Here is a 72,089-nt window from a genome sequence, read left to right as displayed (position 1 = left end):
TTGACTTCGTGGGATTATGAAATATTTTATTTGGTGTGACCGAACCGTAAGGCTGCCTACGTATCTTATGGTGACAAGAATCAGGTCGAACGTAGTTCAAAAAACTACAGGGTACGAGGATCTCTCTTTTTCTTTCTTTTTTCTTTTTTTCTTTTCTTTTTTTTTCTTTTCTTTTTCTTTCTACCTTTTCTTTTTTTTTTTCTTGAATATTAACATTCAAACGGAGACGATTCTAAACCTTGACATGCACTTGATTCCAAAAGAGGGTTGCTACTAGAAGAGAAACATATTAAGGCTCAAAGACTGACAAGTGGTATTAGTGTTTGGATAGCAGAAAAATAGCCTTTCGTCATTTCAATTCTAAAAATGCCAACTCAAGACATGTTTCAAAATAATTTTACCTGGAACATCCTGAAGGATTATCATACATCCGAAGGATAGAGCTAAAACTACTTCAGATTCCACTGTAAATTTTCTCTCGTCCTTGAGGTGCTTATCATTAGCTCAAAAACCTGCCTCTTTCTGAATGTGAAGTTCATTGTAATCTTTTCCCTTGAAACTTCATTATCATATGACTCATTGCTAGAAAGCTTTTGCTAATGTCCAAAGCTTTCCACTGGTCATGACGCATGTCACATTTAGTAGGCTAGAAAATGATGAACTGTATTGAATGGGAATGAGAATGCAAGAACAATGGGGAAGGGTAAAAGATTTCATTTAAGAGAGAGAAGTGAAAAAGGACACGGGGGTTAAACAAGACAAGCAAAACACTATCCAAAACCCCTGGTTGAACCGGTCTATCTAAAAGAATGACCAAATAAAAACCACAAATAAGTCCCATTAGCACGAGAAAAGATTGAGATATGCACTATTCTTGAGTCCTTTGGATAAGGTCGTAAGCTATTATTGGCATGTGAGACAAAGGGACATTGGTATCCTCCATTTTGAATCAGCTCAATGAATCTTTTTAATTAATCAAGACCTTGAAGTGTTCAAAAAGAGGTTTTCCAAAATAAAGATTGACTCATTGGCAGGCGCCCACCTGGAGAATGAGGGAATTCATTTCAAGTTTAAGTCAGTCGCAGGGGCCTACCTAGAGAACGAGGGAATTCATTTCAAGTTCAAGAGGCATCAGGAGCCCGCCTGAAGAATATGGTCAACTGTCAATTTTCAAGTTCAAGTTAGAGAGGCATCAGGAGCCTGCTTGAAGAACAAGGTCAATTTTCAATTTTCAAGAGGCATCAGGAGCCCGCTTGAAGAACATGGTCAACTTTTAATTTTCAAGTTCAAGTTAGAGAGGCATCATGAGCCCGCATGAAGAACAATGTCAACTTTCAATTTCAAGTTCAAGTTAGAGAGGCATCAAGAGCCCGCCTGAAGAACAGGGTCACCTTTCAATTTTCAAGTTCAAGTTAGAGAGGCATCAGGAGCCCGCCTGAAGAACAGGGTCAACTTTCAATTTTCAAGTCCAAGTTAGAGAAGCATCAGGAGCCTGCCTGAAGAACAGGGTCAATTTTCAGTTTACAAGTTCAAATTAGAGAGGCATCAGGAGCCCGCCTGAAGAACAGGGTCAACTTTCAGTTTTCAAGTTCAAGTCAAAGACAGTAGGATCCTGCCTGAAGAATACGGGCAATCTCCAATTTTTCAATTCAAATCAGAAGTAGCGCGAGCCACCTGAAGAACAAGGTTTACAAGCTCAAGTCTACCGCAAGTTCAAATTTATTTCAAGTGAAAGCAGCATGGTGCCCGCCTGAAGAATAGGGTTAACTTCCAGTTTTCTTCAAATTCAAGTCAGCAGGATGCCCACCTGAAGGATGGGGTAATTTTTCAGTTTCATATTGAAGGATCAAGTGGAGATTCAAGGAAATTTCAAGACAAGAAGTAGATAGGATCTTATATTTTTCTTTTATTTTTGTTATAATTTTTTATTTCAATTCATAATGTAACGGCAGGGACCGCGGATCGAAACCTCGACGGAACCTCACTCGACTCTCTCATCCTCTCCACACACTCCATCACTTCATTCATTTCTGAACTACACGTGGCCTGATTCCTTTATAACCAAGGATATGTAGGCAGCTCAGATACCAGGGCTCGGTCACAATCTTCTATCCATCTTTCTTTTCTTTTGAATAAGTGTCGGGTCAGAAATCAATTACGTTGCTTACTTGTTTCTTTGCTCAAAAACATTTCGTGTTTTCAAGCAAAGAGGGGTAGTTGTAAGCATGTAACTTTTTACCCACATATTAGAATTACCTTTAATAGTCCTAGTATTTTTAGAATATTTACTTGAGTTTATTTCTATAGGATTTCACTTTATTATTAATTTTAATTCTATTTTTTAAAGCACAAAAATTAAAAATATAAAAATAGTTTCATTTTCTCTATTTAATTCAAGTATTAGGTATTTTTAGAAAACTATTATTTTTAACCCACTTTTATTTTTAGTATAATCCTTGAAAATATCAAAAAATAGTTTCAATATCATAATTTAGTTGTTTTAATTAATAAGGGTCGATTTTACATTTTTATGGTGTTACTTTAGAAAGGAAATTAATATATTTTTAGTCAAATTGCAAGAATTGTAGAATTAAAGGGCCAATTTTATAACCCAATACCATTCAACTTGGCAAGCCCATATCTGAGCCCAATCGCTCAAGCCCATACCCACTTCCCATTTGACCTAACCTAATTCCTACTCCCTACAAAAAGACCTCACCACAATTCAAGAGAAGGGTCAGCAACTGGAGGAAATAAAAGAGAGAGAACGGATCCCCTTCTCCTTCCTTAGAGACCCTAGAGCTTTTTTTTTTTTTAAAGTTGCGCAATAACATACACAAGGAAAAAACGCAGCCTCTCTTCTCCAGCTTTAACACCACAAAATTGCCACCCCATCGCACAACCAAATCCCATGATCGAACCTTAAGTTTCAGCCATGTAAAACCCAGCAGAAACTCCATTAAATAGCTCTAAAGCTAGCCATGAAAACCAGCTAAATCACCCTTGAAGCCTCCATCAAAACGAGCTCAAATCTTTAACCAAAACCAGCAAAAAATCTCGAAAAACTATCCCCAAAACACCACGAAAATCAGCCAAAGACTAACGCCAAGCAGTCTCGAAACTAGATATTAAACACTCATTCACTCCCGCGAAAATTAGTCAAGTGATCGAACTCCGCCGAGGTCTCCGGCGGGTTTCTGTTCGAAGTTCCATTATCGAGCTTCGTTTTAAAATTTTCTAAGTTCATAGAGTTTCTGCTGACTCACTTCATCGTTGAGCTCCAGATTATCTGTTGATACTCCTGTTGTTCAGAGATTTATTTTCTGATTTTCTTTTGATTATTGGTAACTAAAACCATTGTATAATTTTATTTGGTTTTGCTTTTCATGGCTGAATATTGGAGTTGTTCGATTTAATGAACTTGTATATGTTGCTCTTAGCTTATTTGCTTGATGTTTGAAATGCATTTGAATCCAGTCATGTTGGAAGTCCTATGTCGATATTTTATTACTGCTTGAATTGAATCTGGCCATTACTGTTGCTTTTGGTATAAGAGTTCGAGAGGTTAAATGCTTGAATTCAAATGTTGCAAACTGGAATAAAGGGGCAATTCATGTTTTGCTCATCAATTTCTCTATCATACTTTGTCACCAAAGTTTCTGTCCTTTAGACTTTCCTTTAAAGATTCAAATTTCCATCATTTATGATATTAGGCACATGTATGCCGATTTTTCCAAAATAATTCCATAATTAATAGCCTTACACATTGATCTCAAAGCGTAGTAAAATAAAAACCCACAAACATCATACCTTGCTTTAGGCGCGACTAATAATAAATTATCGTGACTATGGGTACGGTTCCCGTGGCATAACCACGATACATAAATTTCAATTCGGGTGTGCATTTCATATGACCCGACCATAACTTCGAATATTAATAAAAGTTAACACGTTGTAAATCGCGAGTGCATTTCACGTGGCGCAATTCGCAATGTGCACAAAAACAAACGAGTGCGCGACATCGCGACTCGTTCAAATAAATTCCATAAACATTAAAAGTGGCAAAAGGAATAAAATGCACATAGGTTCAAAATATGTAATAATCAGATAATCGAGCTAAGTGTAAATGTTAAGCGACCGTGCTAAAACCACGGAACTCGGGAGTGCCTCACATCTTCTCTCGGGTTAACAGAATTCCTTACCTGGTCTTCTGTGTTCGCAGACCATAAAAATAGAGTCAATTTCCTCAATCTGGGATTCTAAAACAAACCGGTGACTTCGGACACCATAAATTATTCCAAGTGGTGACTCTTAATAAATAAATAATCCCATTTAGAATTATGTCACTTAAATTAGAAAAACTCCCTTATCCCCCATCCATCGAGAAAAAAGGAGGTGTGACAGCTCTGGCGACTCTGTTTTTGGATTGTGTTTTTTTAAAATTAAAAAAAAAAATTGGTCTTTATTTATTATTGTATACATAAAATTATTTTTTATATATATATTAAATAAAAATATAAAACTTCACACTTCCCAGGAAAAACTCCTTTATCCACATCCCTCGGATAAAAAGAGGTGTGACAGCTCTAGCGACTTTGCTGGTCTGCGAAATCAGAGATTCTGGGTTCGATCCCCAGCAGAGTCGCCAGAGCTGTCACACCTCCTTTTTTTCCCGAGGGATGGGGATAAAGGAGTTTTTCAAATTTAAGTGACATAATTCGAAATGAAATTATTTATTTATTCAGAGTTGTCATTTGGATTAATTTATGGTGTCAAAGACACCGGTTTGTTTTAAAATCCCAGATCGAGGAAATTGACTCTATTTTTATGGTATGCGAACACAAAAGACCGAGTAAGGAATTTTGTTCACCCGGGAGAAGATGTGAGGCACTCCCGAGTTTCGTAGTTTTAGCACGGTCGCTTAACAATTACACTTAGTTCGATTATCTGATTATTACATATTTTGAACCTATATGCATTTTATTCCTTTTGTCACTTTTAATGTTTACGGAATTTATTTGAACGAGTCGCGATGTCGCACACTCGTTTGTTTTTGTATACATTGTGAATCGCGCCACGTGAAACGCATCCACTATTTTACAACGTGTTTACTTTTAATAGTATTCGAAGTTATGATCAGGTCACATGAAATGCACACCCAAGTTGGAATTTATATATCCTGGCTATGCCACGGGAACCGTACACATAGTCACGATAATTTATTATTAGTCGCACCTAAAGCAAGGTATGATTTTTGTGGGTTTTTATTTTACCACGCTTTGAGATCAATGTGTAAGGCTATTAATTATGGAATTATTTTGGGAAAATCAGCATACATATGCCTAATATCATGAATGATGGAAATTTGAACCTTAAAAGGAAAGGCTAAAGGACAGAAACTTTGGTGACAAAGTATGATGAGAAATTGATGAGGAAAACGTGAATTGCCCCTTTATTCCAGTTTGCAACATTTGAATTCAAGCATTTAACCTCTCTAACTCTTATACCAAAAGCAAAAGTAATGGCCAGATTTAATTCAAACAGTAATAAAATATCGAAATAGGACTTCCAACATGACTGGATTCAAATGCATTTTAAACATCAAGCAAATAAGCTAAGAGCAACATATACAGGTTCATTAAATCGAACAACTCCAATATTTAGCCATGAAAAGCAAAACCAAATAAAATTATACAATGGACTTAGATGCGTACCTAGTTACCAATAATCAAAAGAAAATCAGAAAATAAATCTCTGAACAGCAGGAGTATCAAAAGCTAATCTGGAGCTCAACGATGAAGTGAGTCAACAGCAAATCTGTGAACTTAGAAAATTTTGAAACGAAGCTCGATAACGGAATTTCGAACAGAAATCCGCCGGAGACCTCGATGAAGTTCAATCACACGACTGATTTTCGCGGGAGTGAATGAGTGTTTAATAGCTAGTTTCGAGACTGCTTGGCGTCAGTCTTTGGCTGATTTTCGTGGTGTTTTGGGGTATTTTTGGGGATGGTTTTCAAAGTTGTTTTTGCTGGTTTTGGTGAAAGATTTGAGCTCATTTTGATGGAGGCTTCAAGGGGTGATTTAGCTGGTTTTCATGGCTAGCTTTAGATCTATTTAATGGAGTTTCTGCTGGGTTTTACATGGATAAAACTTAAGGTTCGATCATGGGATTTGGTTGTGTGATGGGGTGGCAATTTTGTGGTGTTAAAGCTGGAGAAGAGAGGCTGCGTTTTTTCCTTGTGTATGTTGTTGCACAGCTTTTTTTAAAAAAAAGCTCTAGGGTCTCTAAGGAAGGAGAAGGGGATCCGTTCTCTCTCTTTTCTTTCCTCCAGCTTCTGACCCTTCTCTTGAATTGTGGTGAGGTCTTTTTGTAGGGAGTAGGAATTAGGTTAATTCAAATGGAAAGTGGGTATGGGCTTGAGCGATTGGGCTCAGATATGGGCTTGCCAAGTTGAATGGTATTGGGTTATTAAATTGGCCCTTTAATTCTATAATTCTTGTAATTTGACTAAAAACATATTAATTTTCTTTCTAAAGTAACACCATAAAAATGTAAAATCGGCTGGCCCTTACTAATTAAAACAACTAAATTATGATATTGAAACTATTTTTTGGTATTTTCAAGGATTATACTAAAAATAAAAGTGGATTAAAAATAATATTTTTCTAAAAATACCTAATACCTGAATTAAATAGAGAAAATAAAACTATTTTTATATTTTCAATTTTTGTGCTTTATAAAATAGAATTAAAATTAATAATAAAGTGAAATTCAATAAAAATAAACTCAAATAAATATTCTAAAAATACTAGGACTATTAAAGGTAATTCTAATATGCGGGTCAAATATTACGTGCTTACAGTTGAAAACCAGAGTCATTGCGTACAATACAACTCTCATTTCCTCTACTTAAATAACTACCCGATCCTTTTAATCTCATTCCAACTGTTGGCTTCTAAAATAGAGCCTTGTCTATTTAAGTGCAATTTTGCAGCATCCAACATGGAGAGAGCATAAAGGAATAGCTGAAAATTGGCTTAATGAATGCATATTTTGGTATATATCGCCTCATATTTTATTCACGTCTCGACGATTTGAGATGTTTAATATGATTGTTTGTGCTAAATTTTGGTATTTCTATGTGTAGGAATTATTCGGATGCAATTTAGAACGAAAGGACGCGAATTAGAGCGAAATCGGAACAAAATTGCAGAAATGAAAGTTGAGCGCCACAACCAGCGTGGGGCGCTCGCTGTGGCGCACTTTACAGAAGCAAAGAAGTTTGAGCGCCAGGTCCAGCGCCCCACGCTGGCCTGGACGCTCACAACGGGAATTCTCCTTTTTTAACTAGGACTCCGTTATTTCGACCCCTAGACGCCCCAACTCATATAAAAGCCAACCTAAACCTATTTTTGAAGGGAGGAACGGATTTAAAGAAGAAGAGAGGCACAAAACACTGAAAAGCGAGGATTTGATCAATTCTTCCATCCCTTTCCTAGTATTCATTGATTTTATGTTTGAAAATATAATTTTTGATGATTGTATGAACATGAGTGGCTAAGAACCCTATTGTTCTAGGGTCATGGGTATACATGAATATTGATGTTTGAAGTTTAATTTGACGAAGTTGATTTTATCATATTGGGTTATTTATTTAATTCTGTTTTAAATTATTTTGCTGAGTAGCTAACAGTGAAATACTATCTACGAATCTAGAGTTGAACTCGAAAGTGGGAACTCTAGATTGCATATAGAATTAAATAGAGTAAGTTCTTAAACCCGGGCATCGGGGAACGGATTCGCAATTAGGATAGACATATACCTAATTGCCTTACTCGGTTGCAATACAGGAATTGTAAATGCGTTCTTGTTAAACTTAATTCCATAGACATATAGGTATTAAGTTAGCTTGAATAGGCGAGTAAGGACTCGACAGATGCTTACGAGTAATATCAACCCTGTGAATCAACAATCCAGATAAATCAATTAGTTATTTTAAACTAAGAATGCAACATGATTGTTAGATAACCCGTGACCCTGGAATATTATATCCTATTGATTGTTATTCAAAACTATTTAAGTGTTGTGTTTGATTCTTAGTAATTCATTACTTGATAGCCTTTAGGTAGTAATTTAGAAAATTATATATTTTTTCAGAAATATTTTGAATCGATAAGCTATTCGAGTTTGAATTAGTCAAAAGTTAATCATAAGTCTTCGTGGGAACGATATTTTATTCACTACTTTATTACTTGACGACCACGTATACTTGCGTGAGTGTGTTTGGTCCCAACAAGTTTTTGGCGCCGTTACCGGGGACTTAGAAATTAGCTACTTGACTAAGTTAAGCTTTTATTAGTTATTTGTTCAAGTTTTAATTTTCAGTTTGCCTTGTTTGTGTTAACGCAGGATCTTCTTTTGAATGCGGAGGAGTAGAAGTGCAAGCAACCTCATTCCTCTTGATCCAGAAATCGAACGAACACTATATAGAGTGAGAAGGGAACTCGAAGCTAGAATGAGAATAGAAAGAGAGTTGGACATCGTAGTTCAACCACAGCCAATAGAGATGGCAGGTAATGAAGAGTGTCCGGTGATTGAAGCCGCAAGGCCCAATCTTGCGAATATGACTCAGGCTATTGTGAAGCCTGATATCACTGGGCATTTTGAACTCAAACAGTACATGGTACAGCTGATTCAGTCCACAGGACAATATGTGGGTCTATCTCATGAGGACCCGCAGAGGCACATTCAGAACTTCTTAGAAATTACGGACACTTACAATTATCCGAATGTTTCCAAGGACTATGTCAGGCTGACACTATTTCCCTTTTCACTGTTGGGGGAAGCTAAGGAATGGTTGCAAAAGGAGCCCGCGAACTCAATCCACACTTGGGATGATCTAGCAAGGAAATTCTTAATCAAGTTTTTCCCAACTAAGAAGACAAAGTCGCTGAGGAGCCAAATTCTTAAGTTCTAACAACGGGATGGCAAGACACTTCGTCAAGCTTGGGAAAGATACAAGAAGCTACTCCGAGACTGCCCGCATCATTGTCAGACTGATGAGGTACTGGGTCACACTTTTGTTAATGGGTTAGATGAAGCATCAAAAATGAATCTTGACTCAGCTTGTGGGGGTAGTTGCATGGCGAGGCCGTATAGTGAAATACAACTCTTGCTAAATAACTTCACTGGCAATGACCATAATTGGCAAGAAGAGGGGGATTCAAGAAGGGCAATTAAACAGAAGGCAGTCGGGTTGATTGAGCTTGATGACTTCTCCGCCATGAGAGCCGATATAGCAAAATTGGCAAATCAGATGAATAGAATGACAATGCAACAAACACAACAAATGCAACATGTACATCAGATGTCTATTTGTTGCGAACTATGTGGTGACAGTCATATGAGTGACATGTGCCCCACGAATCCTGAGTCTATATACTATGTGGGACAACAGAGCAGGGGTCCAATGAATCAGCATGCGCAATATGGGAATACCTACAATCCAAATTGGAAGAATCATCATAACTTCTCATGGGGAGGAAATCAACAGAATCAGAACCAGTATAGGCCCCAAGGAAATTTCAATCAACCTCAGAGACCACCCCTACAAACAGAAGAGAGTATGAATGACTTGCTGAAGAAGTTGTTGCTTGATAATCAACAACTCAGGACCGATTTCAGAAATCTTGAGAGGCAAATGGGACAGTTAGCAGCAAATCAAAATACTAGACCTGCAGGCGCGCTTCCCAGTGATACAGAGAAGAACCCTCAAGTTAATGCAGTTACACTCAGAAATGGGAGGGAACTAGAAGAAGTTCCAAAGAAGAGAAAGAACAGTCCTATACCTGAGAGGGAGCTAATCCCTAAGGCAATACACGAGTCAAAGAAAAATGATGCAAGTTCAGAGCCAGTGGAGGCTGCAAGGCCACCACCACCTTTCCCTCAGAGATTGCAGAAAAAGAATGACGATCGCATGTTCAATAAATTTCTCTCTATGTTAAGCCAAGTTCAATTGAATATTCCGTTGGTGGATGTACTTCGTGAAATCCCAAAATATGCTAAGTACATAAAAGATATAGTGGCTCACAAGAGGAAATTGACTGAGTTCGAAACAGTTGCACTTACTGAGGAGTGCACTTCAAGGGTCCAAAACAAGCTTCCTCAAAAGCTTAAGGATCCTGGCAGCTTCACCATCCCTGTACAAATTGGTAATATTGACGTGGGTCGTGCCCTTTGTGATTTGGGGGCAAGCATAAATTTAATGCCCTTGTCATTATTTAAGCAATTGGGTCTGGGAGCTCCAAGACCTACCACTGTGATGTTGCAATTAGCTGATAGGTCCATAGCCTACCCTGAAGGAGTAATTGAAGATGTATTGCTGCAAATTGGGAAATTTATCTTCCCAGCTGACTTCATTATTCTTGATTTTGAGGCTGATGAACAAGTTCCAATCATATTGGGATGACCTTTCTTGGCTACTGGTGATACAATAATTAAAGTGAGAGAGGGAAAAATGATTATGAGGGTGGACAACGAGGAAGCAGTTTTTAATGTATACAAAGCGATCCAACTTCCCCGCCACTATGAGGAGCTCTCTATGATATCTGTTGTGGAGATGGATGAGAAACTTCTTGACACGATTGTATATCTAGATGATTCTCTAGAAAAAGCAATCATGATATTTGATAGCTTGGAGATTGATGATGAGGTTGAGGAGATGATGCATATCCTAGATGCATCATGTGCTTACATGCAAGGAATAAACCCGTTTGAGCCCCTGAATAGGCCAAGTGGCCCCCTTCCAAAGCCGTCAATTGAAGAAGCTCCAAAATTGGAGCTTAAACCCCTACCCCCTCACCTTCAATATGCTTATTTGGGAAGTTCTGACACTTTACCTGTTATTGTTTCTTCTGACTTGTCTAAATTGCAGGAAGAAAAGTTGTTGAGAGTGCTACGTGAGCACAAGCGAGCAATTGGGTGGACGATGTCTGACATCAAAGGCATTAGTCCAGCTTTCTGCATGCATAAAATCCTCATGGAGGATGGACACAAGCAAAGTGTAGAGCAACAACGCCGCCTAAATCCAATCATGAAAGAGGTGGTAAGAAAAGAAGTGATTAAGTGGCTTGATGCAGGTATTGTATTCCCAATCTCTGATAGCAAATGGGTAAGCCCCGTTCAATGTGTGCCAAAGAAAGGGGGGATGACTGTAGTGGTTAATGAAAATAATGACTTAATTCCTACAAGAACTGTCACTGGGTGGAGAATTTGCATAGATTATAGAAAATTGAACAAAGCCACCCGAAAGGACCACTTCCCCCTCCCCTTTATTGACCAAATGCTTGATAGGTTAGCAGGACAGGAATACTACTGTTTCCTAGATGGTTATTCGGGGTATAATCAGATTGCTATAGCCCCAGAGGACCAAGAGAAAACCACATTTACATGTCCCTATGGCACGTATGCGTTCAAGAGAATGCCCTTTGGTCTCTGTAATGCACCTGCGACTTTTCAAAGGTGTATGATGGCTATTTTTACTGACATGGTTGAAAGATTTGTAAAAGTATTCATGGATAATTTTTCTGTGTTTGGATGTTCTTTTGATAATTGTTTAACGAACCTTGATAAAGTGCTAGCTAGGTGTGAAGAGACAAACTTGGTACTCAACTGGGAAAAGTGCCATTTCATGGTACGTAAAGGTATAGTTTTGGGGCACAAGGTGTCAAAATATGGTTTACAGGAGGACAAAGCAAAGGTGGAGGAAATTGAAAAATTACCCCCACCGACATCCGTAAAAGGCATTCGCAGTTTCTTGGGCCATGCAGGTTTTTATCGTCGATTCATTAAAGATTTTTCAAAAATTTCTTCTCCATTATGCAGGCTTCTAGAGAAAGATGTCACCTTCAAGTTTGATGATGCATGTCTGAAAGCATTTGAGGAGCTGAAGGGAGAGGTTGGTGACTGCACCAATTATCATCGCCCCAGATTGGGGACTGCCATATGAGTTGATGTGCGATGCAAGTGACATAGCAATCGGAGCTGTTTTGGGGCAAAGAAGGGATAAAATATTTCACTCCATTTATTATGGGAGCAAAACTATGAATCCAGCTCAGATGAATTATACAGTTACTGAAAAAGAGTTGCTTGCAGTAGTATGGGCGTTTGACAAGTTCAGATCTTATCTAGTGGGAACCAAAGTTGTCGTCTGCACAGATCATTCAGCTATCAGATACTTGTTTGAAAAGAAAGATGCCAAGTCGAGGCTGATTCGTTGGGTCCTCCTCTTGTAAGAATTTGTCTTAGAGATCCGAGATCGAAAAGGGACAGAAAATCAAGTGGCTGATCACTTGTCCTGATTAGAAAGTCGGAACCATATAGCTGAAGGAGAGACAATCAAAGAAACATTTCTTGATAAGCAGCTATTAGCAGTCACCTCAGGTGAAGCCCCATGGTATGCGGATTATGTAAATTTATTGCAAGTGGGGTGACACCACTAGAATTAACACCTGATAATAGAAGATGATTCTTACATGATGTGAGGCTCTACATATGGGATGAGCCATTCTTATATAGGCAATGCGTAGATCAGTTGGTGCGAAGGTGTGTTCCTGAAGAAGAGATGAATGCAATATTGCATGGCTGTCATGCTTCGCCATATGGAGGTCATCACGGTGGGGATAGAACCGCCCAAAAAGTGCTACAATCAGGTTTCTATTGGCCAAAATTATTTAAGGATGCACATGCCTTTGTTAAAAAGTGTGACAGATGCCAAAGAACCGGAACTATCACAAGGAAGCACGAGATGCCCTTGCAAAATATTCTGACAGTAGAGCTTTTTGATGTTTGGGTGATTGATTTCATGGGACCGTTCCCATACTCTAATGGTCACAGGTACATTTTGGTGGCGGTCGACTATGTTTCTAAGTGGGTGGAGGCCATTGCTCTGCCTACTAATGACGCAAAGGTAGTGGTAAGTTTTGTAAAGAAGCACATCTTCACGCGCTTTGGGACTCCAAGAGTGTTGATAAGCGACGGAGGAACTCACTTTTGTAACAACTTGCTGAATAATGTTCTTGCAAAATATGGAGTTAAGCACAAAGTTTCCACTTCCTATCACCCCCAAACGAGTGGTCAAGTAGAAGTTTCAAACAGAGAGGTAAAGCAGATTCTGGAGAAAACAGTAAGTGAAAATAGAAAAGACTGGGCAGGAAAGCTGGACGATGCATTATGGGCATATCGAACTGCATACAAGACTCACATAGGTACTTCTCCGTACAGGTTAGTTTATGGGAAGGCATGTCACTTGCCAGTCGAGCCTGAACATAAAGCTTATTGGGCGATCAAAAAGCTAAATATGGATATGGACTTAGCTGGTGAGAATAGGTTGCTGCAACTCAACGAGCTTGATGAGTTTCGATTGCATGCATATGAAAATGCCAAATTATATAAAGAAAAGACGAAGAGGTGGCATGACAAACACATTCAACATCGAGAGTTTGAGCCGGTTCAAGAAGTTCTATTATTCAATTCAAGGTTGAAACTATTCCCTGGAAAGCTCAAGTCCCGTTGGGCAGGTCCTTTTGTTGTGGTAAATGTGAGGCCTCACGGAGCGGTGGAACTACGTGATAAGAGCTCAAGTGGTACCTTCTTGGTAAATGGCCAGAGAATAAAATATTATTGGGGTGGTGACATTGCACGTCACAAGACCTCAGTGGACTTAACTGATGCTTAAACATGTGTTGAGTCGTGCCGCGACGTTAAATTATGCGCTCGTTGGGAGGCAACCCAAAATTTTATTTTTTATTTTTTTTGTGTAGAATGTGTGTAATGTATATATCGAGTGCTCGGATAGTCGGGATTTACAACAACAAAAAAATGTCTGATGCGAGTGCCCAGGCCAGCGCCCCACGCTGCCTGGGGCGTACTTTCCAGTGCCTGAGAAGTTCGAGCACCAGCCCCAGCGTGGGGCGCTGGGCTGGCGGCTCAGGTAAATTTTATTTTATTTTATTTTTTGTTTTCTTTATTTAATTAAAAATACCCTACCCAATTACCCATATACACTAACATCCCAACCCATACCCAATAACCCAAACCCACTCCCCCACCTAAATACACACTCACAACCGAAAAACCCCATTCTTCAGTTCACTCACGCTTTCATCTTCTTCTTCCCTTTTTCTCTCAAAATTTCAATATTCTTCAATAAATCTTGCTCAATTCCATCTCAAGACTCTAAGGTATGTTCTTCTTCTTATCTCTTTTCTTGTATTTTGGAAGTTCTTAGAGTAGTGTAGTCTTAGTCTTATCTCTTTCCCCCCCTTTCTTCCAACACCCTAGGTTCTTAAACATATTTGGATGGTATGGTGGGTGGAATGATTATACACGAAAAATTGGTGCAAAACTTTGGTTGAGCATTTGTGATTGAAGTAGTAAACTATAATTCCCTCTACTTCATGTAAATTTGGGAGGCCCACCTTCTCCCACCATTGTTGAAATAGAAGAGCAAAAATTGATGCCCACAAGGTGTTTGCTAAAAAGCTTAATATAGTAAATTTGAACACCGGTGAAGTCTAAGTAGCCGAGTGTAGTTATATGAGTTTAGGGTGAAGTGTGGGGTCTCTTGTTGTAAACTTTTGTAAGTGTAGTTAGTGTAGTAATGTAGATTTTAACTTTGTTATGCTTGCACTATAGTTAAGTTACGGCCATGATAGGCTAATTGAATTTTATGGCATAGGGAAGTCTAAGTACCTATAGCCTTGTGATGACACATTGGTGCACATTGGATCAATATTATGATTCGCTTATACATAACCTTCGGTTTTAAGTGTGGGGTCATCTTGCCTCTCACGATGACCTTAGGCAACGTCTCTTGATTCATTCTCATCTTTGTGTTTATCATGTGTAGGTTGCTATGGCTCGTGACGATGCCGCTAAAGGAAAAGGGGTGGGGAAATCCTCCACTACTGCTCCCCCTCCAAAGAAACGCAGGCAAGGCGAGAGCTCCTCCCGACAAGCCAAAGGAAAGCAACAGGCTAGTGGGTCTGAAAGGCCACCACGGCCTCGAGTGGAACTTGTTCGGGAGGACGCCATCAAATGGCATGATACTTTTGTTCCATATGGGCGATATGTATCTGAAATGGGGATAAATATGAAAGCTTTAGAACGGAACTTCCCAGATATACTTGCTACATTGATTGCAAAGAAGATGGATAAGCTCCTCGAATGTCCGGGCCCGGCAAATCTCAGCATGGTAAGAGAGTTGTATGCTAACTGGAATGAGAAAAATGACATGCCGTGGGTCAGAGGTCAGGAAATTCCAATGGATAGGGAAGCCTTGTGTCAATTTTTGGGAGTGGATAGTCCTAATCCACGAAGGCTTCGAAAGTTCGTCAAAAGTCCAAACTACCAAGCAATATGTCACACTCTTTGTGGCGTTGATTCTAATGCAAGATGGACATGAACTAAGGGCAATATTCACCTTGAAATGCTCCGTTTCGACTTCAACAAAACGGCCAAGGTTTGGCAAAACTTTGTGCAAGCTAGATTAATGCCCGTTGAACATAATACTGAGTACACTCGAGCTCGAGTGCGTGTGAGCTCGAGTGTGTGTGATTTACTTTTTGATGACCGGGCGCCCCATAAATGTGGGTGAGCTCATGCTTAAGGAGATGACCCGCAACCGTTTTGGAGGAAGGATAAAAAGGTTTTTCTTCGGCAACACCGTAACACAATACATGCTCTCTCGTGGGGTGCTAGAGTACCCTGGCTATGATGAGGTAGTGGAGGCACCCACAGCATTGTTAGACATCACATCCATGCTAGAACCCACATCCAAGCTCACCCAAGCTGCTAGGAATGAGAGGGACGAAAATTTTAACAGGTATCTTTACAAATCCCTCAAAGTTATTATGAGCAAGCTTGGGGTGTCAGATGGGGAGCGCGCGTAGATGCGAAGTGATCTCTCCAGTTCTTCCAAGGAGATGTTGGGCATAGCACCAGGCAGTCCCGTTCATCCATCTGAGGATGAAAATACTGACGAAGAATCTGATAATGCGGATGATGATGACGATATGGGACCAATGGCTTTGGTACCCTTTGGGGATGATGATGCGCATTGCCGCCGCTGGTTGGCATCCTGATGAGGCAGACTCCAACTAACAGGGAGTTCTTTCTTTCCACCTTACCTTATTTTCGAATTTATTTAGCATCGGAGACTATGCCTTATTTAAGTGTGGGGTGGAGGGAATACTCCTTGAATTAAAATATTTAGTGTTATTATTATTTTATATTTTTTTTATTTTTTTTCTCTTTCATCTTTTAGCTTAGTTTAAGACTAACATATAATAAAAAAATAAAAAAAAACCAAAGATTTTTCCCGACGATGGATCTATTGGACACTTTTCCTGAGGGATGAAAAGTCAGATTAAAAATACCAAAAAGATTCTCTTTGTTTTACTTTTGATCGTTAGGTAGTATCCCTTGGTTTTTCTTTGGACGCCGGTTCTTTTCCAAGGGTGTAGCTCGAACCGGGTGTTTTGTTTTATTTCTTTTTAGAAGTAGGATAAGGGAGAAAACTAAGATTGATCTGAGGTACCTGTTGACATGTTTGGTGTTGGTAAATTAAGTTAGGGCATGCGCTCTGTCTTCCTGCGTATATGATTTGAATTGTAATGCCCAAGTAAATTAAAGTAGCTTACTCTTTGATGCCGTTTTCTCAGTTGATTGACTTGTATACTACCTAGCACAGTGTTGCTTAAAGATCCTCAACTTGATATGCCTGCTTGACTTGAGAGTCGCACAAAACCGTCTTGAGTGAGTCAAGTGCCATGTGTGTGTAAGGATTGTTAATATTTTGTGCTACCCTGTGTAGTCTAGAACTTGCCCCGTGTGTTAATCAACGTGAAATCATTAAGTTGTGCTAGTCTAGGAGATGACATAGGCGTTTCTTGCTTGACCATAAAGGTGCTTGTTACTGACAAATAAAATTTTCCCATTGCTAGCCCCTTTGAGCCTATAGACCGTTTCCTTGGCAACCACATTACAAGCCGTACTCCTAATTGTTCTTAAGGTGAGATTGTTGAACCTTAACCTCCTAAGGCACTTAGTCGCTAAAAGTAGTAAGGTGAGAGATTAGGAAGTGGCTTCCGAGTGGAACCATGAAAGGGTCCCTAAGGTGCACTAAAATTGTGAATAAAGGTCACTAGTTTATGAACTTCAATGTATGGAGTGTGTTATTTAAATAAATAAATAAAAAAAGAGAAGGGGAAAACAAATGTTCAAATAATGAAGAAAGATACACACCTCCTAATCTCTCTCACTAGTGCTAGTGAATCTATAGAGATGCTTGATGGAAAAGAGGCTATGTTATTTATGGTGTATGACAAGTGAATGGGTTGAGAAGATATTGCGCTTGAATTATGAGTATAGTGTATTAAAGTGCTTAGGAGGGTTAGTCACTACTCCCAAATGTATCTTACCCGTCCCTTAGCCTACATTACAACCTTAAAGTCCTAATTGATCCTAGAGTTAGCTAACTTAGATTAGTAGAGATGTACACTACGGGCAAGCTTATGGTACGACCAAGGGATGCACATGAATTCTTTGGGAGAGTAAGTGAATGTTGTTCAATTGTGTGATGTCCTTAATTTATGTTCAATGACATATTCAAATTTGTGGACTACTGTGATATTCACTCTTTTGCTTGTGGTGAGGGCACTTGATTTCATGACGGATTGGGGATATTGCACATTTTCGTGTGTTGGGTGAGTGCGTGAGTTGAGGATGCTTAGTGGTAACGAGTCGTCTCTTGAGGTAAGGTTGTTGTGGAGAGGTTGTTTGAGTTGATTGAGTTGGTTGAAAAACATTGAGTATACTTGGGTTATTCAAAAATGGTAAGAATGTGAAATTTGTGTGTCCATGCTTAATGGCCGACATCGATCATAGTCAACAGGTAGGGTGAATTGATTGAATTAATTGTGAAGTCCTCTTTAGTGCTCAGATAGTTCCATTGCTCGAGGACGAGCAAGAATTTAAGTGCGGGGTGTTGATAATCGGCTTAATGAATGCATATTTTGGTATATATCGCCTCACATTTTGTTCACGTCTCGACGATTTGAGATGTTTAATATGATTGTTTGTGCTAAAGTTTGGTATTTTTATGTGTAGGAATCATTCAGATGCAATTTGGGATGAAAGGGCGCGAATTGGAGCGAAATCGGAACAAAATTGCAGAAATGGAAGTTGAGCGCCACAGCCAGCGTGGGGCGCTCGCTGTGGCGCACTTTACAGAAGCAAAGAAGTTTGAGCGCCAGGTCCAGCGCCCCACGCTGGCCTGGACGCTCACAACGGGAATTCTTCTTTTTGACTAGGACTCGGTTATTTCGACCCCTAGACGCCCCCAACTCATATAAAAGCCAACCTAAACCTATTTTTGAAGGGAGGAACGGATTTAAAGAAGAAGAGAGGCACAAAACACTGAAAAGCGAGGATTTTATCAATTCTTCCATCCCTTTCCTAGTATTCATTGATTTTATGTTTGAAAATACAATTTTTGATGATTGTATGGACATGAGTGGCTAAGAACCCTATTGTTCTAGGGTCATGGGTATACATGAATGTTGATGTTTGAAGTTTAATTTGACGAAGTTGATTTTATCATATTGGGTTGTTTATTTAATTCTGTTTTAAATTATTTTGCTGAGTAGCTAACAGTGAAATACTATCTACGAATCTAGAGTTGAACTCGAAAGTGGGAACTCTAGATTGCATATAGAATTAAATAGAGTAAGTTCTTAAACCCGGGCATCGGGGAACGGATTCGCAATTAGGATAGACATATACCTAATTGTCTTACTCGATTGCAATACAGGAATTGTAAATGCGTTCTTGTTAAACTTAATTCCATAGACATATAGGTATTAAGTTAGCTTGAATAGGCGAGTAAGGACTCGACAGATGCTTACGAGTAATATCAACCCTGTGAATCAACAATCCAGATAAATCAATTAGTTATTTTAAACTAAGAATGCAACATGATTGTTAGATAACCCGTGACCCTGGAATATTATATCCTATTGATTGTTATTCAAAACTATTTAAGTGTTGTGTTTGATTCTTAGTAATTCATTACTTGATAGCCTTTAGGTAGTAATTTAGAAAATTATATATTTTGTCAGAAATATTTTGAATCGATAAGCTATTCAAGTTTGAATTAGTCAAAAGTTAATCATAAGTCTTCGTGGGAACGATATTTTATTCACTACTTTATTACTTGACGACCACGTATACTTGCGTGAGTGTGTTTGGTCCAATTTCCTTAAATTGTTCGGTCAACCACTCTTCGTTAGATATGCAAAGCTTTAGCTATCTTTTCATGAACCGTTCTACAAAAAAAAAAAAAAGCCATTAGTCACTTTGCCGATCCTTTCACCATTCACTCTTTAAGCTTTTTGGGGTAAGTTTTGTGACAGAATTTGCCAAATAATGTAACTTCAAACTTTAATCTCATTCCATAATTTTTATTAAAGTTGTCTTGCATGATTTTACTTCGTAAAATTATTTTCAATATTTTAGAACATATGCAACCCAAACATAATTTCCTAGAAATGTTTTGCCTATATTCATTCCATATTCCCTGTTAAAGTTCTCTTATATGATTGTACTCCATTGAATTGTTTTAATATTCTATAATAGATTGTATATATAGACGATTTTACATTTGTAGAGTTAACCTTTTTAATTCCTATACATATTTTTTTGGTATTAGATAGATAAATCATTCAAGTTTTATGATTAATTGTAGGGAGAATTACACATAAGTACAATTCATACACACACATTGCAACTGAGTAGCCCAAATATTTGAAGATTTAACCCAAATAGCCGACCATCCAAACACTTAAACTAAAAATAGTCGGTGGAGATATAATATATGTATAATTTATGTATTGTATGTGTATAATTATGTATAATCTATGTATATGACTAAAAAAAGTATACAATTATTATGGCCGGCCATTTGTGTAAAGATCCCTTATAACTTTGATGTATCATGTATATGACTAGAAAAAGTAAATAATTATTATGGCCGGCCATTTGTGTAAAGATCCCTTATAACTTTGCATCTATAGTCCAAAGACAATAGGGCCAAATCCGAAAAAAACCCAGTATTCTTTCACACAATCAGCATTTTTTACGGTCAATGCTATTCAACATTCATATTATTGAGGAGAGATTATGTACTTATCTCCTACCAAAATCAGTGTTTTACTATTAACTTTATGAGACAATTAATAAAAATATATTTAAATATAAAAAGAGAAAGAAAAAAAGAAGAACTGGTAGCGTTTTTCCCCTTTGTCAGTTGTAGAGAATTTGCTGGATTTCAATTAAATAGTTACTAAACATATAGTATATGAATATAAAAGTAGAAGAACTCGATTAACAATTAGTAAAATACACATTCATTTAAAAACAAACAAATAAAATTAAATTTCGCAGTTTTTTTGCTTTGTCAATGGTAGAACATATGGTAATTCCTTCTCATACACACATCATTGCTAGATTTTAGTTCTTTATTTTTTTCTTCAATGGTGTCATTAATAGAGTTTAACCCAAAACAGAGAATAAGTTAAAAACAAGTAAGGGAGGTTGTCCAACTTGAGAAAATGTAAGAAAACACACACAAATTTTATTTCGCCGTTGTACATTCTTATACACTGGTATATACATAATTATACAAAATTAAATACACTTATACATATTTATACAATATATACTTGTATTTATAATGTCTAAACAATGCACTTACGTTGTATAATTATATATAAACAATAATTATATACGTTTACGGAGAAAATATCTTTTAGCCACCATTACACCTCAATTTTAACACTAAAATCATAGAAGAAGAATAAGAAGAAGTTAGTAATCCACCAAATACATGTAAATAATGTATCAGCTTGGTATAATAGTGTATATGGGTATATAAACACTATTATACAATATTATACATTGTCATACAAATGAATCCTATTAATGGAGCTTCACAAGTTCTTCTTCTTCTTCTTTTCTTTCTTGAGCCTCTTCTGAAATTTGACTTAAATCTAGCTCAAATCTGCTCAAATCACTTCAAATTTAAGTTTTGAACTCCTCGTATGTTTCCAATCGATTGGAACAACACCCAATGATGTTTTCAAGCAAACCCAATAATACCCATTTCAAAATTAATCTCAAATCTTAGATCTGAGTTTGCTTTCAAACTCAAACTCTCAGATATGGTTCAAACTTAAAACTTCAACCTTCAATGGAGTGTTTTTAATCAATCAAATTTTAGATTTGAGAAACTTGAGCTCCAATAATTGAGGTTTTACGATTATATACACTGAAAGGAAGAGAATACTAAACCTAGTAGCAAGGATGAGGCAAATTTGTAACCGTACAACTTCAAATCTTGTTCAAAGATCTAGCTTCGGACTTGGAGTTGAAGTGTGCTTATATGATAAGACAGAATACGCATAAAAGAGAGATATCAAGAAGCTTAGGTGGGCTATGGAGTATGGACTATGGATGAGCTGAGTCTTTAATATTGGGCTAAATGATGAAAAGATTCTTTCATGTGGTTATGTACAACCTGGCCAAACAAGGTAAGGGCTTTAAACGGCCATTTTTAGTTAGGCTGCTGGATCAAGTGACAACGGACACAATTCTTCCTTAATTTTATTGTTTGTACATAAGAATATAATATAAGCAACATTAGCATTATGAGAAAAAGAAAATTAAGTTTAGAATAATGAATTACACATATTTATTATAACAATTCTAATTCTAATTTGTTTTTGTCAGCGATCGTTCAATATATATATATATATATATATATATATATATATAATTCAACATTCTCAGTCTATGTTCCTTTCAATGTCTACGTAAAATACAACAACAATAACTCAGTATACTCCCACTAGTGGGGTCTGGGGAGGGTAGTGTATACGCAGACCTTACCCCTTTTGGGGATGACTCGAACTCACAACCTCTTAGTTGGAAGTGAAGGGTGCTCACCACTAGAGCAACACACTCTTGTCTCAATGCCTACGTAAAATATGTAAGTTATAGTAGGATATAATATTAAACATATTATTAATATATTATTATTATTTTATATAATTGTTTAGTTTTTAGAGATAATACATTTTACATGAATATAGTAGTATTGATATTATAACACGACATGTGTATTAATATCTATACCTATTACTTACGATCATATTATACACTTTAAATTCAAGTATCTTCACAATTACGCAACAAGTTCAAATAATCTCATGTAGAGAAAATAATAGATTATTATCCCAAAATCATTGGCCACTTTGCGCGCACTGTGACCTAATAACTTTCAATATATTGACGTATTAATCTATTTTTTTAAATACACGTTTCAAATACTAAATAAAGACGGATTTCTCTCACGACCCAAAATCCTATCAATGTCGTGATGGCACCTAACCCGCATGCTAGGTAAGTCAAATGGTGTAATTTACTACTAAACTAAGAAATCATCAATATATTAATAAAACTGCAATAGAATATAATACAATTACCTCGAGGACCGGTAGTACAAGCCATGAACCACTATGATTTAAATTTACAAAATTGGTGAAATAAATAAATACAATATATGTTTGAAAGTTACGTAAACAGAAGTGAAATCCTAAGCTATCATGAACAAAGGGTAGCATGAATCCGATTCGCTGGTACATCTCCAATGCAAGCTCCATCTTCACAGCTACTCAGTTCCATAATCTGCACACAAGGTGCAGAAGTATAGTATAAATATAACCGACCACATGTACTCGATAAACGTATCTTGACTAATCTCACAAAAATAGTGACGGAGGTTTTAAGTCAAAAGATATTCCCTTGTCAACAAATCTGGCAACAAGATGTACAACAGAAATACAATAACTAAAATCTCATTGGAACAAATGATAACAATTCAATATAAATAAAGGATCAGCTTCAACGACAAGTTATCAAATGGGAACACACACATATGGCACCTCGTATACCTAAACAAAATTCGCAACCATTGCCACAAATGTGAAGTGGATGAAGAGGATACTTATTGAAGTATGACATGATGGATTTTCTTCAAAATTATTACCCAGCTCCATATATTCATAATGGTTAACCGGTAGTTGCTGCCATGTGACTGGTAAGGTCACGGGTTCAAGCCGTGGAAACAGGCTTTTGCAGAAATGCAGGATAAGTCTGTGTACAATAAACCTTGTGGTCCGACCCTTTATCGGATCCCGCACATAGCGAGAGTTTAGTGCACCGAAATACATAGTTGGTTAACTGGTAGTTGCATTTTCCTCCCTTTAAAATTAAACACCGTTGGTTCCGGCTAATTATACATTTAAAGGCAGATTTATAATGGGTTCTGTGAATTCAATATTTATGAGTCAGGGAAAAAATTTAAAATATATACATATAATATATTCGCATTTATTTTGTAATTACTGATTTTAAATTATGAATTCGCCTATGTAATTCTCAAATAGACATGTGGGAAGTGGCCATATTCTCATAGGAATCAGACTCAAGAAATTATAATTGAAGGCGTTTGCAGGATATCTGGGTCCATAAAGGAGATAAAACATGCTCACTCCTGTCACTTTTACTTGGCACGTTTTGATTTTTCACGCCCTTAAGAAATAATAAATAAAGTGCATAATTTATCATGTTACCCATATTAATTTATGCATATTTTATTGGATTTGAGAAAATGATTTGAAATGATAATAAACACTGTGGGTAAAACAGGAAAAAAATTGTTGTCTTCTCTTTATATGCACAAAGTACTAAGTAAAAGTGAACATCTATTTTTAGTATAAATGTCAAGTAAAAGTGACCGGAGAGAGTATTAATGAGCTAATATATTGTTGCATAAATTCATATACAATTCAACAATATTTAATGTGCACTCAAATGACCAACACTGTCTCTTTAGTATTTTAAAAATAAATAATTATTTACTTTTAACAGTTTTCTGGCATCAATATACATTTTATAATTCGTATTTAAACAATTAATTAAGTTTCATTCAAATGAAGTAATTATTAGTCAAATCGATTTTTGAAAAGTAAAAAAAATATCTTAAATTACATCGTGTAGAGGCAACTTGAAGGAATGGCTAAAACAAAATTGAAATAATGGCTACAAAGGTGGATCTCTCTCTTATTAGATTTTTCATTTAATGTCTATATATTTATGTATGTAACAAGAAAGTATGTATATTAAAAATATTTTGCTGCTCTAAGATCCGCTGAACGTTCCAAGGCACATGAAATGATGAAACGTTCGTTATTAACAATTTTATTATAAAAAAGTTTAGGATCTTTCTGGACTTCTTCCCACTGCTGGAGCTACCTTAGACTAAGGGGTGTCAATTTTTATACTGTTTAATTTGCTTAAAATTTTATTTTTATGTATATATATTATATGTTGAATTCTCTTAATTTTTTGTGATTATACTTCTTTATATTTTGACACTTTTTTATAAAAATTTTGACTCCGCAATTGCTTCTTCCTCCTCCTTTTGATGCCAATGGAAGATAACTAAATGAAGTCAATAGGTGTGATAGGGCCGGGGAGCATAGGTAAACCCAGAATTTAAGTTTTTTGCATTGAATTCACTTGTATTTTTAAAAACTATATGTTCATATTTATTATTTATTATAATTTTAATAAATTTTATACGTAAATTTATGTTTTGCGTCAAAAATATCTTTGACGGGGAGAGAGAGAGTGATGGTGGTGTTCAATTGCCTTAGTCCCCACATCATATTTTTTTTCTAATAATTTAACTTCTGCATACTAACAATTGAATTGTTTTTTTCAGAAATTAGATCAAGATAACTTAGAGCAACATATAACTAGTTGATACCTTAAAAAGTAAAGTAACCTTAAAATAGATACGTTAATAATGGGAAATTTTGTTACAATATCAATATAAATAGTGTACATAAGTTAAATCCTTATTTTTACAACTAATAATTTCATATGAAGGCCAGCTCAGTTTCGGTTCCCAATTTGATCAATGATGTGAATAATCATTAACTTAATCACCATCAAAAGGAGCATGTAAATACATAATAAAATGGATTTCCCGACCAACACATGCCAGCCGCTTGTTCTAGTCTATTACTAGGAGTTGTACTTTGTTTTGTTCCAATAATTGATGTTGTTCTGTTTCCTCCCTCTTTCTTTATAAATTTGATAAAAACTAAACAATTTTTCCTTTTTGGCAAATGTATACTTTACCATTTGATGATTAAGTTCTAAACCATCATTTTTCAACAGTTAAGGAAGACGCCAGATTAAAAAATGTTCAAGTATGGCTCTGATGGGAAAAAAGCATACCATACAACTCATCCTTCAAAGCAATGTAATCGATATTTCATTATGGATCGGTCAACTTATGACAATGGATTGCTCACACACAATTAGGTTAAGTAGGTTTGGGGAGTGATCTGAATCGCTATCGATATGATGCGGGACTGATTTGCTGACCCTAACAAACTTGACTCTGCCCCGAAAAAAAAGAGTGGGAAGACCTTTGACCTTGGCCGGAGAGGGATTGGGGTCGTTTTTCTTTAGGACTTTAGTCCGTAACAAGGCTCGTGCAGCCTTCACGTTGTCGAGCAGTCAACATTCTTTCTTTAGTTCAATTTGTAATAATATTGTTTTAGTCTTACTCGATCTTACCTCCCTGATTGTTTTCGTTTCTTTCTTCGCTTCTTTCTTTTTTGAGAATACCTGCCATATTGTCTCTGCTCTCTTTCGGGCCCCGAAGTTGACAAGGTTTTTCATCTAGATGGTTAGTTCGCAATTTCTCACGAATTTTTTCATGTATAATTTAGTTTTGGCTTTGAACATTTAAGCTCTAGAAATAAACGAATAAATAGTTTTAATGTTATTGATGGGTGGTTTGTTTGGTTAGTTAAATGACTATTTCGTTTAGTGGCAAATGTATTAAACTAGGGTAAAAATTATTTACATCCTCCAAATTTGCTTTAAAAATCAAACTCATCCTCCAACTTTGAACAAATATCATTTTGCTTCTCATATCAAAAGTGACTTCTTAAAATGCCTATTTTACCCTCTACAATTTTTATCTCTTATTTTTATTCTTTAACATAATGATAGTTTTTTTATTTTATTTTATGTTAACGACTTACCTATAGACAAATTAAAGAAACTTTTTCGAAACCCAAGAAAAGGGGTGAAATTCAAAAATAGCCAAATTGACAAGTGGTAATTGAAAAATAGCCACAGTTTCAAAAGTAATCGAAATTTAGTCACTTTTCATGTAAAGATAAATCTGGAAAAAAACACTGTTCAAAATCCGAAAAATATTCCAGCATAACATACTGGAGTTCGAATTTTTTACATGTGAACTTCCATAATAATATACTGCAATTCCAGCATAATATACTGGTCCAGCATAATATGCTGGAAGTTCATACACAGGTGCTCCAATCTCCAGTATATTATGCTGGAACTTTCCGTGTGCTGGAGTTCCAGCATAATATGCTGAAAGTTCATACACAGGTGCTCCAATCTCCAGTATATTTTACTGGAACTTTTCGCGTGCTGGAGTTCCAGCATAATATGCTGGAAGTTCATATACAGGTGCACCAATCTCCAGTATATTATGCTGGAACTTTCCGTGTTGCAGCAAAATAGTGGCTATTTTTCAATGACTTTGCAAACGCTAGCTATTTTTTAATTATCAGTCCGAAAACTGGCTAATCCGTGCTATTTTTACCAAGAAAAGTGAGAAGTAGTAATCAAGAATATAAGTTAATGACGTTCAATAGTGAAATAAACGAGAAAAATACAAAAATTATAATAAATAATTTACTCATATTAGTACAACAACAACAACAACCCAGTAAAATCCATTAATGGGGTATGAGGAGGGTAGTGTGTACACAGACCTTACTCCTACCCCGAAGGAGTAGAGAGATTGTTTCCGAAAGACCCTCAGCTCAAAAAATAAAAAGACAAAAGGACAAAAAGGAGACAATATTATTATCACAACAGCAATCATAGGAAAAATAGGAACACCATGAAATCCAGAAGAAAGATGCAAAGCAAAGGGAGACAATATTAGTATCACCACAATAATCATAAGAAAAATAATAACACCATGAAATCTAGAAAAAAGATGCAAAGCAAAAGCGATAGATAGTAAATAGGACCTGCACTGAAAAGCGAAATAGTAAGACACAACATTGTCACTAGCTATCTTAGATAAAAACCCTACATGGCTAGTCCCACAATAGTACGAAGTAAGGCACGACTCAACTATCTCCTAACCTATAGCCCTAATACTCGACATCCACATCTTCCTATCAAGTGTACCTACGTTCCATGACCCAATTCTCAACCTGCAGACACCTTTGTTCCCTTTATCTCCCTTCCCACCCCCTAAACCCTGCCCTACCTCCTGCCCTACTTATATTAGTAATTTTATTAATAACAATCAAAACACAATTTGCTTACAAAATTAAGAATAAATGAGAGTGAAAATTTTATAAATTATACAATGCATGTAATAAAAAATAATGGTGGAAAAATAGAGGTAAATTTTATAATAAATTTACGAAAATTATATATTTACACTTTACATGAACTTTAATTATAATATAGAAAAAAGTCTACTAATAACAATCAAAACTCAAAAACCATATACACATAGAAAATAATAAAAATAGTGGAACTTAAAATCTCATACACCGACATATATTATATGCATTTTAATATATATAATATTAAAATAAGAATAATAAAGTAACAATGTATTTTTTAATAAATTCATAATATAAATATTTAATTTATAATGTTAGTAAACTTAAATTAAATTATGTGATAAGATATAATATTATTTAAATTATGAATAAATGTCTGCATTAAAAAATATCTAAATAATATAAAAATAGTATTACGTATATGGGGAGTTAAAAATGTCAAAGTGCAAAATAGATATTGTGTAGGATAAAAGGATGAAAATGACAGTCGTTTGATTTTTAAAGTAAACTTGGAGGACGCAAATAATTTTCACCCATTAAACTAACACCCAAGTCCTTTCACATGAAAATATTAGGTAACATCTAAGTATATCGGCTCTTGTTTGTCAATTTCTTTATTAGTTTTAGGCAAAATACATAAGTTGTCCCGGAATTATAGACGAAATTCCTATTACATAATTTTTGACGATAAAAATTATCTTACACGCTCAACTTTCAAGAATGTGCCTGATGGACACCACTTTTGACCAAGTAAGTTTCACGCAAAAAGAGAGCGTGAAGTGGTAAAAAATGAGAATTTGCAGTATTATTTGAACGGGGTAGATTTGAATTAATTGATCCAATGATCTAAATAATTTTTTTTTTTTGATACTTTTCTACCTTGTATTATTTCACACAAAATACAAAAAGAAAAAACAAAAAAAAATAAACACTAATGCCTTCGTCCCCAACCTCACTTCCGGCAAACTGACCAACTCGACGACTTGAGCAAGATTTTAATTTCTATTCGCCATGGTCTTTTACATCTCCACCTGTGCTTTTCTCCAACGCCGTGGATTTTACACTAAAACCCTCTTCTTTTACGTCTTTTGCTTGTCAGAAATGGAGTTTTGCTTACTCCGGCCGATGAAATGTTTGGATATGTAGCCAGAATATTTTTGATGAGTATTTTCTTGTGGGGTTTATCTTCCATGGCTACTGAGGTAACCAAAGAATTCTAACTAGTAGCTTCTTTTGGGCCAAACACCACTAACATTAGGAGACCCATCCCTGAAGTACCAAATCAAAAGCTCTGCGTCCATTTTCAGCCATTAATATGATATTCTCTTAATAGTAGCATGACATTTAGGGGTTGTAATTGAAGAAGAAAGAATGGTAGAGATGATGAGGGGTTTGGAGGGGGGGGGGGGGGTTAGATAAGAGATGGATAAGTCGGGTGGGGCAGTAAATAAGGGTTAAGTTAAAACAAATGGGCCAGGTTTAATAATTTCAAGCAGTCAAACGTGTGCATTACATGAAAATACTTTTCTACTTGTTGTGGCCAAAGAAGGTGTGTATTAGACACACATTTGAAAGGGTGTACGTGTAAGATAATTTTCGCCGTCATGTAATAAGGAGTATTTTGCCTTAGTTTTATAAACAGAAAGTTGTATTCTTGGGAATGTTAAAGGCATATCACAACAATTTGTCGCCTTGTTTAGCTTAAAAAAATTTGCTTCATAAGCTTAAATCATGTTCAACCACATATTACAAAATTAAATCGATACTAATAAAGGATGGTGTCGCTTAAGTAAAAATATTTATTCGCACACAATGTTTATACCTAATTAAGTTTCTTTATCACATAGAATCACAAAATAAACTGGAAGTATATATTCCCTTTGTTTCAATTTACGATAATACTATTTTTTTTTTAGTCTGTGCAAAAAAAAAATGACTCATTTCCATATTTGTAAATAATTTATCATTATGTAATAATTTATAACAACAAAATATATATACCCTATTTTACACCACAAGTTCAAAAGTTCTTTATTTTCTTAAATTTCGTGCCCAATCAAATAAATTGGAGAATCATTTATGCATAGTTAAATGATTGAACTTTACATGCAAAAAAACATATCTTTTATTTACTATTTGTTTGGTGCAAACACTTTCTCTATACATATGCTTTAAGAAAGGCAAGTGAAGTTTGAGTTTTACACTAAACAAAGCACATTCATTATATTATATTAAAAGAACTAGAAAAGGCATAGTTAATTCACAAGCTACGGTATCAAAAAAGGGCCAAAACTAAGCACACAACCCGTGACAAAGAGTACAAAAAAGATGATGCTCTTGCAAAAATATTATTTTTTTTTCCTTTTTTGGGGTACATTTCTGGATACAAACACTGTCGGCAGAACAAACTTAAATACAAATGAAAAAATTGATACGTAATTACAGTATTTATAACAAAAATAAAACAAAAGATGATATTCTCCCTTCTCTTTCTTTTAGGAAGGAGGGGTGGAGAATAGGTCCAAATTCTATTCCAATGCAAGCACTTCTCCTTCCCTTTATGTTTATGATCACCATCAACAAAGCCCTCCTAAAAACTGCCATTTTATTAAGAAAAAAATTGGGGTAAGCTTTTTTTTTTTTTTTTTTTTTTGGACCCCTTTTTATTTTTCTAAGTAAACTAACTAAATCACAATTCATACACATATTTGAGACACTCACCATTCTTCTTTCAATTCTTTATCTTCAGAAGTTCCTCAGTATACAAATTTTAATGACAACTAGCAAAAGCAAATGACCCCAATGTACCACATACTACTTCCATCAACTTTCCTGCAATACAAAGAGAGTGTTGGCAAAGATGTTAGTTAGACAACTCACAAGGAATATAAGTTGAGTAAGTAAAGAAGATATGAAGAAAAGGTTGAAAATTGGTAGAAGGATGTAAATGTTAATGTCAAATTTATAAATTTAATTATGTTAAATCAAGATATAAAAATCCATGACAGACAATCATGTAAAGGCAAGATAAAACAAAGAGCAGGTGGGGCTAGTGTTAGTCAACAAACAGGCTGGTCTTGATGTCTCTACATTCAAGTTAGGAATAATTATTGAGTACAGCTATGTTGCACAGATGCTGAAATGGAATTTTAACATTATGTCACACCCTACATTCATTTTATAAAGTGGTATAGCCTGCACAGACTTCACTTGTAGGATTATACGGTGGTCGAACCAACTTACGCGCACCTCGATTGTTGTACTAGACTTACTACTTCCCACCACTTGTGGGATTATACTAGAATATTATTGTTGGGGGTGGTCGAACCAACTTACACGCACCTCGATTGTTCTATTAGACTTACTACTTCCCACCGGCACAAGCACACTGAATTCTCCAAGACTTGGGCAAAGATTTTCACCCACTTGGCCAAACCCTAATTAGTAAATTATGTCACACCATAGATTAATACCCAATAGGCACTAAAGATTTGACTTAGTGATTAAGTATTCAACACGGTGATCATAACCATTTTGCCTAATCCAGAACTATTTTGGTTCAGTGATTAAATGTCCAACCATTGTCATTCCAGTCTTAAGATCAGTTTTACCTAACCCTATCCCTGACCAAGAATACCCCTTCCATTCTCACATTTTCCTCTCTCATAATTCAACTGCTAAAGTTCCCTGACAAAAACTAACTCCATCAAAATGGTTTTTGGATAATTGTTACAGCAAGGAAAGAACTAAACCCCCTTTTTTCCTTTTTTGTTTTGGCTCACCGACAGATTCTAGACCTACTATTTCCTGAAACTATTTGTAAGTGTCTAAATAATGCACTTACTTGCCATGTCAACCACCTTTGGCTTCTTGTAACCAAAAGTAATCTAGCCAATTAATCAATAGAAAAATGATGACAATGAAAGCTTAACTCACATATACTGCCTAATTCTTAAAACTTTGCAAAGCAAACAAGACTACCTCAACATTAAGGAAATTTAATAAATATATATGTGGGCAAAGATGACATGTTCAATCATGTGCAAAAGTTAGATACGTAGCTTAGATTCTAAGTGCAAGAATTCACCAGAAAAAGCTGGGCAACCAACTGGCTTCAAGAAAGGCCTAATGCCATGTCTTTTTTACCAACCATCAAAAAATCAACTCGGGGGAACTAAAACACACTTTATCATACCAGAATTACTAAGAAAGACACAATTCTTAACGTAGCAAAATCCAGAAAACAGAATCATAAAAACCTCATTTTATCCCCATTTTCAGCAATTTTTCAGGATCAAGAACTCCATACTTATCAATACAAAAATCAAACAGTACTTTGTGAAAATCACCAGAATTCATAAGATACAATATTTAACATCAAAAGAGCAAAATCTAAAAGGTAAAAAAACATAAAAACCTCATCTATTACACTTATAGCCATTTTTAAGATTAAAGAACTCAGAAAGACTCCATACATATCAACAAAAATCAAGCAGAATTTTGTGATAATTCACTAGAATTCATCAACAGAGCAAAATTAACGCAAAATTCATCAAAAGATGCAATTTTTAGCATCAAAATAGCAAAATTTAACATCCGCAAACTGACAAAACAAGCTGCTGTATTTAAAAACCTAACTTAATTCCCATTTTCAAGAATTAACAACTCCTAATAAACTCCATAATAGTACTCACATAACCATCCACCATCTATATTAAAAACATTCAGAATAAAATTTGATACAGCATACAAAACAAATGAATTGAATTAAAGAAGCAAAATTTACACTAATATAGCAAAACCCAAATTAGATAAGAGTAAAAAAGTTGTAGAATTTTTTGTTACCTCTTCTTGGCTTTGCAACAAGCTTAGCAACAGGGGCAGCTACTGGAGTCACCTTAATTTCCTCAATAGGAAACAGAACACCATCAACCCCTTGTACAGAGATCCTTCCATCAGTATAAATATCAGGATCAAACAAATATGCCCCTTCTTCACCTGCCCCAAATTTCACTGATCCATCAGCTTCTTCAGCCACAACTTTATGTGGTAACCTCAATGTATCATACTTCACTTTCCCAAATCTCCTCACTGCATTATACATACTCTCCTCCGTTTGGTACTCCGGTATTATATGGTAATACATTATCTGTTCTGGCGCCCCGGGTTCGCTAAGCTGATCAGTCGTCAGCTTAGCCATCGCTTCATCATTGGGCGCCAGAACAGTTAAAACATACCCTTCTGATACTAATTTACCCATTTCTGTAGCCAATGATGTTAGATTCACAAGAATGTCTGCTAATTCATTGTAACCTCCATAATGTAGGAGTGTTTGAATAAAATCTTTTACTTGACTTTCACCATCAAAGTGATGGTGGGGTCCACCTGGACCGGGAGCTGGTGCCGGGGCCAGAGATGGCCCGGGCGCTAGCGCATCGTACACTGGCAGCACCGGTGGTGCGCCAGCTGGCACAGGTGCTGGTTTCTTCAACCGGTGAGTTCTCGGGTCAACCTCCGGTGCACCTTCCGGCAGCACGGCGGAGATTGACCGGAGACTTCTTCGGGTGTTGAAATCTTGCTGAACCGATTTGGGTATCAACACGCGCTCAATCCCATGAATTACACCGTCGGGTTTGATAATATCGTCTTGCTTAATAATCATAGCACTGCTCACCATTTTCTCACCGTTCTTCTCCACAACATTCACATTCTCATCTCCAGGATACAAGGTCGCGTGCACACGCGCCGGCCATTGGTTGGAAACAATGCGAGTGGGAATCATGTGGAACAGCAACAAATTTTGTAAGGACCTGAGATTCCCAGGTTCAAGCAAGAAACGCTTGAACTCAGGGTCCAAATCACGTTCAAGAGCCTCATTTTTAGGGGCAAAAATGGTAATGTTGTGTTTAGAAACAGCTTCTTCAAGTGTTTGAAGCAAAAGGGCTTTTTCAACTAGCTCAGAAAGCTCAGTGTAGTGAGAATCCAAAAGAGCTACAAGAATGGAGTTTGAGTTGATTTGGGGTGCCGAAGTTGTGGGTTTTGCAAATGTTGCAGTTGGGTTTTCTTGCAATGTGGCAGTTGCAATGGAGAAAAGGAGTATAACAGTGAAGATGAAGAGATTGCTAACGCCATAGATCTGAAAATCCATGGCCAAAAGACTTGAGCTTTCTCTCACTAGAATGTGTTTTGCTTTCTCTCTCTAGTTTCTTCTCTGTTCTGAGAGTGTCGGTCGAACAACGTGTAGTGTTTTGTGGGTTTGTGCCTTTGCCTCTTTGATAGTAAAGGAAAGTGTATAGTAGTAGTAGTAGTAGTTGTTGTTTGGTGGAATAATAAATAATTAGGAGGGTCAAGGGTTATTTTCTATTTTCTATTTTCTCTTTGTTCTGTCACTCATGTGTATTTGGAATTTGGAGACTTTGGCTTCAAGTGAAGACACATATAATAAGAGTATTACATTTTAGTTTTTGGGCAGTTGGAGTTGGACAACTTTGGCTTCAAGTTTTTACGCACATAGATATGCTAGCAAACTAGACAATTCAGTTTTATTTGTGAGATCTTTCGTACAATAAGATTTTACCTAATTTCAACTATTAATATCGTTAATTACACTATCAATACATATAAATTTCCTTGTCTGTATTATTTATTTTTAAAAAAAAATTACACACTGTTCAATAGAGTCATTTGATATTTTTAATTATAGAAGTATATATCTAAACTATTTTTATCTCTCCTTAAGCTTTTCAGTTACAAATTACTCCCTCCGTTCACTTTTACTTGACATGTTTTGACTTTTCATGCCCCTTAATAAATAATAAATGAAGTGCATAATTTACCATGATACTCATATTAATTTATACATATTTTGTTGGATTTGAAAAAATGATTTAAAATGAGTAATAAATACTGTTGGTATTACAGAAAAAAAAAATTGTCATTCTCTTGATATGCGTAAAAAAAAAATATAAACAGATTTTTATTTTTTTTTAAATATCAAATATTTTAAAACAAAATTTATCAACTGAAACTACTCATGTTTGGATTCAGAATGAGTAAATTTTAAGAAAATATAGAGTAGGAATGTTATTATTCTAGAAGGAGATTGGGTGGGTAAATTGAGATGGGCAGTAGGGTTAGCTTAAAAGTTAAAAAGGGAAGGACATGTGGAGAAAATAGAAATGGAAAGGTCAAAGGAGCCAATGAAAAGGTAAGCTCAGAGTTTTGGGGGGTTAAGTTGAAGTTACGATAAGTTTTTGGTTCCCTCCATAATTAACAAGAGATGGGAACTAAGCTAAGGGGGTTTCCTTTTGTTGTTTAGGTGGGGAGTCGAAACAGGCTGTAATGTGGGGGCCACGCGACCAGTGGCGATTGTCAATATTCATTGCATTAAGCGGCTCTGACGGTGGCTTAATTAGCTGCACTTCCATTTGTATTTTAAACCACGCCGCTTCTCTTGCTTTTTGTTTTGTGTTTTCTTTTTTTTCTTTTCTTTTTTTCTGTCCAATGTTTTGTATTCTTTTTGGTGATCTGATTAATTTAAATTTGTGACGCATAAGATCGTTAAATAGAGGAAGCACTCTATGCTTTAATGACTCAAATTCAACGTCACTAATTAAGCTAGCGTTTGAATATAGATTTGGTTTAAATTTGAGGAAAAAAAGAGTTTTTGACATTGTATTGAAAAATAATTTTTAAAAGTTTGAAATTGTGTTCGGACATATATTTTACTTTAAATGTTAAAGTTTTGTGAGTGGAAGAAAAAACTTTCACCCAAAAACTAGCCCAGATCTATTTTTTAGAGCTTGAAATTATTTCGAAAACTGATCAAATTTCATAAACAAACAATATTTTCAAACTTTAAAAAAAATAGTCAAAAATTATGTCCAAACAAGAGCTAATTAAGAGTAAGGGTGTGTTTGGTACGAAGAAAAATATTTTTCATAGAAAATATTTTTCCAAAAAATGTTTTCATGAAAAAAGAGTGGGTTTATCACTTATTTTCCCTTGTTTGGTTGGTGGGTGAACACCTTTTTCCGAAAAATATTCTTTTTGTTACAATAAAAGAAAATACTTTTTACTACATCATTTTATTGAAATCAAAAAAAATATTTCTTCTATATCATGAAAAGAAAGTATTTTTTTGTTAAAATAAAAAAGAAAAAAAATTTATATCGTGAAAAGAAAATACTCATTTGTTGAAATAAAAAAATACTAGAAAAGAAAATACTATTAATAATATTTTTATTTAGAGTGGGGGTGGGGGTGGGGCGAGAGTGGGTTGGGCTTGGGGTGGGGTGGGGTGTAGGGGTGGGTTGGTAGGGGTTGGTGGGGATGGGGAACGGGGAAGGTTGGAAAAGAGTTTTGAAAAATATTTTCCTTTTTCTTGATAGGAAAAATATTTTTCAGAGAAAAATGAATTCATGAGTAAAATATTTTCCAAAGCATTTAAACCAATCAAACATGAAAAAATTGAAAAATATTATCCGAAAAATATTTTCCTTGGTACCAAAACACACCCTAAGTGATCATATTCACCTCAATATAATCTTTAGTGATGCTTATGTTTTGTGTTTCTCAATGTGATTTATTTTCTTTTTCCCTACTTTTGTTAAGTGCTGGACTTTGATGGTTGGTGCTTTATCGGATATTCTTATTCTTGCAGAGTTCTCGATTCTCACCCCTAAAGAATTACGACAGCCGACACATATAATTTATTCGTATATGTCTTAAACAGGAGTAGAATAAAACTGTACTGTGTTAATATTAGAAAATAGGAGTAGCTTTTTCATGACTTAAGAAATTATACAAGAAAATATTATAAATCATCATTTCCATAGTTAAGTATTTTCAAAATGATTTGGAAATTTGGAAACAAAGTAAAGATTCACTTCAAAATGAGTATCAAGGTAATCGTAGGAAGTTACATTGTGTCTTAATTAAATACTCTTAATACTCTATCTTCTATATAGCTTTATCTAATGTTGCGCTTATTATCCACGTAGTGTAAGACAGTATATATAGTTAATGATAAACATATTGCAGATAGTGATATTAAAGGTGAATAGATCAATTTAAGCTTTGTCATTAACTTTAAGAACTTCAAGATGATCCTTGAGGCGAAAGACAAAATATCTTTTGAGCTTTAGTAAAATCAATATAGTATTTTATCTTTTGACTCAGGTTAGGATAATAAATTATCAAAGTAATGTAATTTTATTTTACTCAACTACTTATAGATGGCCAAGGTATAACAGATAAATAAAGTGATCGAGCGGCAAGAGTAAGGTTGTAAAGGGGCTAATTTAACCAAATATTAGTTCGGTCGAAGGGGTTGATCTGCTCATTTCAAGTTTTTTTTTTCTTTTAATTTAACTAATTCTATACCTATCTAGTTTAGTAATTACGAGTAAAATATTTGTTGACCGAATGAATAGAATATTAATAGTGGCACCAAACAGAAATATTGGGTTATAGACAGCATAATTCATCATATCAAAAAGTTGCAAATCATGCACGTCATTTTTAAGATTTATCAAATCAGACAGCTTTTAATTGTTAAAATAACATGGGATAGCCAGTTTTCGGACCGGTCATTCAAAAATAGTCGGCGTTTGCCAAGTCATTGAAAAATAGCCATTATTTTGCTGCAACAGAGACCGGTCCAGCATAATAGACTGGAGTTCGGTGCACCTGTGTATAAACTTCCAGTATATTATGTTGGATCGGTATACTTTGCTAGCTCCAGTATAATATACTAGAGTTCCAGTATATTATACTAGAATTCCAGTATATTATGCTGGAGTATTTTTCGGATTTTGAACAGTGTTTTCGTTCAGATTTATCTTTACATGAAAAGTGACTAAATTTCGATAACTTTTAAAATTGTGGCTATTTTTGAATGACCACTTTGTGTAAATCTGTTTTTTTTTAATTTCTCTCTTTTAATTAGAATCTCCACAAAACCAAAGGTCTGCTTATTGAATTGAAGCAGCCCATGTTGACCACATGTTGCAAACACGTTTAAATACAGACTTTGCCCATCTTTTACGTGGGGTTCGTTGGCTAAATATTCTGCTTTTATTTTGTAAGTTGTAGTGTTGAACCTTTTAAATTGGATCTCCAAAATAGCAAGTCTTTACAAAGAAAATATGAAGTCGTCCCCCCCCCCCCCCCCCCCCCCAAATAGCAAGTCCAATAGTTTCGCTTTATAGAGTTCTAATTATTGTCGGCAGTGATTGATTGAGCAATTATTAATTTATTGTTAATTAGAAAGGTTTGCTTGTGAATTGTTGTACCATGTGCTCTAACTATTGTATCAGCTTCCAGCTGAAATTGTACATTTGCGCCATCACTTTACATTTATTATCAGTGAGATCATATAAATTAGGAAAGTGACTAGTATTACCAATCACAAAAAGTCTCTTAGAAAACAAAAAATAGTCCAACTTTTTTGGTTTTTGGTAATTAAAGAAGTTATGTACATAAAAAATTTATTACCAATGGAAATTATCTACATAAAAATAACCTGTTTATTAGACATCAACCCCCAACATCTTTTATAACAAAGCTGTACTAACTTATTTATAAACTTAAAAATTGCATGGGGCATCCTATTTAGTCGCCCCTTTTTAACTTATACCCGTTTTATTTTTTCGTTTGTATCCGTACCCATTTTTTCGTTCAAAGCGTTTTAAAAAGACGATTTTGTCATTCTTTAATAAAAGACGATTGACAAAATTGTAAACTGCAGGACAAAACCTCAGCATGTTTTGGTATGAAATTTTAGCAAATGAACTAAATAGCTTCAGCATGCATTAGAAAAAACTCATTAGAAAATTACATACTACAAGACAAAAACTTAAGCATGTTTAATCTGGAATTTTAGCAAATGAACTAAAAAATTTCAGCATGTTTAGTCTGAAGTTTTAGCAAATGAACTAAATAACTTCAACATGTTTAGTCTGAAATTTTAGCAAATGAACTAAATAACTTCAGCATGCATTAGCAAAAACTCATTAGAAAATTATATGTTTTGTCTAAAGTTTTAGCAAATGAACTAAATAACTTCAGCATGCATTAGCAAAAACTCATTAGAAAATTACATATTGCAAGATAAAAACTTATGCATGTTTAGTCTAAAGTTTTAGCAAATGAACTAAAAAACTTAAGCATGTTTAGTATGAAATTTTAGCAAATGAATTAAAAAATATAAGCATGTTTAGTTTGAAAATTTAGCAAATGAACTAAATAGTTTCAGCATGCATTAGCAAAAAGTCATTAGAAAATTACATACCGCAAGACAAAAACTTAAGCATGTTTAGTCTGAAATTTTAGCAAATGAACTAAAAAACTTCAGCTTGTTTAGACTGAAATTTTGGATAAAACTCATGTCAAAACTGTAGACTGCATGACAAAATTTCAGCATGTTTTGGTATGAAATTTTAGCAAATGAACTAAATAACTTCAGCATGCATTAGCAAAAACTCATTAGAAAATTACATATTGCAAGACAAAAATTTAAGCATGTTTAGTCTGAAGTTTTAGCAAATGAACTAAAAAATTTAAGAATGTTTAATTTGAAGTTTTAGCAAATGAATTAAAAAATATAAGCATGTTTAGTCTGAAATTTTAGCAAATGAACTAAATAACTTCAGCATGCATTAGCAAAAACTCATTAGAAAATTACATACGATAAGACAAAAACTTAAGCATGTTTAGTCTGAAATTTTAGCAAATGAACTAAAAAACTTAAGCTTGTTTAGTCTGAAATTTTAGCAAATGAACTAAATAACTTTAGCATGTTTAGACTGAAATTTCGGATAAAACTCATAACAAAACTGTAGACTGCAAGATAAATAACTTTAGCATGCATTAGCATGAAGTTTTAGCTTCAATGTGAAACAACTTCATGCTATATTAGCATGAAGTTTTAGCTTCAGCATGAAACAACTCCATGCTACATTAGCATGAAGTTTTAGATTCGGCATGAAACAACTTCATGCAAGTAATTCTGAAGATGAATCTGGACAAGTTTCTAGTTTTTTGATAAAGTTGCTAAGAGGAGATGAGGAGATTTTTTTACGAATGAGGTTGCAGATAACGCGATTAATGCGTGATTTAGGTTTTATATCTTTTGTTAGGGGTGTAATTATCATATTATTATGAATTTTTTTCCAGCTTGCTACCAAATTAATAATTTTTAAAAATAGGGTACAGGTTAAAAGGTGGCATAAATATATGATACAACTGCAAATCCCCCTTCATAAACGTATTGTCATGTCCTTAGTCGCTAACTATGTACATGTGCGACACTTGACAACTCGCTCACGATCTTTCACAACTTGCTCACGTTCTTGCTATGCCAAGTCAGTCTTACTACACTCAAGATCGTTAAGAGCATGGTAGAAAGAACATAAGAGAATTATTAAAGGAAGCTTTGTATTAGAGAGAACTTGAATTGTTTGTTTGGTGAGTTAAAAATGAATAACCCCTTTTATATACTAGTTTCATAGGGGGTAGTGAGTAAATAATTATTATTACACAAGGCCCTTATTATTTACAAATAAGTCCCTTATCTAGAATATTCTACATAGCTAGAACCTTCTAAGTACTTTCCTAGTAATTTCATAGGGTTCTAAGGTCTTCCATGAGAAATCTCTATATTTCTCTAGAACTTTACTACAAGTTCTAGCATCTTTCCTACGTAAGCTTTCCATATGGAAAAAATATACACCTACGTGATATGATGATTTGTCGGGCCATGACATTCTCCCCCACCCCAATTTTGTGCCGCCCTCGGCACAAAGCATTGACACGTACGCGCGCACCTCACCTTGGCATAGCTGGAGATCTTTGTCCATTAGCCATGATGCTCTATGGAGCGGTTTGCCTTTCCATGTCACAAGGTACTGGCCACATTTCTTCTAGACCCGTTTATACTTTGGACAACTAGTAATGATGACCTCGATCCTCCGCCCATCGGATGCCTCTCCTTGCTCTTGGCCTGAATCTCCCCATGACTCAACCAAGTCTAGCAGCTTCTGAAGCATCGGGTCCATGCTTCCACTCCCTATTTGGCTTCCCTTTGTGGTCACAGACTTGCTAGAAAACTTGATCCCTCTTCTTGGTGTATCATCCAAGTCTGATAGTGTGCCATCACTTTGTAACTCGCCATCCTCTTCAACTATGTTCGCCCCACATTTCTTTCTGCCACCATGATCCATTTGCATAGTGCCAAGATAGGCTTTGGAATTCCCTACTTTTGGCTTAGATTCCAAGCGCATCCCCCCAATATATACGGCCTCTCCTGTGTAACCCTTGTGTGTTTGAGCAAAGTTCCTGATCATTAGTGCAAGTCTCCCAAAATCTGGGCATTCACTTGCTCGATATGATCCTTTACATAAGTAATACCTCTCTTAGGCATGTACTCGCTACCATTTTTCGGCCCCTTGCCGTTTCCCTTGGACCCTTGTCCATTATGTGACTGCCCCTTGCCATTGCCCTTGTATACCTCGGCTATGCCTTTCCCGTTGTAATTGTCATGATCTCCCCTACCTCTCTTGGCATTGCCTTCTTTGGATTTGGTAGGCTCCATCTTGAAGTCAACGAGCGACTCGGCTACCTATGGCCTTGTCCATGTTGGCTACTTGATATCTTCTTAACTCCTGCTTTGCCCAATTTTGCAACCCATCCATGAAGTAGAAGAGGAAATCTTCCTCGGACAACGACGAGATTTGCAGCATTAAGGAAGTGAACTCACGCACATACTCCCGAATTGTGGCCATTTGTTGGAGCTCTCTTAGCTTCCGCCTAGCCTCGTACACCACATTCATGGGGTAGAATTGCTTCTTCAACTCCTTCTTGAACTGCTCCTACGTCTCAATCTTGCATAGCCTATTCTCCATGTCATCACACTTTCGACGCCACACCTAAATAATTGTGCTGAACTTACCAAACCAAGCTCGAGGGGACTGTTTCAAACCATATAGTGACCTACGCAATCTGCACACACAACCATTAAACTCCCTTTGAGCAACAAAACCAGATGGTTTCTCCATATAAACTTCTTCCTCAAGATCACCGTGGAGAAAAACATTCTTAATGTCTAACTAATAAAGAGGCCAATGACGTACAATAGCTATGGACAAAAAGAGATGAACATATGCTACTTTAGCCACGGGAGAGAAAGTATCACTATAATCAAGCCTAAAAATGTGAGTATATCCTTTTGCAACAAGACGAGCCTTAAGCCTATCAACTTGGCCATACGGCCGACTTTGACTGCATAAACCCAACGACAACCAACAGTAGACTTACCTGCAGGAAAGAAACCTCGGTCAAGTACATTGAGGCATTGCGTACCTTAGCAACTTCGTCATCCTCCTTGACTACCTCGAAGTACTTGTCCATCCAAAGTAAGTCGCCCACCTCGCGTGCATCCCGTGCACCGCCATACTCCTTTTGCTTAGGGACCTTCACATTTGTCCATTTTGCAAGTACCACGCCTTTGGTAATCCCGACCACAAAGGTTCCTTCTAGCAATCTCTTGTATTCTTTCTAACATTTCTTTAGTCATAACCTTTACTCTGATACCACGTTGTCACGTCCTTAGTCGTTAACTAAGTACACGTGCGACACTTGACAACTTGCTCACGATCTTGCACAAGTTGCTCACGTTCTTGCTATGCCAAGTCAGCCTTACTACACTCAAGATCGCTAAGAGAATGGTAGAAAGAACACAAGAGAATTCTTAAAGGAAGCTTTGTGTTAGAAAGAACTTGAATTGTTTGCTTGGTGAGTTACAAATGAATAACCCCCTTTATATACTAGTTTCATAGGGACTGGTGAGTAAATAATAATTATTACACAAGGCCCTTATTATTTACAAGTAAGTCCATTCTCTAGAATATTCTACATACTTAGAATCTTCTAAGCATTTTCCTAGCAATTTCATAGGGTTCTAAGGTCTTACATGAGAAATCTCCATATTTTTCTAGAACTTTCCTACAAGTTCTAGCATCTTTCCTACATAAATTTTTCATATGGCAAAAAAATACCAAGTGACATCTATGTGGCATGATTACGTGGCGAGCAATAACAGTATACTCTAAAAGATTAATCACACAAAACTCAATAATTTCTGCTGCCGCTGCCTTAAATGTAGATCCATCCACATTTACGAGGACATGTACCTGATTGGTACGTGCAAAGGGTTTGGTAATGGGACAAAGCCCTAAATAGGGTAATAAAGTTGATTAATCATAGAGGACCTATTTAATTCATTTATTCTTAAACGGCTCTGCTCAAGCCATATCTTTAGATAATAGCCGCTCGTAACAAAAACATAATTAACGGCTTATAACCGAGCCGATAACCTCAGCACAACCGCAGCGTGAACGTAGTGTTAATGCTATGGATTTATTCAAAGTCCGACCTTAATAAATCTGGCGTAACCTTTATACATCATAAAAGTTTTAGTGAATAAGTATAAGTAATATTTATATCTTAACTTAATAAATCAAACAAACTGTAATAAGATCTCGAATAAAAATAGAAAATAATATTATATAGTCACTCTCAAAATAATAACTAAATAAATATATATTTATGTATGTTATATAAATTTTATACACTTTTACGGCTGCCGAATATAAATAGTATCAGCCGTAAATTAAAAGTGATTTTTGCCAATTAAAAAACATAAATTAAGTTCTAAATTTGTAGTCCAAGTAAAGCCGGGAGACGAGCTGTCGATGTCCTGCCCAGGAGTAAAATGCCACAGCTTTGCCGCTGTTTTCTACGCTACATCACAAAAGAAAGTTCCACGTCTTTTTCTTAGCGCGTGAAACGCGTGACTTTAGCTTAGGTCACAAGGCTTGAAAAACAAGGACAGCTCGCCAAATGGAAGATTGTCTGTCTTGTTCTTAAACTTCATGCTGTTAATAGACTAATTTACCCTTGGAAATTGTCGGTGTTCATGTCTTTTTTGGGTTTTTAGGTTAATCATTTGTGGCCCATTGTATTTAAGGCCCTTTATTTATATTTTTTGGAGATTTACTTTGTAGGCCCACTAAGAAGATTTAGATCTTTTTTTTAAAGACTTTAATTATCAGAATAATTTTCGCAACGACGAATAATGGAAAATTCAACAATGAGTTCGTGGATATGTGGGTTAGAGAATAATGGAAAATCAATGTTTTGAGGTTCAAACTTACATATATGTGCTAAAGCAAGTATCATTAGTGTTAAATATATATTTTAAAATTTATTTTTTCAACTCATAACGTTTAAATTCTGAATTTGTCTTGAGACTCATGATATTTTCATTTCCTTATTGAGTTGTTTAATATAATTCTTTTGGACAATTCTTTATACCTAAAAAGTATATGCATATTTGATGAGCAGGAAAAGATTATCCCAAGTTGTGGGTAGTAGCTGAGCCAAGATTTTCATTAAGGGAAGTCAAAATATAAAGAAATAAACTCATCTGAAGTCAAGGGGTGTTATTATATAGTATATATACATATTTTGAAAAACATTAACGAACTAAACAGTGTAATTTTTCGATAAAGGGTGTCAATAGACACCCCTTAAGTGCATGTGGCTCCGCCACTGGTTGTGGGTTAGGAGAACTTTGTCTTTTAACTTCTTTTTATGAATGATATTTTGGATTTTTGGACGGCAAAGAGAAAATACTAAACTTTAATTGATATTGAATTGGCCACTTTTAATGTCACTACATGTTAATGGGTCCAACTCTATATGTTTAGGCCAAGATAAACAGATAAAAGAAAAACTCATGAGTTTTGCCGTTTCCCGTAAAAGGTATGTGTTTTTATTCCTCTAATTTCATAACATATTTATAGCAAGTGAGAGAGTAATTTTTTTTAACAAAGTTCGATTCTCACTATCTCTCTTGCCCTTTTCTCATTGAACAATCTCCGAAGTAAAAATAAATATATTCAACTTTTAAATAATCCAATAATTATCGTTGACACTTATGCCCATAGTAAATGCAGAGATCTCATGATATTGAAATCGTGGAGTTCGATTTCCCTGTGTATAACAAATATCTATTTGCACTGCCAGTGGGTTGTACTCGGTTATTGATTATTAATTTATAAAAAGGTCCAAGAATTGACATTGCCAACACAAAATAAAAATAAAAAATAAAAAATACGTATATCACTACTTACCATTAACGATAATGGTTATAAAAAATGTGTAAGAATTTGACTCGCTAGTTATTCTATACAAGTCATTAATTTTTGGCCAAGTGGGATACTTCTACAGCTATACTTACTACATATGAAAAATAATTGCTCGCCATAATATTGTAATTCGGGACCAAAAGTAAAATATAAAAAATTCATAGGTATGACATCTTACTTATTATTTGAGTTTGACATCATAACATACAAGCAATAACTTATATAGGAAAACAAAAGGAATTATAAAAATGAGTGATATTTTAGCCTTCTAGCCGACACATTACAATTTCTATTTTTGACTTTGACATTTGACAAGTAAAATTTATAATGAAAAATAGTGAAAATAAAATTTGATACTCCTATTGATTGAAAAAAAAAGAAAAGGAGAGAGTGAGGGATCAAAATCAATTATATAGATGTGACTTTATGATTCCTTCACTATTCATTTCTATTTATAAATGCATGAATATGAGCTATTTTAGAAGTAATCTAATAGTATGTAATAATGGTAACTACCATGAGTTAGTGCTAGGACGGATAGGATTTCTCCGCCAAAGATTTATGAATCCAAAACATTCTGGCAGGAAATGTTTCTCTCTTTAATGAACCTTACCCTATGCGGATTCGAATTAGTCGTAACTTTAATGCGAATACGGGCGAAGTGCAGCAATAATTACTTTTAAGCCCGCTATTTAAAATATATTCACAATTTATAATTTATTTAAAGATTAGCCAAATTTACCCAAACAACAGAACTAAGTATCCCGAATTTCCAAATTCAGGACTTAGTGTCCTGAACTTTTGAGCTTCTAATTTAAAATTCAGGACTAAGTGTCCTGAATTTCTGAACTACTAATTTAAAATTCAAAATATAAGATTCGAACTTTTGGACACAATTTTCGATTTTTAAGACACGATATCCTGAAGTTTGAACTTTGAGGTTTAATCTCGAGAACCTGTGTTCTGAAATTTGAGCGAAATTGATTAATCTTTAAATACATTATAAACTGTGAATATATTTTAAACAACATGCTTAAAAGTGACTACCTGATGTCATTTCCACTTCGAATATTAGATACCAAATAAAAAAAAATAATTATATTTGCAAAAATTAGGCTCATCTTTCTTTTCTATTCCAAACAAGTGCATGGTTTTTAATAAATTCCATTAGCAACTTCATTTTAATAGTTTTCTTTAAACTTGATGTTATGAATTCAACGAACAAGTGAAATATCAACCACATCTCTTCTTTTTTTCCAATATGTATTCCTACTTACCATCAAAACACGGGTTTGTTTTTTGTTTTATAGTTGGAATATCTCTGTCCACTCATGATTTTATACCTTTAGTAGGAATTTGTCGTTTTCTTTATAGGAAGATTCTCTTTCTTCTCTTTTATTTTCCGCGAAAAACCTATTTTTGTAGGGTTGATAAGGCTTAAATTTTGCTTAAAATTTCAAAGCCACATCTGATCAAAGAATTAGGTATTGCTTATTCTTACGTGTTTCTTTCGTGAAAATAGCATAGGCTAATTAGTTTTTGAACTGGTAATTAAAAAATAGTCAACATTTTTATTGAAAAATAACCATTATTTTACTGCAACACGGAAAGTTCCAGCATAATATATTAGAGATTGGTGCACATGTGTATGAACTTCCAGCATATTGTGCTGAAACTGCAGTATACGGAAAGTTCCAACATAAAGGTGGCAAGTGGGCCGGTCCAGGCCCGGGACCGGCCAGGGACCGCGTGCCAAGCGGGCTAACCGGGTCAGGACCGTTTGGCCCGGTTTTAGTGGGCCTGGACCGGTCCTATGATTTGGGTCCGGCCCGGGACCATTTAGCCCGCCAGGGACCGGGACCGGACCGGTCTCTTAGCGGGCCAAACGGTGCCAACGACTATTTTTATAAATAAATAAAAAGATTTTTTTTTAAAATATAGTCGTTGGCTATTTATAAAATAGTCATTTAACCCCCCCAACTTTGTTTTAACCCCAAACTTTTTATACATTTAATATATATACTATACTATACTATATATACATCTTATATAGTATATAAGATGTATATATAGCTTATCGAATATAGCTTTTATATATATATATATATATATATATATACTATACTATACTATATATACATCTTATATATAGTATATAAGATGTATATATAGCTTATCGAATATAACTTATATATATCGATATACTATATATACATCTTATATCGATATACTATATATACATATTATATACTATATATATTCGATATTAAATATTGAATATTAAAATTTAGGATGTTAAATAAAATTTAGGTCACAATTCTATAATAAAATTTACAAAGCATTGCCTTAGATATTTTTGTTAACATCCTTTTGTCTCTAATATCTATTTAATTTTCTTTTTAAAAAAAAAATTATATGTTGGGCCCACTTAGCCCGTTTTGCCCCGCGGGCCGAGACCGTTTAGCCTGGGACCAAACGGTCCCGGTCCCTACAAAAAGCCCGTTTAGCCCGGGACCGTTTGGCCCGTTTAATTTGGGACCGGTCCGGGACCGTTTGGACCGGCCCACTTGCCAGCCATATTCCAGCATAATATACTGGAGATTGGAGTATCTGTGTATGAACTTCCAGCATATTATGATGGATCATATATTATGCTGGAACTCCGGTATATTATGCTGGAAGTTCACATGTGAAAAATTTGAATTCCAGTATATTATGCTAGAATATTTTTCGGATTTTGAACAGTATTTTCGTTCAGATTTATCTTAAATGAAAAGTGGCTAAATTTTGATTACTTTTGAATATGTGACTATTTTTCAATTACCACCTGTAAATCTGGCTATTTTTGAATTTACATGTTTCTTTCTGGAGCTTATCGACTGTATACTCACATTCACATATAACAATTGTTTTGGAGCCTACTTAATCCTTTTGGGCTTGGGCTAGAGTCCTTGTTCTTGATATAACATTAAGGTCCAAACTTTTTGATTAAGGTTTAGGGCTTTTAACATATTTGGCTGGTCGGTCAAAAGTAATTACAGTCGCTAATCAAATATATATTTGTCGGTTATTATTTTTTGGAAAAATTAACCTTTATAGCCACTCAAAATTTTAATAGTCCATATTTTTTTTCACTTACACGAAATGGCTTTTCGGCCCAAACATATTGCATCTATTAGCCCAAAATGTCTATTTTGTACTATATCTTTTGTATAGTAACAGTCTATTTTATATATTTTTTGTATAGTGACAGTCTATTTTGTATAGTGACAGTTTATTTTGTATATATTTTTTTATAATGACAGTTTAGTGTATATAAATTATATAGTGGTAGTCTATTTAGTATATTTTTGTATAGTGACAGTTTATTTTGTATAGTGACAATCTATTGTATATAAATTGTATAGTGACAGTTTATATTTTATATTTTTTATATAGTGACAGTTTATTTTGTATAATGACAGTTTATTCAGTATATATTTTTATATAATGATAATTTATTTTGTATATTTTTTATACAATGATAGTCTGTATTTTGTTTCCAATTATCACTTTCAGAAACATTCCTGTAAAGCCTCTCTCTTCCCATTTTCCTTTCTTTCCCTTTTATTTTCCCTTTCCTTTTTTTCTCATTTTGTTAAATTTCTTCCTATAGGCAATTCACAGGATTTTACTACTAGCCGTGGTGATTCTAACAGCGTTAGGCAACGTTCACGGCCGACATAAAGTACAAAAATGGGAAACAATAGAATACTCCGCCATAAGTTGCAGAGCACACACCGCTTCGTTGACGGATTTTGGTGGAGTTGGTGACGGAACGACGTTGAACACTAAAGCCTTTAAAATGGCCGTTGATCACTTGAGTCAGTTTCAATGACGGTGGTTCGCTGCTGTATGTACCCGCCGGAAAATGGTTGACGGGGAGTTTTAATTTGACTAGCCATTTTACTCTGTATCTCGATAAAGATGCTGTTTCAATAGCCATTTCACTTTAGGAAAATGAGGTTCCTGGAGATTCTCTTCCACTTATTTCTTTGCCTTTATAGCACAAATTCTTCTCAACAACTGGTTATATCTCAATTAATCCAGTACCACATTCGGAAAATTGTTCACTCAACTTCCTTACATAGAGTCTAACTTTAGTACTAGTTAATGGCTTTGTGGCCGGAAGTGTATTCGATTCAAAGGCGCTGATTATCTGAATTTCGATGTGCAATTGGTTTTAAGTGAATAAGAGGGGGAAGGATGAGGAAGAAGATTTTGATAGGAATAGGCGTGACAGGAGGCGAGAGAGGGATCGAGATGATAGAAGAGAAAGGGACAAGGATAGGGATAGGGATAGCAGATTGAGCCTCTTAGTTAATTACTTTTGACTAGTCACTAGAAGTACTTTTGGACTATAAAATACGTATATATTATAATTTTTGAATTACTGGGTAATATATGTTTGGACCGATGGACTATAAATAAATTTTGCTCTTATTTTTTGGGACGGCTGTACCGTGTAGATTTCCGTAAGGTTTACAAGTTCAATTGTTACCAACAATAGTTGCGAAGTTCCACATTTATTTTCATGTGTAAAACTATTGGGTTCAATTGAATCTATATACTCCATCCGCGTCGTTTGCGTACCTAACACCACAACTCAGGTAAACTAGTCTAGCACCTTGTCACAACAACTGGGAAAATTCGAGATGGCATCTCAAAGATATGTATTGCTGGGTGGGCGTTCGGGCAGTTCGGATTGAATATAAAAATTTTGGTTTGAAGAAATGACAATTTAAATCCAATCCAAATAAGCTAAGATTGAATCGGATTTTTTAAGTTCAGTTTCGGATTAATCGAGTGCGTACACTTTCTGAACTGAATGGGAAAAACACAAATCTTCACTGGACTGCAAAACACCGAATTAGACTTCTGATCCTCCATCATTTGACGAATGTACACATTTAGTTTTTTTTATAAAATGTGTACTCTCCTAAATTGAAACGTAAGAGTTCCACTCTTTTCTTTCCAAATGTCTTTTCCCACTCTTGAATCGGAAAGTTCATGCACAGGTACTCCAATCTCCAGTATATTATACTGAAATTTTCCGTATGCTAGAGTTTCAGCATAATATGATGGAAATTCATATATAGGTGCACAAATCTCCATTATATTATGTTGGAACTTTCCGTGTTGCAGCAAAATAATGACTATTTTTCAATGACTTTGCAAACACTGGCTATTTTTCAATTACCAGCCCGAAAACTGGCTAGCCCGTACTATTTTTACCATAAATTCAATGATATAGTATTTATGATATACATAGAAACAATAGAAGAAGAAAAAATAATACATAACGAAACAATTCCAATTAAAAGTATATTCAACGGGGAAAGTGTAACAGGTAGACGCAAAGGCTAACCCAATGTAATGTGAATCAGATGAAAATAAAGCCCGAGAACAAATGCAGCTATTTTGCTTGTCCAACACCCCCCCCCCCCCCCCAAAAAAAAAAAACCCCTTAAACAGAACCAATATAATGTTTATATGATAACCAAAACACAATTCTGTCAATATATCACGTTGTATCTTGTAAATATCCAACACAAGGATCTCTACCAGATTCTAGTGATATGTTTCAACATTCGATTCACGTTAACGTATATAAACAAATATACAGGCAAATCACATTCATGTTGCAACTGCTATTGCTCCTTTGGAAAGACTGAAGGAAGAGATCTCGTCCTCAGCATGTCATATTTGAACCCCGGCAAGTTAATAACCTGCAAATGAAAAAAGAATCCCTTAAATCAAGCGAACATCACATAACACATGAGCAGAATAAGAGTGAAAAGGTCCATTTCTTATGCAAGTTTATACTACATACTAGATTCTTTTAGGGGTTTGCCTTTAAGCAACCAAAAGAGACCTTCGACCAGCAACAAAGGCAAAGAGGTGCCAATGGCAAGAACTGCTCCACTCAATATAGGACAAGGGACAAAGCAAGAAGTAGGATGATTAGCAATCCTTAGTTTCACTTGCTGTACTCGATGCAGGGCGAGTGACAAACCACAAGTGTAGGCAAGTTGCCAAGTTAGCAATCCCTAGTTTTCCAAGAAGGCAGGAAGTATCTATCCTCCTTGTGATGATGGGGGTCCAGGTAGGTGACGTTATCTAAATATATTTTTAAGATAATGTATTCATGAGGAGAGAGGAAATCTCAGTATACAAGTGGTACACAAAAGAGTAGAAAACTCTAATTTTCTGACTTAGGACACCATTCCTACTTGAGACTTGGATTCTAAGACACCATTCCGGCTTAAGTTCCCAGACACAAGGTAAAAAATTAAGACAGAATAGTGAAAAAAAGAGTCAGAAATGTACTAGAGCTAATGTATTGTTTCACATTTGAATTTCTCCTACATTTTTCGTGGGGCAACTATAGATCTGCCAAACTACCAATCAGGCAGTAATTAATTAATGATGCAACCACTAAAAAAATTTAGGAAAATTGGAACATTTATATCTGGATTGTCCTGGAATAAGTAGTTGTTTCAGAAAATAAAAATATATATTATTGGCATCAGGACAACTATTTGGGTTGTTTTTCGAAAACAAGATGAATTTTCAAATCAAACAAAGTTACTTTCTGTTTTGAAAGAGTTAATATTGAAAAGTTCTAAAACCAAATGGAGTTGGTTCAGTTAATTGGTCTCCATTTGAAAATATCAACAGAATTTTTTCACGCACTACTACCAAAGTAACATTCATTCAAATAAGCGAAGTGTATGATCATGTATCTTCTTGACCTTTTATTCAGTGAGAACAATAGCGACAATGACAGTGACCCCATTTTTAACATCACCAAAAGTAATAACGAAACAGCACTTTTAAAGCTATAAACAAGGAAAATCACAAAAAAGGAAAGAAAGACATGGAAGGAAAAGAAAATGTCCCGGTACAGAAGCAATGACTTACATTCAAAGATGAAATGCTGAGGACAGATGCCAGGTAAATGCTTAAATAGATGACTTAATTCCGAGCTGAACTTGCAGCAGAAGCTGTTGAGTTTCTGTTCAATCCATTTCCAAGATGAGTACTCATATTACCATGGTCTCTCTGGAGTGTGTGTGAAGAATCCACTATATTAGTAACTGCAACAGAACCAACTCTACTATTTTCTCGAGTTTCAAGGCGTTCCATCAGGCGAGATAGACTAGCAATTCCAGCATTCGCCTCGCTCCTACCAGAACCAACATCTGGCATTGAAGAGCTTCGAGAAAACAATCTCTCCTTCCACCCTCGTGTATTCTTTGAGATTGATTCTTTATATCTGGAAAATAAGACCATATATAATGTGGCTTACAAAGACAAGAAACACAAAACAAGCACAACTGCTAAGATTAAGAACAAATAAATTTGAGTGAAGTCAATCATAATTTCATACTTCATTGATAGAGAATTAAATCGAGATTTCCAGGACTCTGATAGTGACTGGAGGTCTGATGGTCCAGCTCTCCCTTGGCTTGGTGTCAAAGACGAACTAGAAGAGTGTCTAGAAAGACAGAAAACCCAAAAACAAATGAAAGCTGATTTAAAAAAAATTCTGCATGTGTTAACCAATCTAGCACATCATATAAACCAATTTAAGATAAAGCGGTGTTTGCATAAAATTGAAAATATGTTGAAAACCATTACTACCTATCACCAATAGATATTCCTTTTACTGTGGCTGGGTTCAGAACAGATCGAGATGATGAAGCAGAAAGTTGATTACTTTGAACTGATGAAAGATGAGGCATATGTCGTGCTGATTCACTGTTACCGGGGGTAATGGAAAGAGAAGAATCAGGTATTGTGGCTGCAGCAGGATCAGAATTTGATCCCGCAGAAGAAGGTGAAACAGAAGCGGTAGGAGAGGAATAAGGATGAAAAAATTGTGGGCGGTCATTGGTGGATGAGCGATTTCTTGAGCCCTCCCTTCGACCCGCATGGTGAGCCCTTCCCATTGAAACAGCAGCAGCCAAATGCTGAAGAATGCGCTCTTCAAGTTCAGGATCATCAATATCCACAGGTAACTGCAGTGCAATGAAAGAGGTAAATGCAACGCGCTAGCTTGTGAAACTTCATAAATCAAATGACAGGTGAAAAATGCTTATCCTTTAAGATGGCCACATACATGCTGTAATCCAAAATCTCCAAGCGCAGGAAGGTGCAATAGTGTAGCATTTCTTTCTGCATTAACTCTAAAGTTCCTTTCTTGTTCCACAGCCTCAAACAATTCTTGACTGAAAGAGGGAAGTCAATTAAAGACAAGTAAAGGCTATACCCTGAATCAGGATCATGAAAAATATGGACTGAAAAAAAGAAGCCAAACGAACCTCATCTGATCTTTCAGACTTATGGACTGCCAACACATTGGACAATTAGAACTTCTCTGACACCTGTTTTAAAAAAAAACTAATTAGACTGTATGCATCAATGTTCCTCATAACATGTATAGTCCCTCAATCATTTCCTTTTCATGTTCCAGAATAAATATCAATCTACAAGCCAGCTCTTTTGCTTCGGTTATCTTATTATCATGATGTTGTTACTGCTTCTTGTTACTACTTTTTCTGTTTTCCGTGACTTTCCCTATACTGTATTTCTTTACTAAGCTGTGACTATGCTTTACATGAGCGGAGGGTCTACCGGAAACATCCTCTCTACCTCCACAAGGTACGAGTAAGGTCTGCGTATACACTACCCTTCTCAGACCCCACTTGTGGTATTGAACTGCGTTTGTTGTTGTTATTGTAAGCCAGCCACATCTAACCCCCCCACCCACCACAAACCAACAAAAGGTTATTAACCTCCTCAACAAAGGTGTCCTAGCGTAAAAAGAAATGTTTATAACTCTTAACCAGAAATAGAGTGGTGAGAGAGAGAGAGGGGGGAGGGGGGTATTTGTACTGCATCTCTACAGCATATTCTCTAAACAGTAGATGCTAAAAGTTTTTACTGGTTCATAAAATGTTTATGTTCTTTCAAAAAAATGAGACATGGATGTAGAGAAGCAAGGGCCTCTGATGTAGACACGTAAAACCAAAAAAGGTGGACTAAAGGTGATGAGCACAGAGAAACATTTTTTCGCACAGTTTCTCTTCAAATTCTTTTATCGGACATAATTTTCACTAAAAAAGTAGTCATATGTACGACAAGAAATTCTATTTCACATAATTCAGCGCCCTGTCTATATCCAATTTGAATAGAATTCTCTGTTTTCCACTACTCAGTCTTGAGTTCACAACCTCATTAGTAATAAGAACAACATCTAGGGTCTATCTCCCACCTCCCAACAAAGACAATTTCTGAGATATTAATAAGCTTGTTTAAAACGCGTCTCACTCTGACAGATAATGTTTATGCAATGATTTTGCATGCATTGCCCCTCAAACGGTCTGAAGTTCTTGATGTCCAAAACAACATTTCTCTCAAGGATCGTGATTATGAAAAAAAAAAGGGTAATATTCTTCCTCCAAATCACCACTTTCATTCAAGTGACTCATACAGTGGGATGGAGCTAAAGGGAGGAAAGGGGTTCAACTTAATCCCCTTTGCCGAAAAATTGTACTATACAAATAGGCTAAGTTGCTCGGACTCTTCACTTTCAGTGCCGCACCCGTGTCGACACAACGTGGGTGTGGGTATGGGTGTGGGATCCGTGTCGGATCTGGTCAAACGATTTTGGGTACTTTGACCAAAATTATCAGAGAAATTTGGGACAGATACAATGATTTTTGAAAACAAATCAAAAGCTAGGGTGATATGGAAGAAAATGGAATACCTTGTATATATAAAATTCTTTGTCAGTCCTTTTCCTTTTATCTCCTTCTAAAATTCTATTCTTGTTCAATATTTTCTCCTTCTCGGAATACCTTGTAAGTTTTCCACATAATGTCTCATAATTTAGACATATATAACTCTATTTTTAAATAATTGAATTATTTTTAGTCGAATCTCCGCACCCGTATCCGTACCTGGATCCGTACCCCCGAATCTTTAACTTCAGATCATGAAGGATCTGACCTCTAGATCCGCACCCATATCGGACACCCGCACCCGAGTCCGAGCAACTTAGCAAATAGGACAAAATCGAATTTTCTTGGTCATATTTGAACGGTTGAATCCCCTTAAAATGAGAGAAGACTCTAGTGTAGTGCCAAAGGGGGTTCAAAAGTTGCTTTCGAACACATGTTCATATTCTAGGTGGGACACTCTAGTATTTTTTGAATCTCCTTGCTGAATTTCTAGCTCCCCCACCGCATACAGTCCACAATATCCTTACATTCCACCTCCCAATAATAGTGAAAAAACACCAAAGTAAAGCCATGTAACTAGATGCTTTGTCTCCCATTAAAGCTTGACAGATGTTTCTTCCGCAAATAGCTTCTTGATTTCCTCTTTAGGTAAATCTAATCATTCTGCTATATTTGACCATAAAGACAATAGTAATTTTAAGCTCTCAATCGTTATATATCTAGACCTACTTAAGAAGCATAAACCAAATAACGCTAATAAATGACAAAAAAACAATAATACTTAAGACGGCATGGTACTCTCACTAACAACCTCTGTAACATATTTTAGGTGCAAGGAGTAGGAACAGTCTGTAACCAGCAATTCTCTACAGCAGAAGAGAATCTTGTTTCTTAGTATCTATTTATGCTTCCACACAAAGTTTCGCCAATTTTTTCCTTAGAATAAAGGGTTCATTTCCTGGATAGTAGATTAGAAGTAATTATTTGTGAATTCTTATTAAACTTCAATACCAAAGTAAATCTAGAAAATCAAAATAATATATCAAGTGATATTTGTATATATAACACTTTTCTTTACAGAGCTGCACAAGCTCCAAAGTTTGCAATAGTTTTTCTCCCTTCTACAAGTTAATCCATCTACTTTCCCTGGCTCATTTTGGAACTAGCCAAAAAAGCAAGTTTTCCACCTGTATGTTTGCTATTCAATCTCACATTTTGTTACCAAAACCATCCCCCCCCCCCCCCCAAAACACACACACATAAAGGAAAAAAACAAGATACACAATATCAACCTATTTGCCTAAACACTGTCGAAAACAGCAAAGATAGTGTAAACAAAACTTTTGCATCTACGTACCATTCCAGGACACATTGGAGATGAAACTCATGATTGCAGCTAGTTACCTATTAGAAAGAAAAAAACACATATCTTAAGCATTAGCACGTCATTATAAAAAAAATTGAAGCATCAAAACATTGCTATGTTAAACATTTAACAATACGCGAAATGTCACTAGTATTCACCGTAGAAGGATCGCTTTCGCAGAAAGCCTCGAGGCAAATGCTGCAAGAATCATCACAGGCATCTTGAATTCCACCTTCCACAAAAGCTGCAGGTGATGTCAAATGATCCTCTGTTTTCATGACCTCATCCATTCTCAAAACCTTAAGCACCCAAAAATAGCCAGATTTAAATTTTAATCTCATCACACAAATTAGCTTCCTCTATAACCATAAAAAAGAAAACTTTATAACTAATGAATAGACAATAAATATTTTCTTTCTAAAATAAACTCTTAATTCAACAAAAATAACATCCAAAAAATGCAAATTTCTTATATGGGGATTTCTTAATTCAACAATATCATCATATGGGTATTTTAAATCTGTGAATGGACAAATAAAAAATGAAACTTTAATTTTCTCAAACAAAAGTAAATCCCATAAAAATGCAAACTTTGACACAGAACAAACTGTGAAATTTCACGTATTTAAATTCGGTATAAGAAAAAAGCCCTAGAGCACCAGAAAAAATTGCACTTCAAACAAATTACTTATAACAATCAGAAAAAGAATAATCTCACACAATTAAAAGCAAATAAACACCAATTCAAACAAAATAGAAAATTTTCACGATTGAATTTTGTTATTAGGAAAATTTTACCTCCTGTAAAGTTAGAAAATTTGTTCCCCAGAGATGATGAGAATGAACGCTAAGGTCCCTTTCAGGAACCTAGAATTTTGAGAGACAAAAAAGGATATATATTATATAAAATAGAAATGGAAGGCACGTTTACCTTTGCCTTTAATTTGCTTTATAAAATAGCACCGATAAAAAAAATTAAGTTACTAAAATGCATTTTTGTACATGCATAATTTTATGAACAAAAAATTCTATTACATGAACTACTTATAATTTACGAAGAAAAGACTTTATAAATATCTCTCTATATTTTATTTACTAACTTTTATGTTATTTGTTATTGATCTACTATGAAAAATATCATAATATAACTATAACTAACCATAAAAGGCAAAAAGAAAAATAGATAGTGAGAATCGACCCAACACCTACAGAAGCTCTCCCTGTAGAGTACAATATAGAGTTTTATTTATGTATATATATAATGTAAAAAAATTTACCATCTAATTATATTTTGTATTATCGTTTAAATTCGAAAAAAAGGGCATCTACTCCACACGTATTGTTTGAAAAACTCCCAGCGTGTCATGTTTTGCATTTGTAAATCTTGCAACCAAATGTTGAACATATATTAGTTTTTTTTTTTAAACCAATTGAAACGTACATTAGTTTTTTATTTTTCAATAAACGTATATTAGTTGATTACCTAAAACTTTGGTTAACTAATGTGATTATTTTTAGTACCCTATAACAGTTAGTTACGTGCTAGGTTCATATTAGTTAATCAGATCTTTAACTACTCCAAAGTTTTAGTCAAAATTTTGAAATTCTCTATCCTTTCGAAGGGAGATTAACTGGAAAAAAAAACAGACCAGAAATTACATTTAAAATAGTTCATAATACCAAAAGAAAAAATTGTTCTTTAAATTTATTTTTGAAGTTGGAAGAGACAAGGAAATTATTATGCATCTATTATGTAGGCCGTGGAACAATCACATAATTATTCAGAATGGCGAAGGTCCAAATATATCCATTTCTTTCGAAAATGGTCTAAAAATACTACTCATTATACTATTGGGTTATCTATATCCCTGCAGTCATACTTTGGGTTCAAATATACCCCTCATTTAAACGGAGGGACACATGTCATCATCATGTTGACCAATTCTAAATATCTCATAATTAAATAAAAATACTCATTACCCATACCCGAAAAGCAATTTTCTAAAACAATTATTTTTTGTAAAAATGGAAAAAACTAAATTATTTTTTAGTAAAAACTGAAAAATCAAAAATATTTTTTTTCCAGTTTTTACAAAAGATCTGCTTTAAAAAAAACTGAAAAATATTTTCTAAAATAATATTTTTGTAAAAACTGGAAAAAAAACTAAAATTGCTTTAGAAAATTGTTTTTCGGGTATGGGTAATGAGTCTTTTAATTAATTAAGAGATATTTAGAATTGGCCAACAAGACGATGACACGTGTCCCTCCGTTTAAATGAGGGGTATATTTGAATCCAAAGTATGACTGTAGGGGTATAGATAACACAATAATATAATGAGGGGTATTCTTAGATCATTTTCGAAAGTATAGGTGTATATTTGGACATTTGCCGTATTGAGAACATGCCAATTTTCTGGAGTAATTTGCGTTTTACTATGCGAGTCTCAAAACTAATATGCGAGGTAAATATTTTCTTTTCGTTATTTTCTTTCCTTGCTGTACTTTAGAGTTTGTATTAAACTAGGAAACTAGGATCGCTTATAATCTTTTTCATATATGTTAAGGTATATAGGGTTGTTAACTTGTAGAATATAAAATTTGATACAATCAAATCTCTATACAAGAACATCCTTTTTTTTTGTATTGTTTCTTTTTTATAGTAAATAGATATTATACAACAATAACAACATTTGACGTTTAAATAATTTTTAGTCGTTATAGACAAAAATTATCCAAATACAAAATTACTTTTTTTTAATGTTACATATAAAATATAAGAAATTTGTTTAAATTTAAAATATGAAAAGATATGCATATTTCACTAATTAAATATTTTAAAAAGTTATAATTAATAAATCTATAACTAAAAGTACAAAAATTTAATCTCTAAGGCACACATTTTAAAACTACTATAAATTAAATTCTTTCAAGATTGATGAAAGAACTTTGTAATTGTAGCTTGTTCTGTATATTCCATTATCTTACTAGCAATATAACGCTTGAATTGGCGAAGATTTGTGTCCAAACTTTCAGCAAAAAGGGGTATTCAACAGCTTTTTCTTGAAGGCGATCTTGTAACGACCCGGCCAGTCGTTTTAAAAGTGTAGCCTCGTTCCCCCATTTACAGTTCATTCTATACTTTATAACTGTTATGTGACTTGCCGGGTAGTCGGTTCGGGTTCGGAGAGATTTCGAAATAAATTGAGACACTTAGTCTCAAGGTTGAAAGCTTAAGTTGAAAAGGTTGACCGGATATTGACTTATGTTGATTCTAATAGCTCCGTATGGTTATTTTGGACTTAGGAGCGTGTCTAGAAAATTATTTGAAAGTCCGTTGTAACGACCCGACCGGTCCTTTTGAGCTCTAGCGCGTCGTTCAGCGGGTTGAGGCCCTGAGCAACTTCACTTGAGGTATTATGCCTTGTACACGTGGTAAGCATTTAAGTTCGGGAAGTTCGGAGTTGATTTAGAAAGAAAATTCTAATTTCGAAAGCTTTAAGTTGGGAAAATTAACTAAAGGGTGATTTTTTTTGAGTAAACAACCTTAGAATCGAGATTTGAAGGTTCCAACAGGTTCGTATAATGATTTTGGACTTGGACGTATGTCCGGATCGGGTTTTGGATGAACCTGGAACGTTTCAGCGCCTATTGTGGAAGTTGATATTTTGGAAGGATTTCATAAATTTGGGTTGAAGTGCATTTCAATGTTATCGATGTCCGTTTGGGATTCCGAGACTGGGAATAGCTCCGTATGGCGATTTTGATGTTGGGAGCTTATCCGGAAGTGGATTCGGAGGTCCGTAGGCCATTTTGGGGTCATTTGGCGAAAGTTAGAAATTTGAAGTTTTTGAGAAGTTTGACCGGAGGTGGACTTTTTGGTATAGGGATTGGATTCTGATTCCGGAAGTTGGAGTAGGTCCGTAATATCGAATGTGACTTGTGTGCAAAATTTGAGGTCAATCAAACGTGATTTGATAGGTTTCGGCATCGATTGTAGAAGTTAAAGTTTCAAAGTTCACTAAGTTTGAATTGGAGGGTGATTCGTATTTTTAGCGTTGTTTGATGTGATTTAAAGGCTCGTCTAAGTTCATGATGTGTTTTGGGATGTGTTGGTATATTTGGTTGAGGTCCCGAGGGCCTCGGGTGGATTCCATATGGTTAACGGATCGAGTTTGGACTTGGATGAAATGCTGAGGCAGCTGATATCTGGTGCAATCGCACCTGCGGGAAAGGGCCCGCAAATGTGAGCCACGAGTCGTAGGCGCGAAGGAGAGGAAGCTGGTTAGATACCACAGGTGCAGAACATTAGGGCGCACTTGCGAAGGCGCTGGTGCGAAGTTGGCAACGCATGAGCGGTTGATAGGCGTAGGTGCGAAGTTGGCAACGCATGCACCACAAAAGCGGTCTCGCAAAAGCGAGCCGCTGATCGCAGAAGCGGACAAGCCGGCTAAGGGGAAATCGCATCTGCGAGATTATTTCTGCAGATGCGAAGCCACAGACGCGGTTGGCTAGCCGCATAAGCGAAAATCGTGGTTGGGCAGAATGTTTTAAAAGCTGGGTTTGGGTTCATTTCACCCATTTTTTCACACGGCTTAGGGCGATTTTTGGAGCTCTTCAAGGGAGTATTATCACCATCATGTGCAAGGTAAGTGATTCCCACTTATTGCAAGTTAAGTATTTGGTTTACATATGAATTTAGACGTGAAATTTGTAGCAATTTGGGATTTTTGGTAGAAAACCTAGAAATGGATATTTTTGGATTTTGACCACGAAATTGGATATGGAATTTAGAATAAATTGTATATTTGAGTTCATGGTGATATGGGTAAGGTTTATCTTCAAAAATTTTTGGAATTCGGGCACGTGGACCTGAGGGTAATTTTATCGACTTTTCAAGCGGAGTTAGGAATTGTTATAAATTGGATTATAATAAGTATTAAAGTGTGTATTTATGGATTTGCATGTTTATTGACTGGTTTTGGAGCGTTGGGCATCGGTTTGAGTTATTGGAAGGGCTTGAGAGCTGGTGATGGAATTTCGGAGCGAGGTAAGTCTCCTTTCTAACCTTGTAAGAGGGAATTAACCCCATAGGTGAACTAAATTATTATGTGCTTCTATTTGTGGGGATTACATACGCACGAGGTGACGAGAGTCTGTACGTAGCTACTAGATATGCCTATGTCCGGGTAATATTTGGCTTACATCATGCCTTGTGGGTATTGTTACTGATTTATGTTTATTGTTTGTCTTGAGAAGGAGCAGAATTGAATTTGCTTATTAAATGTTTTGAAAGGAGTTGAAATTGAGGAAAAATTGGGATCTTAAAAGTTTTTATTTGAATTTCGTATTTTGAAAAGAATGGAAGAATAATTTAATAACTTAAGAAATCTATGTGTAACCGCGTCGCATGTATGATCCGCGAGCGGGGTAATTTCTTAAATTTATATTTGACCGCGTCGCACGTATGATCCGCGAGCGGGGTAATAGATGTGTCTATGGTTCGTGCCGTTCGACCCTCGACAGTGCACAATTTATATTTATGTTGGATCGGGCCAAACATCCTCGGTGAAATTTTGTGCGTGATAATAAAACTGGAAGTCCCTTTTATAATAGGTATAAATTCATTATTTGAAAGAGTATTTGTTTTAAATGAAGGAAGTGATTTGGGTTCTTAAATATGGTGATGAATTATTCAGTTATTTCTTGTTCTGAGTTTTATTGTTACATATATCATGCTTAATTAGATTTTTATATTATCATATTGTTGGCCCTTAGTAAGTGTCGAAGTCGACCCCTCGTCACTACTTCTTCGAGGTTAGGCAGGATACTTACTGGGTACGCATTGATTTATGTACTCATGCTACACTTGCTGCACATTTTTTTGTGCAGGTGCATATATGTCTAGTGGCCTTGTGGGCGCAGAGGCACGGTTATTGCGGGGACTTAGGTGAGCTGCATTCCACGTTACGAGTTCGCAACCAGCAGAGTCTCCTTTATAGTATTTATATTTTTCTATCCAATTTGTATTTCGGACAGATGTTGTATTTTATTTTATATTCCTAGTTGATGCTCATGCACTTGTGACACCGGGTTTTGGGCGATTATGGGTTGCACCGTATTGAAAATTTTAAAGATATTATTATTTATTTTGTAAATTTCATCTTTTACTATTTAATTGAAGGAAATATGATTTCAAAAATAATAAAATGAGAAAACAATTAAGTAATTATTGTTGGCTTTCCTGACAATGGTGTCCGGCGCCATCACGAACTTTATGGATTTTGGGTCGTGACATCCGTAATGAAATTAGGCTTGAAATGGTGAAAGTTGAATTTTTGAAAAGTTTGATCGGGGAGTTGACTTTTTGATATCGGGGTCGGAATCTAATTCTGAAAATTTTTATAGCTCAGTTATGTCATTTATGACTTGTGTGCAAAATTTGAGGTCAATCAGACGTGATTTGATAGGTTTCGGCATCGAATGTAGAAGTTGAAAATTCTTAAGTTCTTTAAGCTTGAATTGGGGTATGATTCGTGGTTTTAGCGTTGTTTTGTGTGATTTGAGATTTCAACTAAGTCCGTATGATATTTTAGGACTTCTTGATATGATTTGACGGGTCCCGAGGGGCTTGGTTGTATTTTGAGATCATTGGTTGAGAGACGAATAAAGTTAAGAAATTTGGGAGTTTGACCATTGTCAATATCGGGTCAAGACGACCTCTTTTCAGTATTTTGAGTGTGCGAGCAGGTCCGTAGCATATTTTATGATTGAAATTCGTATATGGTTTGTGTCCGGGAGGTTCCGGATGAGTTTCAGGGTGGTGTCGGATCATTTCAGAGAAGTTTGAGTTTGTTGGTTTCTGGTGAGTAACTGTTCATTCGCAAATGCGAACCTGGATAAAATGTTTAAGATCTGAAAACCCATTTTCCATTTTTACCAAATTGGAGCTCGGGAAGAGGCGGATTTTGAGAGATTTTCAAGGAAAATAACGGGGTAAGTGTTCTTAACTCAATATTGATCAAATTACCCGAATCCATGATTATTTTTAGCATTTAATTGGTGAATTAAGTTGAAAAATTTAGAAAAACCTCTTAGATAAAATTGAGGATTTGAGGGCTGAATTGTTGTCAGAAATTAGTAATTTTGGTATGGTTAGACTCGTGGTTGAATGGGTTGTCGGATTTTGTAAGTTTTGTCGGATTCCGAGACGTGGTCCCCACAGGTAATTTTTGGGTTAAAATTCAAATTTTTGTTAGAAAAATTATATTTTCTTATGGAATTTATTCCTATAATTTGTATTGACTAAATAGAATTAATTATGATTAGATTCGAGCCGATCAGAGTCAGAAATATCTAGGAAAAGGCATACTATTTTACTGATTGAGCGTGGTTCGAGGTAAGTGACTTGTCTAACTTTGTGTGGGGAAAATTTCCCTCAGGATTGGTATTAATATGATAATTGTGATGTGTTGAAAGTCATGTACACGAGGTGACGAGTGTGTACACAGACTAAATGTGGAAGATTATGTCTTTAAATTGTGTAGATCATTGTTGCATATTAATTAAATTATTTTATCTTGTTATATTCTTCATCATTGATTTAATTTCTATACTTTAAATTTGATTGACCTTTTCCTGGTAAATGTTTTACCTGTTTAGTTAAAACTTGGTTTCTTTTGGTTTCTTCATCTGTGCATTATTTGAAGGTTGAATTTCTTTAATTTAAATATTATTAATACGAAGTAATTGATATTTTAAATTTGGTATTGAGGCAACGTGTTAAAAATTGTGAAAATATTATTTTTGCTGAGTTATTCCCGAATATTTTGTGAGATTTTTGTACTCATTGTGATTTAGCCGTGAGCTCCCTATTATGGAAAATATTATTGTTGTTGATTTATTTTGACAATTTAAAATATTTGAGCACTTGAGGTGTAGATTGTGATATATTGTGATATTGATACGCATGCGGTGGTATAAGGTTTGGGTGTTGAAACACATGCGGTGAGATAAGGGTGGCTTGATACGTGTGGCTAGTAGGGGAACTACTAGAAGTCATGCGGTGTGATAAGGGTGGCTAAAACGTGTGATGCTATTTCGGAAAAAAATAATTTCTTTAAAATTTAATGTGAAGGCTCCCGCGGTGATATAAGAAAATGAGATATTGTGAATTTATTTATGATTTGGGACTACGAGGCAGTACCTCAGGAGTGCCCTTGTTGATATTTCTTTATGGATGAATTGCCTTTGGTTATTTTTGGTGCTTTCCTTAAAGTTGTAAATTTTTGTTTCCCTTCTGCGAGGTGTTAATTGCCCTTTTCCTGTGTAGTTAAATTGTGACATACTACTTACTTGATTTATCTCCATTGTCATTATTTTTATTATATTGTTAAACTTTTCTCCCTGTCTTTTGTTATTCCAGTAGGGCCTGATCTGACCTCGTCATTACTCTACCGAGGTTAGGCTTGGCACTTACTGGGTACCAATGTGGTGTACTCATACTACGTTTCTGCACATCTTTTTGTGCAGATTCAGATACTTCCTACCAGCCCAGATATCAGTGAGCTACCTATGTTCGGAGTCCCCTTTTATCCTTATTATGTTGCTTCTTTATTTTTCTTTAGACTCTGATATATAGAGACATTGAGTAAAAATTCTTAGAAGCTTGTGACTTATTCCTACCGGGTTTTGGAAGTTGTAATTATGTGAATTTCAGATTTATTTATTTCATATTTTTATTATTATTCCGCATTGATAGGCTTACCTAGTCTTAGAGACTAGGTGCCATCACGACATCGTAAGAGGGAATTTGGGGTCGTGACAAGTTGGTATCAGAGCTCTAGGTTCATAGGTGTTATGATGAGTCACAAATAGGTTTAGTAGAGTCTCGCGGATTGGTACGGAGACGTATGTACTTATCTTCGGGAGGCTAAGGAACTGTTAGGAAAATATTCACTTCTTTGATTCCTTATCGTGCACATTTGTTGACTTCAAAATTTTAAATCATTATTTTCCTATTCTCTCACAGATGGTGAGGACACGCATAACTGGATCCGATGATCAGACACTCGTGCTCCCTGTCGGAGCCGCAAGAGGCCGGTGGCAGAGGTTGTGCCAGAGGCCGAGGAAGACCACGTGATGTAGCCAGAGCATCTGACCACGTGGTGTAGCCAGAGCACCTGTACGAGTTGCTGCAGAGAAGCCACCAGTAGCTTCAGTTGGAGAGTAGGCACGTGAGACGCCTGTTACTACCCCTGCACTTCAGGAGAACTCTAGCTCAGGCATGGTTGATTCCACTTGCTCCTGCCACATCTCAGGCCGGGGGAGGAGTACAGACTCCCGCCGCTCGTACCCAAGAGACACGAGTCCAAGTTGAGCATACTCCAGAGGTTATACCAGTACAACCAGTTGTCCCAGTTCGGCCCGAGGCTAGAGCATCAGTTTTGGAGAGGTACAAGAAGTACCACCCTCCCACTTTCAGCGGTTTGGCTTCAGAGGATGCTCAAGGTTTTCTTGAGGAATATCATCGTATCCTCCATACTATGGGTATTGTGGATTCTAGTGGGGTTTCTTTCACGACATTCCATCTTAGAGGGGCGGGCATACGAGTTGGATAGTTCGGCTGAGGTAGCTTCACTCACTTGGACTCAATTTTCAGATATGTTCTTGAGGGAGTATGTTCCTCATAGTCTTAGAGATGCATGGCACCCAGAGTTTGAGCAGCTGCACCATGGTTCTATGGCCGTGTCATAATATGCGGTCCGATTCAGTGATTTGGCTAGGCATGCACCAGCCTTGGTTGCTACTGTTCGAGAGCGGGTTCATCAATTTATTGAGGGGCTCCACCCTAGTATCATATTCAGTATGGCCCGAGAACTGGAGATAGACATCACATACCAACATGTGGTGTCAATTGCTAGAATATTGGAGGGTATGCGGACTCGGGAGAGAGAAGAGAGGGAAGCTAAGAGACCTCGAGATTCTGGAACATATAACAGTTCTCGTGCCTCAGTTGCATCCCGTCATGATAGAGGCTATGTGAGTCGTCCTATTCATTCAGCACTTCCAGCTTCCAGTGGTATTCCGGCTACTCCCAGAGCTCAGGTTCCATATTATACACTGCCAGTGTCTATTGTACCTCTTGTATGGGTTGCTTTCAGCAGGCAGTCAAGTTGATCAGGCCCGAGCCAGTCCCAGCAGTCATGTCCTCCGATGGCTTGTTTTGAGTGTGGTGACACTCGTCATATAATGAGGGATTGCCCTAGATTTAGGAGGGGTGCACCTCCACAGATTTCTCAAGCCCTACCTATTCCACAGGGCCCTCAGGCTTCTCAGGCCATGATTATTGCACCCGTTGCTACTCCACCGGCACAACTAGCTAGAGGTGGAGCTCGGACAAGTAGAGGTCGCCCTAGAGGGAGAGGCCATGCCAGATTTTATGCCCTTCCTGCTAGGACGGAGGCATTTGCATCTGATTATGTTATCACATGTATTGTTTCGGTCTGTTATAAAGATGCATCAGTCTTATTTTATCCAGGCTTCACTTATTCTTATGTGTCATCTTATTTTGCCCCGTATTTGGGCGTATCCCGTGATTCTTTGAGTTCTTCTGTTTATGTATCTACACCCATAGGTGAATCTATTATTGTTGACTGCGTGTATAGGTCATGTTTGATTGTTATTAGTGGTTTTAAAACCAGAGCTGATTTATTATTGCTCAGTATGGTGGATTTCGATATTATTTTGGGATGGACTTGCTGTCGCCCTATCACGCTATTCTTGATTGTTACGCTACAATGGTGACATTGGCTATGCCAGGTCTACCACAGCTAGAGTAGAGAGGTACCTTGGATCATGTTCCTAGTAGGGTTGTTTCATTTCTTAAAGCTCAGTGAATGGTTGAGAAGGGGTGTGCTGCGTATCTGGCCTATGTGAGAGATGTTAGTGTTGATACTCCTACCATGGAGTCAGTTCCTGTAGTAAGGGACTTTCCTGATGTATTTCTCGCGGATCTTCCGGGTATGCCACTCGACAGGGATATTGACTTTGGCATTGATTTGTTACCGGGCACTCAACCCATTTCTATTCCACTATATCGTATGGCCCCAGCAGAATTAAAAGAATTAAAAGAGTAGTTACAAGAGTTACTTGATAAGGGCTTCATTCGGCCCAGTGTATGAACTTGGGGTGCTCCTATCTTATTTATGAAAAAGAAAGATGGTTCTATGAGGATGTGTATTGATTACCTCCAGTTGAACAAGGTTACAGTGAAGAATATGTACCCATTGCCTCATATTGATGACCTATTTGATCAGCTTCAGGGTGCCAGAGTGTTCTCGAAAATTGACTTGCGATCAGGATATCATCAGTTGAAAATTTGAGAACCAGATATTCCAAAGACTGCATTCAGGACTCGGTATGGTCATTACGAGTTCCTTGTAATGTCATTTGGACTAACCAACGCCCCAGCAACATTTATTCATTTGATAAATAATGTATTTAAGCCTTATCTTGACTCATTCATCATTGTGTTTATTGACGACATTCTGGTGTACTCCTGGAGCCGGGAGGATCATGAGCAACACTTGAGGATTGTGCTTAAGACTTTGAGAGAAAATAAGTTGTATGCAAGATTTTCAAATGTGTGAATTCTGGCTTGATTCGGTAGGATTTTTGGGTCATGTGGTAACGAACAAGGGGATCCAGGTAGATCTGAAAAAAATTAAAGCAATACAAAGTTGGCCCAGACCATCATCAGCTACTGAGATCCGGAGTTTTCTTGGCTTGGCGGGGTATTATCGTTGATTTGTAGAGGGTTTCCCTTCTATTGTTGTACCTATGACCAAATTAACCCAGAAGGGTGCTCCGTTCAGGTGGACCGAGGAATATGAGGAGAGCTTTCAAAATCTCAAGACAACTTTGACTACAACCCCGGTATTGGTATTGCCTACAGGTTCAGGGTCTTATACCGTGTATTGTTATGCGTCGCTTATTGGTCTTGGCGCAGTGTTCATGCAAGATGGTAGGGTGATTGACTATGCGTCCAGACAGTTAAAGGTACATGAGAAGAATTATCCGATACGCGACCTTGAGTTAGCAGCTATTGTTCATGCCTTGTATTTGACGGCATTATTTGTACAGTGTCCATGTGAGGTCTACACCGTTCACCGGAGTCTACAACATCTATTTAAAATAAAGAATCTCAACTTGCGGCAACCGAGGTGGTTGGAGGTTCTTAAGGATTATGATATCACCATTCTCTATCATCCCGGGAAGACCAATGTAGTGGCCGATGCCTTGAGTCGTAAAGCAGAGAGTTTGGGCAGCTTAGAATATTTACTGGTAGCGGAGAGGCCATTAGCCTTGGATGTTCAGGCCTTGGCCAACTAGTTTGTTAGATTGGATATTTCCGAGCCGAGCTGAGTTTTAGCTTGTGTGGTTTCTCACTCTTCTCTTTATGATCGTATCAGAGAACGTCAGTATAATGACCCTCATCTGCTTGTCCTTAAGGACACAATTCAGCACGGTGAAGCCAAGGAAGTCATTATTGGAGATGGCGGTGTATTACGAATGCAGGGCAGGCTATGTGTGCCTGATGTAGATGGTTTTCATGAGTTGATTCTCTAGGAGGCTCACAGTTCATGGTACTCCATTCATCCGGGTGTTGCAAGGATGTATCATGACTTGAGACAACACTATTGGTGGAGGCGGATGAAGAAATACATAGTGGAATATGTAGCTCGGTGCCTAAATTGCCAGCAGGTGAAGTATGAGCATCAGCGACCAAGTGGATTGCTTCAGAAGTTGGAGATTCCAGAACGGAAATGGGAGCGGATCACTATGGATTTAGTTGTTGGGCTCCCACGGACTCAGAGGAAGTTCGATGCAGTTTGGGTGATTATGGATAGATTGACCAAGTCAGCTCATTTCATTCCTGTAGTTACTACTTACTCTTCGGAGCAGATGGCCCAGGTTTATATTCGCGAGATCGTCAGGCTTATGGCATACCGGTATCTATCATCTTTGACCGGGGTATGCAGTTTACATCACGGTTTTGGAGGGTTGTACAATGTGAGTTGGGTACTCGGGTAGAGTTGAGTACATCATTTCACCCTCAGACGGACGGGTAGTCCGAGCACACTATTTGGATACTGGAGGACATGCTTCTTGTGTGTGTGATAGATTTTGGGGGTGCTTGGGATCAATTCTTGCCACTTACGGAGTTTGCTTACAACAACAATTATCAGTCGAGCATTCAGATGGCGCCGTATGAGGCCTTATATGGTAGGCGGTGCCGGTCTCCAGTGGGTTGGTTCGATCCGGGTGAAGCTAGGCTATTGGGTACAGACTTGGTTCAAGATGCTTTGGAAAATGTTAAATTGATTCAGGATCGACTTCGTATAGCCCAATCTAGACAAAAGAGTTATACAAATCGGAAGGTTCGTGATGTTGCATTCATGGTTGGTGAGCGGGTCTTGCTCCGGGTTTCTCTCATGAAGGGTGTTATGAGGTTCGGGAAGAAGGGCAAGTTGAGCCCTAGGTATATTGGGCCTTTTGATATTCTTGAAAGAATTGGAGAGGTGGCATATAGACTCGCACTACCACCTAATCTTACTGCAGTTCATCCAGTGTTCCATGTTTCCATGCTCCGAAAGTATCACAGTGATCCATCTCATGTGTTAGACTTCAGCTCAGTCCAGTTGGACAGGGATTTATCTTATGTCGAGGAACCAGTGGCCATTTTGGACAGACAAGTTAGAAAGTTGAGATCGAAGAGCATCGCCTCAGTAAACATACAGTGGAGGGGTCATCTGGTTGAGGAGGCGACTTGGGAAACCGAGCATGATATGCACAAATGTTATCCTCATATTTTCACCACTCCAGGTATAATTCTAAACCCGTTCGAGGACGAACGTTTGTTTAAGAGAGGGAGGATGTAACGACCCGGCCAGTCATTTTCGGAATGTAGTTTCAAGGTTGAAAGCTTAAGTTGAAAAGGTTGAACGGATATTGACTTATGTGAAAACGACCCCGGAATAGAATTTTGATGATTCCAATAGCTCTGTATTGTGATTTTGGACTTAGAAGCATGTCCAGAAAATTATTTGGAAATTCGTAGTGGAATTAGGCTTGAAATGGCGAAAGTTGAATTTTTGATATTGGGGTCGGAATCCAGCTCTGAAAATTTTCATAGCTCTGTTATGTCATTTATGACTTATGTGAAAAATTTGAGGTCAATCAGACTTGATTTGATAGGTTTCGGCATTGAATGTAGAAGTTAGAAATTCTTAAGTTCCTTAAGCTTGAATTGGGGTATGATTCATGGTTTTAGCGTTGTTTTTGTGATTTGAGGTTTCAACTAAGTTCGTATGATATTTTAGGACTTGTTGGTATGATTTGACGGGTCCCGAGGGCCTTGGTTGTATTTTGCAATCATTGGTTGAGAGACTAATAAAGTTAAGAAATTTGGGAGTTTGACCATGGTCAATATCGGGTCAAGAGGACCTCTTTTCAGTGTTTTGAGTGCGCGAGCAGGTCTGTAGCATGTTTTATGATTGAAATTCGTATATGGTTTGTGTCCGGAAGGTTCCGAATGGGTTTCCGGGTGGTTTCGGTTCATTTCGGAGAAGTTTGAATTTGCTAGTTTCTGGTGAGTTACTACTGTTCATTCGCAATTGCGAACCATTTATCGCAATTGTGAAAACACTGTTCATTCGCAATTGCGAACTATTTATCGCAAATGCGAAAACACTATCCATTCGCAATTGCGAACCATTTATCGCAATTGCGAAAACACTGTTCACTCGCAATTGCGAATAATTTGTTGCAATTGCGAACACTGTTCATTCGCAAATGCGAAATTTTTGTCCGCAAATGCGAACCTGGATAAAATATTTAAGATCTGAAAACCCATTTTCCATTTTTTCCAAATTGGAGCTCGGGAAGAAGCGGTTTTCGGGAGATTTTCAAGAAAAATAACGTGGTAAGTGTTGTTAACTAAATATTGGTCAAATTACCTGAATCCAAGGTTTTTTTTGGCATTTAATTGGTGAAATAAGTTGGAAGATTTAGAAAAACCTCTTGGATAAAATTGAGGATTTGAGGGCCGAATTGTTGTCGGAAAATAGTAATCTTGGTATGGCTAGACTCGTGGTTGAATGGGTTGTCGGATTTTGTGAGTTTTGTCGGATTTCGAGATGTGGGCCCCACGTGCAATTTTTGGGTTAAAATTCGGATTTTTGTTAGAAAAATTATATTTTCTTATGGAATTTATTCTAATAATTTGTATTGATTGATTAGAATTAATTATGATTAGATTCGAGTCGACCAGAGTAAGAAAAATCGAGAAAAAGGCATACTACTTGACTGATTGAGCGTGGTTCGAAGTAAGTGACTTGTCTAACTTTGTGTGGGAAAAATTTCCCTTAGGATTGGTATTGTTATGATAATTGTGATGTGTTGAAAGTCATGTATACGAGGTGACGAGTGTGTACACACACTAATTGTGGAAGATTATGTCTTTAAATTGTGTAGATCATTGTTGCATATTAATTAAATTATTTTATCTTGTTATATTCTTCATCATTGATTTAATTTCTATACTTTAAATTTGCTTGACCTTTTTCTACTAATTGTTTTACCTGTTTAGTTAAAACTTGGTTTCTTTTATTATGTGCATTATTTGAAGGTTCAATTTCTTTAATTTAAATATTATTAATACGAAGTAATTGATATTTTAAATTTTGTATTGAGGCAACGTGTTAAAAATTGTGAAAATATTATTTTTGCTGAATTATTTATTCTCGAATATTTTGTGAGATTTTTGTACTCATTGTGATTGAGCCGTGAGCTCCCTATTGTGGAAAGTATTGTTGTTGTTGATTTATTTTAGCAATTTGAAATATTTGAGCACTTGAGGTAAAGATTGTGATATATTGTGATATTGATACGCATGCGGTGGTATAAGGTCTGGGTGTTGAAATGCATGTGGTGAGATAAGGGTGGCTTGATACGCGTGGCTAGTAGGGGAACTACTAGAAGTCATGCGGTGTGATAAGGGTAGCTAAAACGCGGGATGCTATTTCGGAAAAAAATAATTTTTTAAAAATTTAATGTGAAGGC

At 36.1% G+C, this 72,089-nt stretch overlaps 3 protein-coding genes and 1 long non-coding RNA gene across 4 annotated transcripts; 2 read left to right on the top strand and 2 right to left on the bottom strand.

Moving 5' to 3' along the window:
• Nucleotides 1-9,472: 9,472 nt before the first annotated feature.
• On the top strand, nt 9,473-15,466 carry LOC138904358 (uncharacterized). The gene is made up of 5 exons (XM_070192860.1): nt 9,473-9,905; nt 10,506-10,714; nt 11,114-11,863; nt 13,100-13,657; nt 14,912-15,466. Exons 1-5 carry the CDS (start codon nt 9,473-9,475, stop codon nt 15,464-15,466), a joined length of 2,505 nt encoding a protein of 834 aa, XP_070048961.1.
• Nucleotides 15,467-29,934: 14,468 nt separating this feature from the next.
• LOC104091460 (fasciclin-like arabinogalactan protein 17) lies at nt 29,935-33,908 on the bottom strand. Its single transcript, XM_009596798.4, has 3 exons — nt 32,448-33,908; nt 30,324-30,434; nt 29,935-30,199 (listed from the first exon to the last, which is right to left on the bottom strand). The coding sequence occupies exons 1-2, from the start codon at nt 33,748-33,750 to the stop codon at nt 30,373-30,375; spliced, it is 1,365 nt and encodes a 454-aa protein (XP_009595093.1). The 5' UTR covers nt 33,751-33,908; the 3' UTR covers nt 29,935-30,199; nt 30,324-30,372.
• A 14,442-nt stretch (nt 33,909-48,350) lies between these two features.
• Nucleotides 48,351-49,250, top strand: LOC108944311 (uncharacterized). Its single transcript, XR_001968318.3, has 2 exons — nt 48,351-48,380; nt 48,468-49,250. It is a non-coding gene; the product is annotated as an uncharacterized lncRNA (long non-coding RNA).
• Nucleotides 49,251-50,339: 1,089 nt separating this feature from the next.
• On the bottom strand, nt 50,340-56,897 carry LOC104091461 (E3 ubiquitin-protein ligase RHF2A-like). Its single transcript, XM_009596799.4, has 9 exons — nt 56,765-56,897; nt 56,125-56,265; nt 55,958-56,004; nt 53,179-53,241; nt 52,977-53,085; nt 52,499-52,875; nt 52,245-52,352; nt 51,776-52,130; nt 50,340-50,580 (listed from the first exon to the last, which is right to left on the bottom strand). Exons 2-8 carry the CDS (start codon nt 56,254-56,256, stop codon nt 51,830-51,832), a joined length of 1,137 nt encoding a protein of 378 aa, XP_009595094.1. The 5' UTR covers nt 56,257-56,265; nt 56,765-56,897; the 3' UTR covers nt 50,340-50,580; nt 51,776-51,829.
• Nucleotides 56,898-72,089: the final 15,192 nt, after the last annotated feature.

Source organism: Nicotiana tomentosiformis, chromosome 2 (genome assembly GCF_000390325.3).
Source record: "Nicotiana tomentosiformis chromosome 2, ASM39032v3, whole genome shotgun sequence".
NCBI lineage: Eukaryota > Viridiplantae > Streptophyta > Magnoliopsida > Solanales > Solanaceae > Nicotiana > Nicotiana tomentosiformis.
The sequence above is the reverse complement of the archived record's forward strand: the minus strand, read 5'-3'. Positions and strand labels throughout refer to the sequence as shown.

Excerpts from the sequence above, each read along its gene's own strand:
- LOC138904358 (XM_070192860.1), top strand. The coding sequence starts at position 9,473 with ATGAATCAGCATGCGCAATATGGGAATACCTACAATCCAAATTGGAAG. Across the intron at positions 11,864-13,099 it reads GATTCATTAAAGATTTTTCA|CACAAAGTTTCCACTTCCTA; the intron begins AAAATTTCTTCT and ends TATGGAGTTAAG. Across the intron at positions 13,658-14,911 it reads GCTCAAGTGGTACCTTCTTG|GTTGCTATGGCTCGTGACGA; the intron begins GTAAATGGCCAG and ends TATCATGTGTAG.
- LOC104091460 (XM_009596798.4), bottom strand. The coding sequence starts at position 33,750 with ATGGATTTTCAGATCTATGGCGTTAGCAATCTCTTCATCTTCACTGTT. Across the intron at positions 30,435-32,447 it reads TGTTGCAAAGCCAAGAAGAG|GAAAGTTGATGGAAGTAGTA; the intron begins GTAACAAAAAAT and ends TTTGTATTGCAG.
- LOC104091461 (XM_009596799.4), bottom strand. The coding sequence starts at position 56,256 with ATGGATGAGGTCATGAAAACAGAGGATCATTTGACATCACCTGCAGCT. Across the intron at positions 53,086-53,178 it reads AGTCTGAAAGATCAGATGAG|TCAAGAATTGTTTGAGGCTG; the intron begins GTTCGTTTGGCT and ends TCCCTCTTTCAG. Across the intron at positions 52,353-52,498 it reads GGAATATCTATTGGTGATAG|ACACTCTTCTAGTTCGTCTT; the intron begins GTAGTAATGGTT and ends CTGTCTTTCTAG.